We start from the raw sequence: 69683 nt of genomic DNA, 5'->3' as shown, positions 1-69683 counted from the left end.
TACCTGCCATGGTGGCTGGAGAGTGGGGCGGTCGGTTGGGGAACGCGGGCAACGGCCGTTCCGTCCCAACGGCTGACCAGCCCCTCGCCGCCATCTTGGTGAGGACTGCAGCTTTTGGACCCAAGCAGGCTTCCCATCGCAAGACTTTTCCATCCCCATCGGGCTTTCCCTCCCACGCATCATTTGCCATGCCCAGGACGGTTTCACACCAACACTTCCCCGTCCCAAGCATTTCCCGTCCCAGTACCAGCTTTGCATCCTAACGGTCATTTCCCATCCTTACAATTTCACATGATAACAGATTCCCATACGAGATATTTCCCATCGACACGAAGCGTTTCTTAATCCAAAGAGATCTCATCCCAAAGAATTCCCATTCCTCTGATTACTTTTCCAAGTACTTCCTTCCCCAGTGAATGTTACCCACCCCATTAAAGACTTCCCATCCCAATACTTCCCCATCCCCGGAGTGATTTCCCATCCCAACGCTTTTGCTTCCCAATGATTTCAAACCCAGGGAAGATTTCCCATCTCTTTGAGTTCCTAGCCCAATGGCTTTCCACCCCAAGGAAGTCTTCCCATCCCAGCAATGATTTCTCGTCCCACTCATCATTTCCCATCCCAATCATTTCCCATTTTCACCATCCAACAGACAGCTTAGCCAGCCCACAGCTAGAGAGAGATCACAACAGGGATTTGGACGATTCTGTTAGATGCAAGGTCACGGAGACTCGGTGTGCTACCGATTGCTCTTTATTACAGATCAACACAGATCGCCAGTACCAAGGGCGCTGGGATGAATCTGGTGAATATGCAGATACAAGGCTCTTACATTTCTTACCAGGAAATAAACAGATATGGGCATTTCTCTCTACCCACCTTAGTAAAAAGATAGGAAGGGTAGAGCACTAATTAAGAGCAGCATGCTCAGCCACCGGCACGGAGGCTGCCCGCTCCTCAGCACCTCTAAGCAGCAGCACCTTCACGTCTCCTCCTGCACCAGCAGCACATCAGCGCCTCTTGTTCCAGCAGCAGGACATCGGCGTCTCCCATTGCACCATGCAGACCTCCACGCCTCGAGTGCCACCAGCAGTACTCAATGCGAGCTGGACGCTCAGGGCACTTATGGCCACCCACCTTTGTGAGGTCAAAGGCTGACAGTGACTCTCTGCTGACCTCACACGGCTCTCGGGCGCCCCGATGGCAGAGGTTACGGCGCTAAGCTGACTGCCAGGAGAAAAGGCTGACATGAAATGGCTGCTCCACAATGCCAGGAGCAAGGTCTGCTGGAATGGGGGTTCGGAGGGGAGCTCGGCCTTGGGCCTGGGAACTGTGCCTGGGAGCCAGGGACGTCCTTGGTGTGCAGCTGGACACCTGGGCCTGAGAAAGCAAGGTTTCTTTAGAGAGAATTGGAAGCATCGTCACCTAGTGGCTGTGTCAGGGGGACGAGAGAAATGCACAGCATCTCTTGGCTCCCTGAAGTGCACGTGTCCTACGCCCTTGGATGTCTCCATGATAGAAAAAGGGACTGATTTTTACCCAAAACAGAGCTCCTTTCTCTCGGGAGCTTCTCATGCTGCGTGTCCTCCTCTCTTTCTTGTATTTGGCTATGACTTTAGGCTTGTTCTTGCTACTCCTTAAGCAGACTGAAGCTTCCCCGGAACATCACATTAACTGCTTTTCACTACCTCTAAGTGCCTTTCCTCCGCTTCTCATCTAATTAATTAGTGCTATCCTCTTCACGCCTGCTACAGAGGTATCTTTCCTACCTGGTACAAGCTAGAAGAGCTTAGCAGCATCCATACGTCTCTTTCCTTTAGTCCTCACAGTAGACTTGCTCGAGGTAATTTGTGTTGAGCAGTAATCAAGAGAAAGTGTCACCAAGCCAAGGCTGCATTTGCTTGTGTCTTATGGAATCCCTGCAGCTGTGTCCCCTCCCAGCTTCCTGTGTGCCCCAAGCATCCTCGCTTGCAGGGCAGTAGAAGATGCAGAAAAGTCCTGGCCTTAGTGGAAGCACTGCCCTGCAAGAGCTAAGACATCCCTCTTAGCAGCTCACTGTAGCCCCGAAATCCCAAAAAACGGCATGTGCCAGCTACTGGGAAGGAAATGAACTCTGTCATTGTGATATACCCGCTCAAGGCCCTGCACTTTGGCCCAGGTGTCTCTGAGATGGTTTTGGAAATGAATCCTGTTGTGTGACTCCGTTCTTTCTGGGTGCTACATCCCCATAAAGCTTGCTTTTCAAGGCCCAGGAGGGTCTGCCGGGCACTGGCCTGGGTTCCCAGCCTGACCCACCTGCTGGGAATCAGGGAGGCTCGGTCGGTGTCTTGTGTTGCGTTTACGAGGACAGGTTCTGGTAGCGGGGGGCTGCAGGGGTGTCCTCTGTGAGGAGAATGCAGCAGCTGCCCCATGTTAGATAAGGGCCGGTTCCAGGAGGCTCCAGAGGGACCCGCTGCTGCCCAGAACTGAGACAAAATGGATGATGTTTGCGCCTGTGTGAGAGCCCATCTAAGAAAGGGAAAGAAACCTGATGCACAGCAGCGTCTGGGTCAGGGAGGAGTGAGAAACCTCTCTGCAGCCCCCAAGGTGAGTGCAGCAGGAGGCAGGAGGTGCTCCAGGCTCACAGCAGCAGTTCCCCTGCGGCCTGGGGAGAGGCCCCTGGTGGAGCAGGCTGTCCCCCTGCAGCCCACGGGTCCCACACGGAGCAGATCTCCACGCTGCAGCCCGTGGAGGAGCCCCCGGTGGAGCAGGTGGATGTGGCCTGGAGGAGGCCGCGGCCTGTGGAGAGCCCCCGCAGGAGCAGGCCCGGGCTGGACTGGAACAGGCTCTGCTGAGCCTCTTTTGCCCGTGACGATCATTGTGGAGTGATCTCCCTGTCCTTCTCTCAGCCCTTGAGCCCTTTCCATCCTATTTTCTCCCCTTTCCCTTTGAGGAGGGGCAGGGAGAGAGCGGTTGAGGTGGAGCTCAGCTGCCCAGCTGAGGAAAACCACCACGTCTCTCCCTTGCCGCTGCTGCAGCACGGTGGGTGCAGGCAACACCTGCTGTTCTTCGACCCTCAGCAACCCCACAGCATCTTCCTGGAAGGGATCCCTTTCCTTCACGCCTGACAGGCGCCGCCTCCAGAGGCTTGTGCCCCGTTTCCGATCGCTTTCTCAGTGCCCCCTTCCCCAGAGAAGGATCCCAGCTGCTTGGCTTCCCTGCCCTCCGATTCCAGGCTCCCGGAGCTGTTATCCCAGCATCGCAGCAGCCAGGTGACAATGTGCTCGCCTGCATGACAGCTGAAATCTTGTCCCATGTCTCGCAGCTCGCCCAGGGATGGGGATCACCTGCTTACTGCTGCTTTTCTCTCTTTTCTATTTTATAACAGCCTCCTCTTCCCTGGGATGGCCCTACATTGGGGTCGCCTGCCTCGCCTTCCTATTGCTCCTTCCCCTTCTTCGGAGGACTTTCTTCCCTGCCTAAACGAGATGACTTCTGCATCCATTCCTTCATCTTGTGTGTGTATTGGCGACTGATACGGCAACGGGGTAGTCCCCGGAGCCAGCTGTAGGGCCTGTCACAGGGTTGGAGTGGCTGCTGGTAAAATCACAGGGCTTGGAGGGGCTGCAGGTAAAATCACAGGGGTTGCAGGGGCTGCAGGTAAAATCACAGGGGTTGGAGGGGCTGCAGGGTGCGTCGCAGGTTTGCATCAGATCAAGATGCATTTCCCTAGAACCACACATTTCCTCCTGAAGGTGCTGAATAGTATTGAATGGTCTTCAAAATGCATAGAGCAGACCCAGCAAACGTACAGCTGGTGCTCGGAAGTAGTTAACTTTTATTTTGTTGCTGTTAATTTTGTATCATGACAACAGATGCAAATATGTATCTTGAGTTGAGGGCAAAGGTGAGCTTGGATCTGAAGCACACAGGCGTTCACTAATGTCCCCCCCATCCTGAGTGAATCCAGAACGACTCGGAAGGAAAAATGAAGTACAAAGCAGTGCGTTGTGATAAAGAGAGTTTAATAGGGTAGAAAAGGAAGAGAACCTAAAAAAATGCCATCCTGTACAACACAGTCAATAAAGTAAATTTAATAAATAAAATTAATAAATATAATAAATAAAATAAATATTAAAATTAATAAAATAATAAATAAAAATGAAACCAATTTGTCCTATTCTAATGAATTCCTATCCCCATCGTGACTTCCCATCCCACTGGTCATTTCCTATCCCAACAACCTCCCGTGTCTGATCCCAAGGCTGAATTCCCAACTCCCATCACCCTCCCATCCACCCAGCCGTCCACCCATTTTCTCCCGTCCGTGCTGGCCATGCCCACATCCATGCACGGACTGAGCATGGGCAGCGGGAGCGGGCTGCATGAAATCCCCTCGGCATCCCAGTGCCAGAACAGCTGCAGGCAGAGGCCTTGCTGAGTGAACACCTACACTAGAGGAATTTAATAAGGAAGGCACTAAATAAGAGAAATGACCCGAAAGAAGAAAGAAGTTTGGGATCTCAGCCATTTGGTGTCCCAACAAGCAGTTCCCACGCCCAACCTTTCCCACCCCAGCTATTGCCAACATCCCAACAGCTTCCCATTGCAACGTTCATTCGTGACGCGCGCATTTCCCATTGCCCCAGTTGCCCATCCCTGACAGTGGCAAACACTGCCTAGCTCCAGCACTGGAGAAGGGAGAGGGCAAGCGAGAGGGGCAAGGGCTGAGGAGCGTGGCTGAAGCTGGAGCAGGCGCCTGCAGAGGTCTCTGTGCCTGCATGCTGAGCGGGCCCGGGTGCTGCGGGGGCCGTCGAGGAGCGCAGGGTCACGGGTAGCCGTAATACTTGGCTATGGCGTGGTCCTTCTGCCGCTGCACGAAGAATTGCACGGGGCCGATCTTCATCTGGTGGGCCGCCCGCTGCCGCTCCTCCTGGGCCAGCTTCTTCAGGCGCTCCCGCTCGGGACGCTGCTGCGGCGTGATGGGCACCGACGCCTCCTGCTCCTCCAGCGGCGTGGGCGCCGCGTCGCCGCCCGCCCAGGGCCCCACGCAGGGCACGTAGTCCACGCGGGGCTGCGCCGGACGCTGCAGCGTGCGCGGCTGCGTGGGCAGAGGCTCCCGCTGCGCTTGGCCCCCCGCGGCTGGCAGGCACGGCGCTCTGGGCGCCTGCTGCAGGGGAGCTCTCCACGCTCGCGCCGTGCTGCCTGGTGGTGCCGGCACCGCCTGGGCCTTGTCTCCAGCTGGGGGCCGGGGGGCAGCGGGCACAGCGCTGGAGCCTGGCACCGTCGGCGGGGCCCTGGGCATGCTGCTGGGGCCGCTGGAGGTGGGCTGCGGCTGCACACAGGGCGGCTGGCGCACTGGCCCCAGCGCCTTCGCCCTGGCCCCCAGCGGCTGCAAAGTCTCGCCGGGGGTCTTTGTCCCCGGGTGCTGGCGCTGCAGCGTCTTGTCCCCGATGGCTTGGGGACGGAGCCTGTCCTGGGCCCGCACGGCACGGGCACGGGCACGGGGCTTAATGGGGGGGGGCTCCAGCAGCAGCAGCGCTCTCCGGGGAGGCGGTGCCGCTGCTCCTTGCCCCCCAGCAGCCCCCGGGCTTCGGGCCCTCTTGCTGGGCGCCCTGGTGCTGTCGCTCGCCGGCTGCTGCCTGCCGCCGCCCGCTTGGCCGCTGCTGCCAGCCACCGCGCTGTGGCCACCCGTCTTCCCCTGGCACAGCGTCTTGGGGCCTTGGCCACCCTGGCCCAGCAGCGTCGTCTTCTCCTTGCCGGGGGTTTTCTCCGTCGCCGGCCTCCTGTGCTGGGAGCTCTGCGCTGTGCTGGGGGTGCTGGTGGGCGCGGGGCGCTTGGCCCCCCACTTGGTGCCGGTGGGCGCAGGGGCAGGCGGGGGGCTCTTGAGGGGACTCAGAGGGGGATTGGGCAGGGGCCTCCTAAGGGCACTAATAAATTCAGGGCCGGGGGGGCTCTTGAGGGGACCCAGAGGGGGATTGGGCAGGGGTCTCCTAAGGGCACTAATAAATTCAGGGTCGGGGGGGCTCTTGAGGGGACTCAGGCGAGGCTTGGGCAGGGGTCTCCTAAGGGAATTAAGGAATTCAGGGTCGGGGGGTCTCTTGAGGGGACGCGAGGGAGGGTTGGGCAGGGGTCTGCTAAGGGCAGTGAGGAATTCAGGGTGGGGGGGCCTTTTGGGGAGAGTGAAGGGAGGGTTGGGCAGGGGTCTCCTGAGGGCACTGAGCTGGGGACTGGCTGCAGGCTTGAGGGGGGAGCTCGCTGCCGGCACAGCAGGGGGCTGCACCGCCCGCCCACCCTGCACCTTCTCGGGGTGCACCCCAGGGGTTGAGGGTACCTCACCCAGCGCTCTGGTGGCTGCCAGTCCCTGTGTGCTCGGCTCCTCGATGTCCTCGCAGAGGTCGGGCAGCTCAGACAGGAAGCGGCTGAGCACAGGACTGCTGGGGACACCGGGGAAGGCGTCCTGGGGCTCCACGGCATCGAGCCAGCTGAGCAGCTCCTCCAAGCCGGAGATGTCCAGGTCGGCCGGGAGCTGGTCCTGCAGGTGCTGCAGCTGCTGGCTGTCCCCTGCCAGGTGGGGAAAGGCCTCGGCGAAGGCATCGGGGCCCAGCTCAAGCAGCTCCAGGGGCTCCTCAGGCACCTCTGCAACTGTCGCCGCTGAGGAAAAAGCAAGCAAATCCCCCAGGATGGGCGATGCCAGCTTTCCCATGGCTCCTGGGTGTGGGGCGCCCAGCGGCCGGCTGTGCCAGCCCCAAACTCACCGTTGGGCGTCACCGTCTGGGTGCTGGCGGTCGTTGGAGCCTGGGCAGGCTCGGGGGGAGTGGGGCCGGGCAGCGGGGGCCCCTGGTCCTCGCTGAGCCCCACGGCGTGGTCGCAGGGCTCCGGCAGCTGCCCCCGGCTGCTGGTCAGGGTGCGGGGCGCGGGGAGCGCCTGCCCCCGCAGCGGAGGCCCCGGGACGACGAGTGGTGGGGGGCCGGGGTGGGCAGGGGCCTGCAGCAGGCAGGTGCCTGCGGGGTGCAGGAGCTCCCCATGGAGCACGGCCCCGGGCCCCAGCCAGAGGGGATCCTGGGGCAGCACCGTCCCCGTCCCCACGGGCTGTCCCCACTGGTAGACGGGGGCCCAGGGAGGAGCGGTGTGGGGGAGCTGCCCCACAGCAGGGAGCTGCCCCACGGCGGGGAGCTGCCCAAGCTGCAGGTGGTGCCCCTCGGGTGGGAGGTGCCCCCCAGGTGCCAGCTGCACCCCGGCGGGGAGCTGCAGCACCTGCCCCTGGACCCCCGGCACCACGTGCCAGACGGTGGCCTGGGGCAGCGCGTAGGGGAGGGTGGGTACCTGGGGGGGCTGCAAGGGCAGCGCCATCGCTCCGGGGAGGGAGGGCAGCAGCCAGGCAGCCACCGTTGGCGGCACGGCTGGGACGACGAAGGGGGAGTTTTGCGTCTGCGGAAGCCGCGGAAGCCGTCTGGGGAAACCCTCTGTGGGAAAAAGGGCGCTGGGGTGAGATCCGGGCCGCTGGGCTCGCCAGCAGGGCCGCAGCCCCGGGAGGAGCGGGAGCCGGCTGCTGTACCTGCCATGGTGGCTGGAGAGTGGGGCGGTCGGTTGGGGAACGCGGGCAACGGCCGTTCCGTCCCAACGGCTGACCAGCCCCTCGCCGCCATCTTGGTGAGGACTGCAGCTTTTGGACCCAAGCAGGCTTCCCATCGCAAGACTTTTCCATCCCCATCGGGCTTTCCCTCCCACGCATCATTTGCCATGCCCAGGACGGTTTCACACCAACACTTCCCCGTCCCAAGCATTTCCCGTCCCAGTACCAGCTTTGCATCCTAACGGTCATTTCCCATCCTTACAATTTCACATGATAACAGATTCCCATACGAGATATTTCCCATCGACACGAAGCGTTTCTTAATCCAAAGAGATCTCATCCCAAAGAATTCCCATTCCTCTGATTACTTTTCCAAGTACTTCCTTCCCCAGTGAATGTTACCCACCCCATTAAAGACTTCCCATCCCAATACTTCCCCATCCCCAGAGTGATTTCCCATCCCAACGCTTTTGCTTCCCAATGATTTCAAACCCAGGGAAGATTTCCCATCTCTTTGAGTTCCTAGCCCAATGGCTTTCCACCCCAAGGAAGTCTTCCCATCCCAGCAATGATTTCTCGGCCCACTCATCATTTCCCATCCCAATCATTTCCCATTTTCACCATCCAACAGACAGCTTAGCCAGCCCACAGCTAGAGAGAGATCACAACAGGGATTTGGACGATTCTGTTAGATGCAAGGTCACGGAGACTCGGTGTGCTACCGATTGCTCTTTATTACAGATCAACACAGATCGCCAGTACCAAGGGCGCTGGGATGAATCTGGTGAATATGCAGATACAAGGCTCTTACATTTCTTACCAGGAAATAAACAGATATGGGCATTTCTCTCTACCCACCTTAGTAAAAAGATAGGAAGGGTAGAGCACTAATTAAGAGCAGCATGCTCAGCCACCGGCACGGAGGCTGCCCGCTCCTCAGCACCTCTAAGCAGCAGCACCTTCACGTCTCCTCCTGCACCAGCAGCACATCAGCGCCTCTTGTTCCAGCAGCAGGACATCGGCGTCTCCCATTGCACCATGCAGACCTCCACGCCTCGAGTGCCACCAGCAGTACTCAATGCGAGCTGGACGCTCAGGGCACTTATGGCCACCCACCTTTGTGAGGTCAAAGGCTGACAGTGACTCTCTGCTGACCTCACACGGCTCTCGGGCGCCCCGATGGCAGAGGTTACGGCGCTAAGCTGACTGCCAGGAGAAAAGGCTGACATGAAATGGCTGCTCCACAATGCCAGGAGCAAGGTCTGCTGGAATGGGGGTTCGGAGGGGAGCTCGGCCTTGGGCCTGGGAACTGTGCCTGGGAGCCAGGGACGTCCTTGGTGTGCAGCTGGACACCTGGGCCTGAGAAAGCAAGGTTTCTTTAGAGAGAATTGGAAGCATCGTCACCTAGTGGCTGTGTCAGGGGGACGAGAGAAATGCACAGCATCTCTTGGTTCCCTGAAGTGCACGTGTCCTACGCCCTTGGATGTCTCCATGATAGAAAAAGGGACTGATTTTTACCCAAAACAGAGCTCCTTTCTCTCGGGAGCTTCTCATGCTGCGTGTCCTCCTCTCTTTCTTGTATTTGGCTATGACTTTAGGCTTGTTCTTGCTACTCCTTAAGCAGACTGAAGCTTCCCCGGAACATCACATTAACTGCTTTTCACTACCTCTAAGTGCCTTTCCTCCGCTTCTCATCTAATTAATTAGTGCTATCCTCTTCACGCCTGCTACAGAGGTATCTTTCCTACCTGGTACAAGCTAGAAGAGCTTAGCAGCATCCATACGTCTCTTTCCTTTAGTCCTCACAGTAGACTTGCTCGAGGTAATTTGTGTTGAGCAGTAATCAAGAGAAAGTGTCACCAAGCCAAGGCTGCATTTGCTTGTGTCTTATGGAATCCCTGCAGCTGTGTCCCCTCCCAGCTTCCTGTGTGCCCCAAGCATCCTCGCTTGCAGGGCAGTAGAAGATGCAGAAAAGTCCTGGCCTTAGTGGAAGCACTGCCCTGCAAGAGCTAAGACATCCCTCTTAGCAGCTCACTGTAGCCCCGAAATCCCAAAAAACGGCATGTGCCAGCTACTGGGAAGGAAATGAACTCTGTCATTGTGATATACCCGCTCAAGGCCCTGCACTTTGGCCCAGGTGTCTATGAGACGGTTTTGGAAATGAATCCTGTTGTGTGACTCCGTTCTTTCTGGGTGCTACATCCCCATAAAGCTTGCTTTTCAAGGCCCAGGAGGGTCTGCCGGGCACTGGCCTGGGTTCCCAGCCTGACCCACCTGCTGGGAATCAGGGAGGCTCGGTCGGTGTCTTGTGTTGGGTTTACGAGGACAGGTTCTGGTAGCGGGGGGCTGCAGGGGTGTCCTCTGTGAGGAGAATGCAGCAGCTGCCCCATGTTAGATAAGGGCCGGTTCCAGGAGGCTCCAGAGGGACCCGCTGCTGCCCAGAACTGAGACAAAACGGATGATGTTTGCGCCTGTGTGAGAGCCCATCTAAGAAAGGGAAAGAAACCTGCTGCACAGCAGCGTCTGGGTCAGGGAGGAGTGAGAAACCTCTCTGCAGCCCCCAAGGTGAGTGCAGCAGGAGGCAGGAGGTGCTCCAGGCTCACAGCAGCAGTTCCCCTGCGGCCTGGGGAGAGGCCCCTGGTGGAGCAGGCTGTCCCCCTGCAGCCCACGGGTCCCACACGGAGCAGATCTCCACGCTGCAGCCCGTGGAGGAGCCCCCGGTGGAGCAGGTGGATGTGGCCTGGAGGAGGCCGCGGCCTGTGGAGAGCCCCCGCAGGAGCAGGCCCGGGCTGGACTGGAACAGGCTCTGCTGAGCCTCTTTTGCCCGTGACGATCATTGTGGAGTGATCTCCCTGTCCTTCTCTCAGCCCTTGAGCCCTTTCCATCCTATTTTCTCCCCTTTCCCTTTGAGGAGGGGCAGGGAGAGAGCGGTTGAGGTGGAGCTCAGCTGCCCAGCTGAGGAAAACCACCACGTCTCTCCCTTGCCGCTGCTGCAGCACGGTGGGTGCAGGCAACACCTGCTGTTCTTCGACCCTCAGCAACCCCACAGCATCTTCCTGGAAGGGATCCCTTTCCTTCACGCCTGACAGGCGCCGCCTCCAGAGGCTTGTGCCCCGTTTCCGATCGCTTTCTCAGTGCCCCCTTCCCCAGAGAAGGATCCCAGCTGCTTGGCTTCCCTGCCCTCCGATTCCAGGCTCCCGGAGCTGTTATCCCAGCATCGCAGCAGCCAGGTGACAATGTGCTCGCCTGCATGACAGCTGAAATCTTGTCCCATGTCTCGCAGCTCGCCCAGGGATGGGGATCACCTGCTTACTGCTGCTTTTCTCTCTTTTCTATTTTATAACAGCCTCCTCTTCCCTGGGATGGCCCTACATTGGGGTCGCCTGCCTCGCCTTCCTCTTGCTCCTTCCCCTTCTTCGGAGGACTTTCTTCCCTGCCTAAACGAGATGACTTCTGCATCCATTCCTTCATCTTGTGTGTGTATTGGCGACTGATACGGCAACGGGGTAGTCCCCGGAGCCAGCTGTAGGGCCTGTCACAGGGTTGGAGTGGCTGCTGGTAAAATCACAGGGCTTGGAGGGGCTGCAGGTAAAATCACAGGGGTTGCAGGGGCTGCAGGTAAAATCACAGGGGTTGGAGGGGCTGCAGGGTGCGTCGCAGGTTTGCATCAGATCAAGATGCATTTCCCTAGAACCACACATTTCCTCCTGAAGGTGCTGAATAGTATTGAATGGTCTTCAAAATGCATAGAGCAGACCCAGCAAACGTACAGCTGGTGCTCGGAAGTAGTTAACTTTTATTTTGTTGCTGTTAATTTTGTATCATGACAACAGATGCAAATATGTATCTTGAGTTGAGGGCAAAGGTGAGCTTGGATCTGAAGCACACAGGCGTTCACTAATGTCCCCCCCATCCTGAGTGAATCCAGAACGACTCGGAAGGAAAAATGAAGTACAAAGCAATGCGTTGTGATAAAGAGAGTTTAATAGGGTAGAAAAGGAAGAGAACCTAAAAAAATGCCATCCTGTACAACACAGTCAATAAAGTAAATTTAATAAATAAAATTAATAAATATAATAAATAAAATAAATATTAAAATTAATAAAATAATAAATAAAAATGAAACCAATTTGTCCTATTCTAATGAATTCCTATCCCCATCGTGACTTCCCATCCCACTGGTCATTTCCTATCCCAACAACCTCCCGTGTCTGATCCCAAGGCTGAATTCCCAACTCCCATCACCCTCCCATCCACCCAGCCGTCCACCCATTTTCTCCCGTCCGTGCTGGCCATGCCCACATCCATGCACGGACTGAGCATGGGCAGCGGGAGCGGGCTGCATGAAATCCCCTCGGCATCCCAGTGCCAGAACAGCTGCAGGCAGAGGCCTTGCTGAGTGAACACCTACACTAGAGGAATTTAATAAGGAAGGCACTAAATAAGAGAAATGACCCGAAAGAAGAAAGAAGTTTGGGATCTCAGCCATTTGGTGTCCCAACAAGCAGTTCCCACGCCCAACCTTTCCCACCCCAGCTATTGCCAACATCCCAACAGCTTCCCATTGCAACGTTCATTCGTGACGCGCGCATTTCCCATTGCCCCAGTTGCCCATCCCTGACAGTGGCAAACACTGCCTAGCTCCAGCACTGGAGAAGGGAGAGGGCAAGCGAGAGGGGCAAGGGCTGAGGAGCGTGGCTGAAGCTGGAGCAGGCGCCTGCAGAGGTCTCTGTGCCTGCATGCTGAGCGGGCCCGGGTGCTGCGGGGGCCGTCGAGGAGCGCAGGGTCACGGGTAGCCGTAATACTTGGCTATGGCGTGGTCCTTCTGCCGCTGCACGAAGAATTGCACGGGGCCGATCTTCATCTGGTGGGCCGCCCGCTGCCGCTCCTCCTGGGCCAGCTTCTTCAGGCGCTCCCGCTCGGGACGCTGCTGCGGCGTGATGGGCACCGACGCCTCCTGCTCCTCCAGCGGCGTGGGCGCCGCGTCGCCGCCCGCCCAGGGCCCCACGCAGGGCACGTAGTCCACGCGGGGCTGCGCCGGACGCTGCAGCGTGCGCGGCTGCGTGGGCAGAGGCTCCCGCTGCGCTTGGCCCCCCGCGGCTGGCAGGCACGGCGCTCTGGGCGCCTGCTGCAGGGGAGCTCTCCACGCTCGCGCCGTGCTGCCTGGTGGTGCCGGCACCGCCTGGGCCTTGTCTCCAGCTGGGGGCCGGGGGGCAGCGGGCACAGCGCTGGAGCCTGGCACCGTCGGCGGGGCCCTGGGCATGCTGCTGGGGCCGCTGGAGGTGGGCTGCGGCTGCACACAGGGCGGCTGGCGCACTGGCCCCAGCGCCTTCGCCCTGGCCCCCAGCGGCTGCAAAGTCTCGCCGGGGGTCTTTGTCCCCGGGTGCTGGCGCTGCAGCCTCTTGTCCCCGATGGCTTGGGGACGGAGCCTGTCCTGGGCCCGCACGGCACGGGCACGGGCACGGGGCTTAATGGGGGGGGGCTCCAGCAGCAGCAGCGCTCTCCGGGGAGGCGGTGCCGCTGCTCCTTGCCCCCCAGCAGCCCCCGGGCTTCGGGCCCTCTTGCTGGGCGCCCTGGTGCTGTCGCTCGCTGCTGCCTGCTGCCGCCCGCTTGGCCGCTGCTGCCAGCCACCGCGCTGTGGCCACCCGTCTTCCCCTGGCACAGCGTCTTGGGGCCTTGGCCACCCTGGCCCAGCAGCGTCGTCTTCTCCTTGCCGGGGGTTTTCTCCGTCGCCGGCCTCCTGTGCTGGGAGCTCTGCGCTGTGCTGGGGGTGCTGGTGGGCGCGGGGCGCTTGGCCCCCCACTTGGTGCCGGTGGGCGCAGGGGCAGGCGGGGGGCTCTTGAGGGGACTCAGAGGGGGATTGGGCAGGGGCCTCCTAAGGGCACTAATAAATTCAGGGCCGGGGGGGCTCTTGAGGGGACCCAGAGGGGGATTGGGCAGGGGTCTCCTAAGGGCACTAATAAATTCAGGGTCGGGGGGGCTCTTGAGGGGACCCAGAGGGGGATTGGGCAGGGGTCTCCTAAGGGCACTAATAAATTCAGGGTCGGGGGGGCTCTTGAGGGGACTCAGGCGAGGCTTGGGCAGGGGTCTCCTAAGGGAATTAAGGAATTCAGGGTCGGGGGGTCTCTTGAGGGGACGCGAGGGAGGGTTGGGCAGGGGTCTGCTAAGGGCAGTGAGGAATTCAGGGTGGGGGGGCCTTTTGGGGAGAGTGAAGGGAGGGTTGGGCAGGGGTCTCCTGAGGGCACTGAGCTGGGGACTGGCTGCAGGCTTGAGGGGGGAGCTCGCTGCCGGCACAGCAGGGGGCTGCACCGCCTGCCCACCCTGCACCTTCTCGGGGTGCACCCCAGGGGTTGAGGGTACCTCACCCAGCGCTCTGGTGGCTGCCAGTCCCTGTGTGCTCGGCTCCTCGATGTCCTCGCAGAGGTCGGGCAGCTCAGACAGGAAGCGGCTGAGCACAGGACTGCTGGGGACACCGGGGAAGGCGTCCTGGGGCTCCACGGCATCGAGCCAGCTGAGCAGCTCCTCCAAGCCGGAGATGTCCAGGTCGGCCGGGAGCTGGTCCTGCAGGTGCTGCAGCTGCTGGCTGTCCCCTGCCAGGTGGGGAAAGGCCTCGGCGAAGGCATCGGGGCCCAGCTCAAGCAGCTCCAGGGGCTCCTCAGGCACCTCTGCAACTGTCGCCGCTGAGGAAAAAGCAAGCAAATCCCCCAGGATGGGCGATGCCAGCTTTCCCATGGCTCCTGGGTGTGGGGCGCCCAGCGGCCGGCTGTGCCAGCCCCAAACTCACCGTCGGGCGTCACCGTCTGGGTGCTGGCGGTCGTTGGAGCCTGGGCAGGCTCGGGGGGAGTGGGGCCGGGCAGCGGGGGCCCCTGGTCCTCGCTGAGCCCCACGGCGTGGTCGCAGGGCTCCGGCAGCTGCCCCCGGCTGCTGGTCAGGGTGCGGGGCGCGGGGAGCGCCTGCCCCCGCAGCGGAGGCCCCGGGACGACGAGTGGTGGGGGGCCGGGGTGGGCAGGGGCCTGCAGCAGGCAGGTGCCTGCGGGGTGCAGGAGCTCCCCATGGAGCACGGCCCCGGGCCCCAGCCAGAGGGGATCCTGGGGCAGCACCGTCCCCGTCCCCACGGGCTGTCCCCACTGGTAGACGGGGGCCCAGGGAGGAGCGGTGTGGGGGAGCTGCCCCACAGCAGGGAGCTGCCCCACGGCGGGGAGCTGCCCAAGCTGCAGGTGGTGCCCCTCGGGTGGGAGGTGCCCCCCAGGTGCCAGCTGCACCCCGGCGGGGAGCTGCAGCACCTGCCCCTGGACCCCCGGCACCACGTGCCAGACGGTGGCCTGGGGCAGCGCGTAGGGGAGGGTGGGTACCTGGGGGGGCTGCAAGGGCAGCGCCATCGCTCCGGGGAGGGAGGGCAGCAGCCAGGCAGCCACCGTTGGCGGCACGGCTGGGACGACGAAGGGGGAGTTTTGCGTCTGCGGAAGCCGCGGAAGCCGTCTGGGGAAACCCTCTGTGGGAAAAAGGGCGCTGGGGTGAGATCCGGGGCGCTGGGCTCGCCAGCAGGGCCGCAGCCCCGGGAGGAGCGGGAGCCGGCTGCTGTACCTGCCATGGTGGCTGGAGAGTGGGGCGGTCGGTTGGGGAACGCGGGCAACGGCCGTTCCGTCCCAACGGCTGACCAGCCCCTCGCCGCCATCTTGGTGAGGACTGCAGCTTTTGGACCCAAGCAGGCTTCCCATCGCAAGACTTTTCCATCCCCATCGGGCTTTCCCTCCCACGCATCATTTGCCATGCCCAGGACGGTTTCACACCAACACTTCCCCGTCCCAAGCATTTCCCGTCCCAGTACCAGCTTTGCATCCTAACGGTCATTTCCCATCCTTACAATTTCACATGATAACAGATTCCCATACGAGATATTTCCCATCGACACGAAGCGTTTATTAATCCAAAGAGATCTCATCCCAAAGAATTCCCATTCCTCTGATTACTTTTCCAAGTACTTCCTTCCCCAGTGAATGTTACCCACCCCATTAAAGACTTCCCATCCCAATACTTCCCCATCCCCGGAGTGATTTCCCATCCCAACGCTTTTGCTTCCCAATGATTTCAAACCCAGGGAAGATTTCCCATCTCTTTGAGTTCCTAGCCCAATGGCTTTCCACCCCAAGGAAGTCTTCCCATCCCAGCAATGATTTCTCGGCCCACTCATCATTTCCCATCCCAATCATTTCCCATTTTCACCATCCAACAGACAGCTTAGCCAGCCCACAGCTAGAGAGAGATCACAACAGGGATTTGGACGATTCTGTTAGATGCAAGGTCACGGAGACTTGGTGTGCTACCGATTGCTCTTTATTACAGATCAACACAGATCGCCAGTACCAAGGGCGCTGGGATGAATCTGGTGAATATGCAGATACAAGGCTCTTACATTTCTTACCAGGAAATAAACAGATATGGGCATTTCTCTCTACCCACCTTAGTAAAAAGATAGGAAGGGTAGAGCACTAATTAAGAGTAGCATGCTCAGCCACCGGCACGGAGGCTGCCCGCTCCTCAGCACCTCTAAGCAGCAGCACCTTCACATCTCCTCCTGCACCAGCAGCACATCAGCGCCTCTTGTTCCAGCAGCAGGACATCGGCGTCTCCCATTGCACCATGCAGACCTCCACGCCTCGAGTGCCACCAGCAGTACTCAATGCGAGCTGGACGCTCAGGGCACTTATGGCCACCCACCTTTGTGAGGTCAAAGGCTGACAGTGACTCTCTGCTGACCTCACACGGCTCTCGGGCGCCCCGATGGCAGAGGTTACGGCGCTAAGCTGACTGCCAGGAGAAAAGGCTGACATGAAATGGCTGCTCCACAATGCCAGGAGCAAGGTCTGCTGGAATGGGGGTTCGGAGGGGAGCTCGGCCTTGGGCCTGGGAACTGTGCCTGGGAGCCAGGGACGTCCTTGGTGTGCAGCTGGACACCTGGGCCTGAGAAAGCAAGGTTTCTTTAGAGAGAATTGGAAGCATCGTCACCTAGTGGCTGTGTCAGGGGGACGAGAGAAATGCACAGCATCTCTTGGTTCCCTGAAGTGCACGTGTCCTACGCCCTTGGATGTCTCCATGATAGAAAAAGGGACTGATTTTTACCCAAAACAGAGCTCCTTTCTCTCGGGAGCTTCTCATGCTGCGTGTCCTCCTCTCTTTCTTGTATTTGGCTATGACTTTAGGCTTGTTCTTGCTACTCCTTAAGCAGACTGAAGCTTCCCCGGAACATCACATTAACTGCTTTTCACTACCTCTAAGTGCCTTTCCTCCGCTTCTCATCTAATTAATTAGTGCTATCCTCTTCACGCCTGCTACAGAGGTATCTTTCCTACCTGGTACAAGCTAGAAGAGCTTAGCAGCATCCATACGTCTCTTTCCTTTAGTCCTCACAGTAGACTTGCTCGAGGTAATTTGTGTTGAGCAGTAATCAAGAGAAAGTGTCACCAAGCCAAGGCTGCATTTGCTTGTGTCTTATGGAATCCCTGCAGCTGTGTCCCCTCCCAGCTTCCTGTGTGCCCCAAGCATCCTCGCTTGCAGGGCAGTAGAAGATGCAGAAAAGTCCTGGCCTTAGTGGAAGCACTGCCCTGCAAGAGCTAAGACATCCCTCTTAGCAGCTCACTGTAGCCCCGAAATCCCAAAAAACGGCACGTGCCAGCTACTGGGAAGGAAATGAACTCTGTCATTGTGATATACCCGCTCAAGGCCCTGCACTTTGGCCCAGGTGTCTCTGAGACGGTTTTGGAAATGAATCCTGTTGCGTGACTCCGTTCTTTCTGGGTGCTACATCCCCATAAAGCTTGCTTTTCAAGGCCCAGGAGGGTCTGCCGGGCACTGGCCTGGGTTCCCAGCCTGACCCACCTGCTGGGAATCAGGGAGGCTCTGTCGGTGTCTTGTGTTGGGTTTACGAGGACAGGTTCTGGTAGCGGGGGGCTGCAGGGGTGTCCTCTGTGAGGAGAATGCAGCAGCTGCCCCATGTTAGATAAGGGCCGGTTCCAGGAGGCTCCAGAGGGACCCGCTGCTGCCCAGAACTGAGACAAAACGGATGATGTTTGCGCCTGTGTGAGAGCCCATCTAAGAAAGGGAAAGAAACCTGCTGCACAGCAGCGTCTGGGTCAGGGAGGAGTGAGAAACCTCTCTGCAGCCCCCAAGGTGAGTGCAGCAGGAGGCAGGAGGTGCTCCAGGCTCACAGCAGCAGTTCCCCTGCGGCCTGGGGAGAGGCCCCTGGTGGAGCAGGCTGTCCCCCTGCAGCCCACGGGTCCCACACGGAGCAGATCTCCACGCTGCAGCCCATGGAGGAGCCCCCGGTGGAGCAGGTGGATGTGGCCTGGAGGAGGCCGCGGCCTGTGGAGAGCCCCCGCAGGAGCAGGCCCGGGCTGGACTGGAACAGGCTCTGCTGAGCCTCTTTTGCCCGTGACGATCATTGTGGAGTGATCTCCCTGTCCTTCTCTCAGCCCTTGAGCCCTTTCCATCCTATTTTCTCCCCTTTCCCTTTGAGGAGGGGCAGGGAGAGAGCGGTTGAGGTGGAGCTCAGCTGCCCAGCTGAGGAAAACCACCACGTCTCTCCCTTGCCGCTGCTGCAGCACGGTGGGTGCAGGCAACACCTGCTGTTCTTCGACCCTCAGCAACCCCACAGCATCTTCCTGGAAGGGATCCCTTTCCTTCACGCCTGACAGGCGCCGCCTCCAGAGGCTTGTGCCCCGTTTCCGATCGCTTTCTCAGTGCCCCCTTCCCCAGAGAAGGATCCCAGCTGCTTGGCTTCCCTGCCCTCCGATTCCAGGCTCCCGGAGCTGTTATCCCAGCATCGCAGCAGCCAGGTGACAATGTGCTCGCCTGCATGACAGCTGAAATCTTGTCCCATGTCTCGCAGCTCGCCCAGGGATGGGGATCACCTGCTTACTGCTGCTTTTCTCTCTTTTCTATTTTATAACAGCCTCCTCTTCCCTGGGATGGCCCTACATTGGGGTCGCCTGCCACGCCTTCCTCTTGCTCCTTCCCCTTCTTCGGAGGACTTTCTTCCCTGCCTAAACGAGATGACTTCTGCATCCATTCCTTCATCTTGTGTGTGTATTGGCGACTGATACGGCAACGGGGTAGTCCCCGGAGCCAGCTGTAGGGCCTGTCACAGGGTTGGAGTGGCTGCTGGTAAAATCACAGGGCTTGGAGGGGCTACAGGTAAAATCACAGGGGTTGCAGGGGCTGCAGGTAAAATCACAGGGGTTGGAGGGGCTGCAGGGTGCGTCGCAGGTTTGCATCAGATCAAGATGCATTTCCCTAGAACCACACATTTCCTCCTGAAGGTGCTGAATAGTATTGAATGGTCTTCAAAATGCATAGAGCAGACCCAGCAAACGTACAGCTGGTGCTCGGAAGTAGTTAACTTTTATTTTGTTGCTGTTAATTTTGTATCATGACAACAGATGCAAATATGTATCTTGAGTTGAGGGCAAAGGTGAGCTTGGATCTGAAGCACACAGGCGTTCACTAATGTCCCCCCCATCCTGAGTGAATCCAGAACGACTCGGAAGGAAAAATGAAGTACAAAGCAGTGCGTTGTGATAAAGAGAGTTTAATAGGGTAGAAAAGGAAGAGAACCTAAAAAAATGCCATCCTGTACAACACAGTCAATAAAGTAAATTTAATAAATAAAATTAATAAATATAATAAATAAAATAAATATTACAATTAATAAAATAATAAATAAAAATGAAACCAATTTGTCCTATTCTAATGAATTCCTATCCCCATCGTGACTTCCCATCCCACTGGTCATTTCCTATCCCAACAACCTCCCGTGTCTGATCCCAAGGCTGAATTCCCAACTCCCATCACCCTCCCATCCACCCAGCCGTCCACCCATTTTCTCCCGTCCGTGCTGGCCATGCCCACATCCATGCACGGACTGAGCATGGGCAGCGGGAGCGGGCTGCATGAAATTCCCTCGGCATCCCAGTGCCAGAACAGCTGCAGGCAGAGGCCTTGCTGAGTGAACACCTACACTAGAGGAATTTAATAAGGAAGGCACTAAAGAAGAGAAATGACCCGAAAGAAGAAAGAAGTTTGGGATCTCAGCCATTTGGTGTCCCAACAAGCAGTTCCCACGCCCAACCTTTCCCACCCCAGCTATTGCCAACATCCCAACAGCTTCCCATTGCAACGTTCATTCGTGACGCGCGCATTTCCCATTGCCCCAGTTGCCCATCCCTGACAGTGGCAAACACTGCCTAGCTCCAGCACTGGAGAAGGGAGAGGGCAAGCGAGAGGGGCAAGGGCTGAGGAGCGTGGCTGAAGCTGGAGCAGGCGCCTGCAGAGGTCTCTGTGCCTGCATGCTGAGCGGGCCCGGGTGCTGCGGGGGCCGTCGAGGAGCGCAGGGTCACGGGTAGCCGTAATACTTGGCTATGGCGTGGTCCTTCTGCCGCTGCACGAAGAATTGCACGGGGCCGATCTTCATCTGGTGGGCCGCCCGCTGCCGCTCCTCCTGGGCCAGCTTCTTCAGGCGCTCCCGCTCGGGACGCTGCTGCGGCGTGATGGGCACCGACGCCTCCTGCTCCTCCAGCGGCGTGGGCGCCGCGTCGCCGCCCGCCCAGGGCCCCACGCAGGGCACGTAGTCCACGCGGGGCTGCGCCGGACGCTGCAGCGTGCGCGGCTGCGTGGGCAGAGGCTCCCGCTGCGCTTGGCCCCCCGCGGCTGGCAGGCACGGCGCTCTGGGCGCCTGCTGCAGGGGAGCTCTCCACGCTCGCGCCGTGCTGCCTGGTGGTGCCGGCACCGCCTGGGCCTTGTCTCCAGCTGGGGGCCGGGGGGCAGCGGGCACAGCGCTGGAGCCTGGCACCGTCGGCGGGGCCCTGGGCATGCTGCTGGGGCCGCTGGAGGTGGGCTGCGGCTGCACACAGGGCGGCTGGCGCACTGGCCCCAGCGCCTTCGCCCTGGCCCCCAGCGGCTGCAAAGTCTCGCCGGGGGTCTTTGTCCCCGGGTGCTGGCGCTGCAGCCTCTTGTCCCCGATGGCTTGGGGACGGAGCCTGTCCTGGGCCCGCATGGCACGGGCACGGGCACGGGGCTTAATGGGGGGGGGCTCCAGCAGCAGCAGCGCTCTCCGGGGAGGCGGTGCCGCTGCTCCTTGCCCCCCAGCAGCCCCCGGGCTTCGGGCCCTCTTGCTGGGCGCCCTGGTGCTGTCGCTCGCCGGCTGCTGCCTGCTGCCGCCCGCTTGGCCGCTGCTGCCAGCCACCGCGCTGTGGCCACCCGTCTTCCCCTGGCACAGCGTCTTGGGGCCTTGGCCACCCTGGCCCAGCAGCGTCGTCTTCTCCTTGCCGGGGGTTTTCTCCGTCGCCGGCCTCCTGTGCTGGGAGCTCTGCGCTGTGCTGGGGGTGCTGGTGGGCGCGGGGCGCTTGGCCCCCCACTTGGTGCCGGTGGGCGCAGGGGCAGGCGGGGGGCTCTTGAGGGGACTCAGAGGGGGATTGGGCAGGGGCCTCCTAAGGGCACTAATAAATTCAGGGCCGGGGGGGCTCTTGAGGGGACCCAGAGGGGGATTGGGCAGGGGTCTCCTAAGGGCACTAATAAATTCAGGGTCGGGGGGGCTCTTGAGGGGACCCAGAGGGGGATTGGGCAGGGGTCTCCTAAGGGCACTAATAAATTCAGGGTCGGGGGGGCTCTTGAGGGGACTCAGGCGAGGCTTGGGCAGGGGTCTCCTAAGGGAATTAAGGAATTCAGGGTCGGGGGGTCTCTTGAGGGGACGCGAGGGAGGGTTGGGCAGGGGTCTGCTAAGGGCAGTGAGGAATTCAGGGTGGGGGGGCCTTTTGGGGAGAGTGAAGGGAGGGTTGGGCAGGGGTCTCCTGAGGGCACTGAGCTGGGGACTGGCTGCAGGCTTGAGGGGGGAGCTCGCTGCCGGCACAGCAGGGGGCTGCACCGCCTGCCCACCCTGCACCTTCTCGGGGTGCACCCCAGGGGTTGAGGGTACCTCACCCAGCGCTCTGGTGGCTGCCAGTCCCTGTGTGCTCGGCTCCTCGATGTCCTCGCAGAGGTCGGGCAGCTCAGACAGGAAGCGGCTGAGCACAGGACTGCTGGGGACACCGGGGAAGGCGTCCTGGGGCTCCACGGCATCGAGCCAGCTGAGCAGCTCCTCCAAGCCGGAGATGTCCAGGTCGGCCGGGAGCTGGTCCTGCAGGTGCTGCAGCTGCTGGCTGTCCCCTGCCAGGTGGGGAAAGGCCTCGGCGAAGGCATCGGGGCCCAGCTCAAGCAGCTCCAGGGGCTCCTCAGGCACCTCTGCAACTGTCGCCGCTGAGGAAAAAGCAAGCAAATCCCCCAGGATGGGCGATGCCAGCTTTCCCATGGCTCCTGGGTGTGGGGCGCCCAGCGGCCGGCTGTGCCAGCCCCAAACTCACCGTCGGGCGTCACCGTCTGGGTGCTGGCGGTCGTTGGAGCCTGGGCAGGCTCGGGGGGAGTGGGGCCGGGCAGCGGGGGCCCCTGGTCCTCGCTGAGCCCCACGGCGTGGTCGCAGGGCTCCGGCAGCTGCCCCCGGCTGCTGGTCAGGGTGCGGGGCGCGGGGAGCGCCTGCCCCCGCAGCGGAGGCCCCGGGACGACGAGTGGTGGGGGGCCGGGGTGGGCAGGGGCCTGCAGCAGGCAGGTGCCTGCGGGGTGCAGGAGCTCCCCATGGAGCACGGCCCCGGGCCCCAGCCAGAGGGGATCCTGGGGCAGCACCGTCCCCGTCCCCACGGGCTGTCCCCACTGGTAGACGGGGGCCCAGGGAGGAGCGGTGTGGGGGAGCTGCCCCACAGCAGGGAGCTGCCCCACGGCGGGGAGCTGCCCAAGCTGCAGGTGGTGCCCCTCGGGTGGGAGGTGCCCCCCAGGTGCCAGCTGCACCCCGGCGGGGAGCTGCAGCACCTGCCCCTGGACCCCCGGCACCACGTGCCAGACGGTGGCCTGGGGCAGCGCGTAGGGGAGGGTGGGTACCTGGGGGGGCTGCAAGGGCAGCGCCATCGCTCCGGGGAGGGAGGGCAGCAGCCAGGCAGCCACCGTTGGCGGCACGGCTGGGACGACGAAGGGGGAGTTTTGCGTCTGCGGAAGCCGCGGAAGCTGTCTGGGGAAACCCTCTGTGGGAAAAAGGGCGCTGGGGTGAGATCCGGGGCGCTGGGCTCGCCAGCAGGGCCGCAGCCCCGGGAGGAGCGGGAGCCGGCTGCTGTACCTGCCATGGTGGCTGGAGAGTGGGGCGGTCGGTTGGGGAACGCGGGCAACGGCCGTTCCGTCCCAACGGCTGACCAGCCCCTCGCCACCATCTTGGTGAGGACTGCAGCTTTTGGACCCAAGCAGGCTTCCCATCGCAAGACTTTTCCATCCCCATCGGGCTTTCCCTCCCACGCATCATTTGCCATGCCCAGGACGGTTTCACACCAACACTTCCCCGTCCCAAGCATTTCCCGTCCCAGTACCAGCTTTGCATCCTAACGGTCATTTCCCATCCTTACAATTTCACATGATAACAGATTCCCATACGAGATATTTCCCATCGACACGAAGCCTTTCTTAATCCAAAGAGATCTCATCCCAAAGAATTCCCATTCCTCTGATTACTTTTCCAAGTACTTCCTTCCCCAGTGAATGTTACCCACCCCATTAAAGACTTCCCATCCCAATACTTCCCCATCCCCGGAGTGATTTCCCATCCCAACGCTTTTGCTTCCCAATGATTTCAAACCCAGGGAAGATTTCCCATCTCTTTGAGTTCCTAGCCCAATGGCTTTCCACCCCAAGGAAGTCTTCCCATCCCAGCAATGATTTCTCGGCCCACTCATCATTTCCCATCCCAATCATTTCCCATTTTCACCATCCAACAGACAGCTTAGCCAGCCCACAGCTAGAGAGAGATCACAACAGGGATTTGGACGATTCTGTTAGATGCAAGGTCACGGAGACTTGGTGTGCTACCGATTGCTCTTTATTACAGATCAACACAGATCGCCAGTACCAAGGGCGCTGGGATGAATCTGGTGAATATGCAGATACAAGGCTCTTACATTTCTTACCAGGAAATAAACAGATATGGGCATTTCTCTCTACCCACCTTAGTAAAAAGATAGGAAGGGTAGAGCACTAATTAAGAGTAGCATGCTCAGCCACCGGCACGGAGGCTGCCCGCTCCTCAGCACCTCTAAGCAGCAGCACCTTCACGTCTCCTCCTGCACCAGCAGCACATCAGCGCCTCTTGTTCCAGCAGCAGGACATCGGCGTCTCCCATTGCACCATGCAGACCTCCACGCCTCGAGTGCCACCAGCAGTACTCAATGCGAGCTGGACGCTCAGGGCACTTATGGCCACCCACCTTTGTGAGGTCAAAGGCTGACAGTGACTCTCTGCTGACCTCACACGGCTCTCGGGCGCCCCGATGGCAGAGGTTACGGCGCTAAGCTGACTGCCAGGAGAAAAGGCTGACATGAAATGGCTGCTCCACAATGCCAGGAGCAAGGTCTGCTGGAATGGGGGTTCGGAGGGGAGCTCGGCCTTGGGCCTGGGAACTGTGCCTGGGAGCCAGGGACGTCCTTGGTGTGCAGCTGGACACCTGGGCCTGAGAAAGCAAGGTTTCTTTAGAGAGAATTGGAAGCATCGTCACCTAGTGGCTGTGTCAGGGGGACGAGAGAAATGCACAGCATCTCTTGGTTCCCTGAAGTGCACGTGTCCTACGCCCTTGGATGTCTCCATGATAGAAAAAGGGACTGATTTTTACCCAAAACAGAGCTCCTTTCTCTCGGGAGCTTCTCATGCTGCGTGTCCTCCTCTCTTTCTTGTATTTGGCTATGACTTTAGGCTTGTTCTTGCTACTCCTTAAGCAGACTGAAGCTTCCCCGGAACATCACATTAACTGCTTTTCACTACCTCTAAGTGCCTTTCCTCCGCTTCTCATCTAATTAATTAGTGCTATCCTCTTCACGCCTGCTACAGAGGTATCTTTCCTACCTGGTACAAGCTAGAAGAGCTTAGCAGCATCCATACGTCTCTTTCCTTTAGTCCTCACAGTAGACTTGCTCGAGGTAATTTGTGTTGAGCAGTAATCAAGAGAAAGTGTCACCAAGCCAAGGCTGCATTTGCTTGTGTCTTATGGAATCCCTGCAGCTGTGTCCCCTCCCAGCTTCCTGTGTGCCCCAAGCATCCTCGCTTGCAGGGCAGTAGAAGATGCAGAAAAGTCCTGGCCTTAGTGGAAGCACTGCCCTGCAAGAGCTAAGACATCCCTCTTAGCAGCTCACTGTAGCCCCGAAATCCCAAAAAACGGCACGTGCCAGCTACTGGGAAGGAAATGAACTCTGCCATTGTGATATACCCGCTCAAGGCCCTGCACTTTGGCCCAGGTGTCTCTGAGACGGTTTTGGAAATGAATCCTGTTGCGTGACTCCGTTCTTTCTGGGTGCTACATCCCCATAAAGCTTGCTTTTCAAGGCCCAGGAGGGTCTGCCGGGCACTGGCCTGGGTTCCCAGCCTGACCCACCTGCTGGGAATCAGGGAGGCTCGGTCGGTGTCTTGTGTTGCGTTTACGAGGACAGGTTCTGGTAGCGGGGGGCTGCAGGGGTGTCCTCTGTGAGGAGAATGCAGCAGCTGCCCCATGTTAGATAAGGGCCGGTTCCAGGAGGCTCCAGAGGGACCCGCTGCTGCCCAGAACTGAGACAAAACGGATGATGTTTGCGCCTGTGTGAGAGCCCATCTAAGAAAGGGAAAGAAACCTGCTGCACAGCAGCGTCTGGGTCAGGGAGGAGTGAGAAACCTCTCTGCAGCCCCCAAGGTGAGTGCAGCAGGAGGCAGGAGGTGCTCCAGGCTCACAGCAGCAGTTCCCCTGCGGCCTGGGGAGAGGCCCCTGGTGGAGCAGGCTGTCCCCCTGCAGCCCACGGGTCCCACACGGAGCAGATCTCCACGCTGCAGCCCATGGAGGAGCCCCCGGTGGAGCAGGTGGATGTGGCCTGGAGGAGGCCGCGGCCTGTGGAGAGCCCCCGCAGGAGCAGGCCCGGGCTGGACTGGAACAGGCTCTGCTGAGCCTCTTTTGCCCGTGACGATCATTGTGGAGTGATCTCCCTGTCCTTCTCTCAGCCCTTGAGCCCTTTCCATCCTATTTTCTCCCCTTTCCCTTTGAGGAGGGGCAGGGAGAGAGCGGTTGAGGTGGAGCTCAGCTGCCCAGCTGAGGAAAACCACCACGTCTCTCCCTTGCCGCTGCTGCAGCACGGTGGGTGCAGGCAACACCTGCTGTTCTTCGACCCTCAGCAACCCCACAGCATCTTCCTGGAAGGGATCCCTTTCCTTCACGCCTGACAGGCGCCGCCTCCAGAGGCTTGTGCCCCGTTTCCGATCGCTTTCTCAGTGCCCCCTTCCCCAGAGAAGGATCCCAGCTGCTTGGCTTCCCTGCCCTCCGATTCCAGGCTCCCGGAGCTGTTATCCCAGCATCGCAGCAGCCAGGTGACAATGTGCTCGCCTGCATGACAGCTGAAATCTTGTCCCATGTCTCGCAGCTCGCCCAGGGATGGGGATCACCTGCTTACTGCTGCTTTTCTCTCTTTTCTATTTTATAACAGCCTCCTCTTCCCTGGGATGGCCCTACATTGGGGTCGCCTGCCTCGCCTTCCTCTTGCTCCTTCCCCTTCTTCGGAGGACTTTCTTCCCTGCCTAAACGAGATGACTTCTGCATCCATTCCTTCATCTTGTGTGTGTATTGGCGACTGATACGGCAACGGGGTAGTCCCCGGAGCCAGCTGTAGGGCCTGTCACAGGGTTGGAGTGGCTGCTGGTAAAATCACAGGGCTTGGAGGGGCTGCAGGTAAAATCACAGGGGTTGCAGGGGCTGCAGGTAAAATCACAGGGGTTGGAGGGGCTGCAGGGTGCGTCGCAGGTTTGCATCAGATCAAGATGCATTTCCCTAGAACCACACATTTCCTCCTGAAGGTGCTGAATAGTATTGAATGGTCTTCAAAATGCATAGAGCAGACCCAGCAAACGTACAGCTGGTGCTCGGAAGTAGTTAACTTTTATTTTGTTGCTGTTAATTTTGTATCATGACAACAGATGCAAATATGTATCTTGAGTTGAGGGCAAAGGTGAGCTTGGATCTGAAGCACACAGGCGTTCACTAATGTCCCCCCCATCCTGAGTGAATCCAGAACGACTCGGAAGGAAAAATGAAGTACAAAGCAGTGCGTTGTGATAAAGAGAGTTTAATAGGGTAGAAAAGGAAGAGAACCTAAAAAAATGCCATCCTGTACAACACAGTCAATAAAGTAAATTTAATAAATAAAATTAATAAATATAATAAATAAAATAAATATTACAATTAATAAAAAAATAAATAAAAATGAAACCAATTTGTCCTATTCTAATGAATTCCTATCCCCATCGTGACTTCCCATCCCACTGGTCATTTCCTATCCCAACAACCTCCCGTGTCTGATCCCAAGGCTGAATTCCCAACTCCCATCACCCTCCCATCCACCCAGCCGTCCACCCATTTTCTCCCGTCCGTGCTGGCCATGCCCACATCCATGCACGGACTGAGCATGGGCAGCGGGAGCGGGCTGCATGAAATCCCCTCGGCATCCCAGTGCCAGAACAGCTGCAGGCAGAGGCCTTGCTGAGTGAACACCTACACTAGAGGAATTTAATAAGGAAGGCACTAAAGAAGAGAAATGACCCGAAAGAAGAAAGAAGTTTGGGATCTCAGCCATTTGGTGTCCCAACAAGCAGTTCCCACGCCCAACCTTTCCCACCCCAGCTATTGCCAACATCCCAACAGCTTCCCATTGCAACGTTCATTCGTGACGCGCGCATTTCCCATTGCCCCAGTTGCCCATCCCTGACAGTGGCAAACACTGCCTAGCTCCAGCACTGGAGAAGGGAGAGGGCAAGCGAGAGGGGCAAGGGCTGAGGAGCGTGGCTGAAGCTGGAGCAGGCGCCTGCAGAGGTCTCTGTGCCTGCATGCTGAGCGGGCCCGGGTGCTGCGGGGGCCGTCGAGGAGCGCAGGGTCACGGGTAGCCGTAATACTTGGCTATGGCGTGGTCCTTCTGCCGCTGCACGAAGAATTGCACGGGGCCGATCTTCATCTGGTGGGCCGCCCGCTGCCGCTCCTCCTGGGCCAGCTTCTTCAGGCGCTCCCGCTCGGGACGCTGCTGCGGCGTGATGGGCACCGACGCCTCCTGCTCCTCCAGCGGCGTGGGCGCCGCGTCGCCGCCCGCCCAGGGCCCCACGCAGGGCACGTAGTCCACGCGGGGCTGCGCCGGACGCTGCAGCGTGCGCGGCTGCGTGGGCAGAGGCTCCCGCTGCGCTTGGCCCCCCGCGGCTGGCAGGCACGGCGCTCTGGGCGCCTGCTGCAGGGGAGCTCTCCACGCTCGCGCCGTGCTGCCTGGTGGTGCCGGCACCGCCTGGGCCTTGTCTCCAGCTGGGGGCCGGGGGGCAGCGGGCACAGCGCTGGAGCCTGGCACCGTCGGCGGGGCCCTGGGCATGCTGCTGGGGCCGCTGGAGGTGGGCTGCGGCTGCACACAGGGCGGCTGGCGCACTGGCCCCAGCGCCTTCGCCCTGGCCCCCAGCGGCTGCAAAGTCTCGCCGGGGGTCTTTGTCCCCGGGTGCTGGCGCTGCAGCCTCTTGTCCCCGATGGCTTGGGGACGGAGCCTGTCCTGGGCCCGCACGGCACGGGCACGGGCACGGGGCTTAATGGGGGGGGGCTCCAGCAGCAGCAGCGCTCTCCGGGGAGGCGGTGCCGCTGCTCCTTGCCCCCCAGCAGCCCCCGGGCTTCGGGCCCTCTTGCTGGGCGCCCTGGTGCTGTCGCTCGCCGGCTGCTGCCTGCTGCCGCCCGCTTGGCCGCTGCTGCCAGCCACCGCGCTGTGGCCACCCGTCTTCCCCTGGCACAGCGTCTTGGGGCCTTGGCCACCCTGGCCCAGCAGCGTCGTCTTCTCCTTGCCGGGGGTTTTCTCCGTCGCCGGCCTCCTGTGCTGGGAGCTCTGCGCTGTGCTGGGGGTGCTGGTGGGCGCGGGGCGCTTGGCCCCCCACTTGGTGCCGGTGGGCGCAGGGGCAGGCGGGGGGCTCTTGAGGGGACTCAGAGGGGGATTGGGCAGGGGCCTCCTAAGGGCACTAATAAATTCAGGGCCGGGGGGGCTCTTGAGGGGACCCAGAGGGGGATTGGGCAGGGGTCTCCTAAGGGCACTAATAAATTCAGGGTCGGGGGGGCTCTTGAGGGGACTCAGGCGAGGCTTGGGCAGGGGTCTCCTAAGGGAATTAAGGAATTCAGGGTCGGGGGGTCTCTTGAGGGGACGCGAGGGAGGGTTGGGCAGGGGTCTGCTAAGGGCAGTGAGGAATTCAGGGTGGGGGGGCCTTTTGGGGAGAGTGAAGGGAGGGTTGGGCAGGGGTCTCCTGAGGGCACTGAGCTGGGGACTGGCTGCAGGCTTGAGGGGGGAGCTCGCTGCCGGCACAGCAGGGGGCTGCACCGCCCGCCCACCCTGCACCTTCTCGGGGTGCACCCCAGGGGTTGAGGGTACCTCACCCAGCGCTCTGGTGGCTGCCAGTCCCTGTGTGCTCGGCTCCTCGATGTCCTCGCAGAGGTCGGGCAGCTCAGACAGGAAGCGGCTGAGCACAGGACTGCTGGGGACACCGGGGAAGGCGTCCTGGGGCTCCACGGCATCGAGCCAGCTGAGCAGCTCCTCCAAGCCGGAGATGTCCAGGTCGGCCGGGAGCTGGTCCTGCAGGTGCTGCAGCTGCTGGCTGTCCCCTGCCAGGTGGGGAAAGGCCTCGGCGAAGGCATCGGGGCCCAGCTCAAGCAGCTCCAGGGGCTCCTCAGGCACCTCTGCAACTGTCGCCGCTGAGGAAAAAGCAAGCAAATCCCCCAGGATGGGCGATGCCAGCTTTCCCATGGCTCCTGGGTGTGGGGCGCCCAGCGGCCGGCTGTGCCAGCCCCAAACTCACCGTCGGGCGTCACCGTCTGGGTGCTGGCGGTCGTTGGAGCCTGGGCAGGCTCGGGGGGAGTGGGGCCGGGCAGCGGGGGCCCCTGGTCCTCGCTGAGCCCCACGGCGTGGTCGCAGGGCTCCGGCAGCTGCCCCCGGCTGCTGGTCAGGGTGCGGGGCGCGGGGAGCGCCTGCCCCCGCAGCGGAGGCCCCGGGACGACGAGTGGTGGGGGGCCGGGGTGGGCAGGGGCCTGCAGCAGGCAGGTGCCTGCGGGGTGCAGGAGCTCCCCATGGAGCACGGCCCCGGGCCCCAGCCAGAGGGGATCCTGGGGCAGCACCGTCCCCGTCCCCACGGGCTGTCCCCACTGGTAGACGGGGGCCCAGGGAGGAGCGGTGTGGGGGAGCTGCCCCACAGCAGGGAGCTGCCCCACGGCGGGGAGCTGCCCAAGCTGCAGGTGGTGCCCCTCGGGTGGGAGGTGCCCCCCAGGTGCCAGCTGCACCCCGGCGGGGAGCTGCAGCACCTGCCCCTGGACCCCCGGCACCACGTGCCAGACGGTGGCCTGGGGCAGCGCGTAGGGGAGGGTGGGTACCTGGGGGGGCTGCAAGGGCAGCGCCATCGCTCCGGGGAGGGAGGGCAGCAGCCAGGCAGCCACCGTTGGCGGCACGGCTGGGACGACGAAGGGGGAGTTTTGCGTCTGCGGAAGCCGCGGAAGCCGTCTGGGGAAACCCTCTGTGGGAAAAAGGGCGCTGGGGTGAGATCCGGGGCGCTGGGCTCACCAGCAGGGCCGCAGCCCCGGGAGGAGCGGGAGCCGGCTGCTGTACCTGCCATGGTGGCTGGAGAGTGGGGCGGTCGGTTGGGGAACGCGGGCAACGGCCGTTCCGTCCCAACGGCTGACCAGCCCCTCGCCGCCATCTTGGTGAGGACTGCAGCTTTTGGACCCAAGCAGGCTTCCCATCGCAAGACTTTTCCATCCCCATCGGGCTTTCCCTCCCACGCATCATTTGCCATGCCCAGGACGGTTTCACACCAACACTTCCCCGTCCCAAGCATTTCCCGTCCCAGTACCAGCTTTGCATCCTAACGGTCATTTCCCATCCTTACAATTTCACATGATAACAGATTCCCATATGAGATATTTCCCATCGACACGAAGCCTTTCTTAATCCAAAGAGATCTCATCCCAAAGAATTCCCATTCCTCTGATTACTTTTCCAAGTACTTCCTTCCCCAGTGAATGTTACCCACCCCATTAAAGACTTCCCATCCCAATACTTCCCCATCCCCGGAGTGATTTCCCATCCCAACGCTTTTGCTTCCCAATGATTTCAAACCCAGGGAAGATTTCCCATCTCTTTGAGTTCCTAGCCCAATGGCTTTCCACCCCAAGGAAGTCTTCCCATCCCAGCAATGATTTCTCGGCCCACTCATCATTTCCCATCCCAATCATTTCCCATTTTCACCATCCAACAGACAGCTTAGCCAGCCCACAGCTAGAGAGAGATCACAACAGGGATTTGGACGATTCTGTTAGATGCAAGGTCACGGAGACTTGGTGTGCTACCGATTGCTCTTTATTACAGATCAACACAGATCGCCAGTACCAAGGGCGCTGGGATGAATCTGGTGAATATGCAGATACAAGGCTCTTACATTTCTTACCAGGAAATAAACAGATATGGGCATTTCTCTCTACCCACCTTAGTAAAAAGATAGGAAGGGTAGAGCACTAATTAAGAGTAGCATGCTCAGCCACCGGCACGGAGGCTGCCCGCCCCTCAGCACCTCTAAGCAGCAGCACCTTCACGTCTCCTCCTGCACCAGCAGCACATCAGCGCCTCTTGTTCCAGCAGCAGGACATCGGCGTCTCCCATTGCACCATGCAGACCTCCACGCCTCGAGTGCCACCAGCAGTACTCAATGCGAGCTGGACGCTCAGGGCACTTATGGCCACCCACCTTTGTGAGGTCAAAGGCTGACAGTGACTCTCTGCTGACCTCACACGGCTCTCGGGCGCCCCGATGGCAGAGGTTACGGCGCTAAGCTGACTGCCAGGAGAAAAGGCTGACATGAAATGGCTGCTCCACAATGCCAGGAGCAAGGTCTGCTGGAATGGGGGTTCGGAGGGGAGCTCGGCCTTGGGCCTGGGAACTGTGCCTGGGAGCCAGGGACGTCCTTGGTGTGCAGCTGGACACCTGGGCCTGAGAAAGCAAGGTTTCTTTAGAGAGAATTGGAAGCATCGTCACCTAGTGGCTGTGTCAGGGGGACGAGAGAAATGCACAGCATCTCTTGGTTCCCTGAAGTGCACGTGTCCTACGCCCTTGGATGTCTCCATGATAGAAAAAGGGACTGATTTTTACCCAAAACAGAGCTCCTTTCTCTCGGGAGCTTCTCATGCTGCGTGTCCTCCTCTCTTTCTTGTATTTGGCTATGACTTTAGGCTTGTTCTTGCTACTCCTTAAGCAGACTGAAGCTTCCCCGGAACATCACATTAACTGCTTTTCACTACCTCTAAGTGCCTTTCCTCCGCTTCTCATCTAATTAATTAGTGCTATCCTCTTCACGCCTGCTACAGAGGTATCTTTCCTACCTGGTACAAGCTAGAAGAGCTTAGCAGCATCCATACGTCTCTTTCCTTTAGTCCTCACAGTAGACTTGCTCGAGGTAATTTGTGTTGAGCAGTAATCAAGAGAAAGTGTCACCAAGCCAAGGCTGCATTTGCTTGTGTCTTATGGAATCCCTGCAGCTGTGTCCCCTCCCAGCTTCCTGTGTGCCCCAAGCATCCTCGCTTGCAGGGCAGTAGAAGATGCAGAAAAGTCCTGGCCTTAGTGGAAGCACTGCCCTGCAAGAGCTAAGACATCCCTCTTAGCAGCTCACTTTAGCCCCGAAATCCCAAAAAACGGCATGTGCCAGCTACTGGGAAGGAAATGAACTCTGTCATTGTGATATACCCGCTCAAGGCCCTGCACTTTGGCCCAGGTGTCTATGAGACGGTTTTGGAAATGAATCCTGTTGTGTGACTCCGTTCTTTCTGGGTGCTACATCCCCATAAAGCTTGCTTTTCAAGGCCCAGGAGGGTCTGCCGGGCACTGGCCTGGGTTCCCAGCCTGACCCACCTGCTGGGAATCAGGGAGGCTCGGTCGGTGTCTTGTGTTGGGTTTACGAGGACAGGTTCTGGTAGCGGGGGGCTGCAGGGGTGTCCTCTGTGAGGAGAATGCAGCAGCTGCCCCATGTTAGATAAGGGCCGGTTCCAGGAGGCTCCAGAGGGACCCGCTGCTGCCCAGAACTGAGACAAAACGGATGATGTTTGCGCCTGTGTGAGAGCCCATCTAAGAAAGGGAAAGAAACCTGCTGCACAGCAGCGTCTGGGTCAGGGAGGAGTGAGAAACCTCTCTGCAGCCCCCAAGGTGAGTGCAGCAGGAGGCAGGAGGTGCTCCAGGCTCACAGCAGCAGTTCCCCTGCGGCCTGGGGAGAGGCCCCTGGTGGAGCAGGCTGTCCCCCTGCAGCCCACGGGTCCCACACGGAGCAGATCTCCACGCTGCAGCCCGTGGAGGAGCCCCCGGTGGAGCAGGTGGATGTGGCCTGGAGGAGGCCGCGGCCTGTGGAGAGCCCCCGCAGGAGCAGGCCCGGGCTGGACTGGAACAGGCTCTGCTGAGCCTCTTTTGCCCGTGACGATCATTGTGGAGTGATCTCCCTGTCCTTCTCTCAGCCCTTGAGCCCTTTCCATCCTATTTTCTCCCCTTTCCCTTTGAGGAGGGGCAGGGAGAGAGCGGTTGAGGTGGAGCTCAGCTGCCCAGCTGAGGAAAACCACCACGTCTCTCCCTTGCCGCTGCTGCAGCACGGTGGGTGCAGGCAACACCTGCTGTTCTTCGACCCTCAGCAACCCCACAGCATCTTCCTGGAAGGGATCCCTTTCCTTCACGCCTGACAGGCGCCGCCTCCAGAGGCTTGTGCCCCGTTTCCGATCGCTTTCTCAGTGCCCCCTTCCCCAGAGAAGGATCCCAGCTGCTTGGCTTCCCTGCCCTCCGATTCCAGGCTCCCGGAGCTGTTATCCCAGCATCGCAGCAGCCAGGTGACAATGTGCTCGCCTGCATGACAGCTGAAATCTTGTCCCATGTCTCGCAGCTCGCCCAGGGATGGGGATCACCTGCTTACTGCTGCTTTTCTCTCTTTTCTATTTTATAACAGCCTCCTCTTCCCTGGGATGGCCCTACATTGGGGTCGCCTGCCTCGCCTTCCTATTGCTCCTTCCCCTTCTTCGGAGGACTTTCTTCCCTGCCTAAACGAGATGACTTCTGCATCCATTCCTTCATCTTGTGTGTGTATTGGCGACTGATACGGCAACGGGGTAGTCCCCGGAGCCAGCTGTAGGGCCTGTCACAGGGTTGGAGTGGCTGCTGGTAAAATCACAGGGCTTGGAGGGGCTGCAGGGTGCGTCGCAGGTTTGCATCAGATCAAGATGCATTTCCCTAGAACCACACATTTCCTCCTGAAGGTGCTGAATAGTATTGAATGGTCTTCAAAATGCATAGAGCAGACCCAGCAAACGTACAGCTGGTGCTCGGAAGTAGTTAACTTTTATTTTGTTGCTGTTAATTTTGTATCATGACAACAGATGCAAATATGTATCTTGAGTTGAGGGCAAAGGTGAGCTTGGATCTGAAGCACACAGGCGTTCACTAATGTCCCCCCCATCCTGAGTGAATCCAGAACGACTCGGAAGGAAAAATGAAGTACAAAGCAGTGCGTTGTGATAAAGAGAGTTTAATAGGGTAGAAAAGGAAGAGAACCTAAAAAAATGCCATCCTGTACAACACAGTCAATAAAGTAAATTTAATAAATAAAATTAATAAATATAATAAATAAAATAAATATTACAATTAATAAAATAATAAATAAAAATGAAACCAATTTGTCCTATTCTAATGAATTCCTATCCCCATCGTGACTTCCCATCCCACTGGTCATTTCCTATCCCAACAACCTCCCGTGTCTGATCCCAAGGCTGAATTCCCAACTCCCATCACCCTCCCATCCACCCAGCCGTCCACCCATTTTCTCCCGTCCGTGCTGGCCATGCCCACATCCATGCACGGACTGAGCATGGGCAGCGGGAGCGGGCTGCATGAAATCCCCTCGGCATCCCAGTGCCAGAACAGCTGCAGGCAGAGGCCTTGCTGAGTGAACACCTACACTAGAGGAATTTAATAAGGAAGGCACTAAATAAGAGAAATGACCCGAAAGAAGAAAGAAGTTTGGGATCTCAGCCATTTGGTGTCCCAACAAGCAGTTCCCACGCCCAACCTTTCCCACCCCAGCTATTGCCAACATCCCAACAGCTTCCCATTGCAACGTTCATTCGTGACGCGCGCATTTCCCATTGCCCCAGTTGCCCATCCCTGACAGTGGCAAACACTGCCTAGCTCCAGCACTGGAGAAGGGAGAGGGCAAGCGAGAGGGGCAAGGGCTGAGGAGCGTGGCTGAAGCTGGAGCAGGTGCCTGCAGAGGTCTCTGTGCCTGCATGCTGAGCGGGCCCGGGTGCTGCGGGGGCCGTCGAGGAGCGCAGGGTCACGGGTAGCCGTAATACTTGGCTATGGCGTGGTCCTTCTGCCGCTGCACGAAGAATTGCACGGGGCCGATCTTCATCTGGTGGGCCGCCCGCTGCCGCTCCTCCTGGGCCAGCTTCTTCAGGCGCTCCCGCTCGGGACGCTGCTGCGGCGTGATGGGCACCGACGCCTCCTGCTCCTCCAGCGGCGTGGGCGCCGCGTCGCCGCCCGCCCAGGGCCCCACGCAGGGCACGTAGTCCACGCGGGGCTGCGCCGGACGCTGCAGCGTGCGCGGCTGCGTGGGCAGAGGCTCCCGCTGCGCTTGGCCCCCCGCGGCTGGCAGGCACGGCGCTCTGGGCGCCTGCTGCAGGGGAGCTCTCCACGCTCGCGCCGTGCTGCCTGGTGGTGCCGGCACCGCCTGGGCCTTGTCTCCAGCTGGGGGCCGGGGGGCAGCGGGCACAGCGCTGGAGCCTGGCACCGTCGGCGGGGCCCTGGGCATGCTGCTGGGGCCGCTGGAGGTGGGCTGCGGCTGCACACAGGGCGGCTGGCGCACTGGCCCCAGCGCCTTCGCCCTGGCCCCCAGCGGCTGCAAAGTCTCGCTGGGGGTCTTTGTCCCCGGGTGCTGGCGCTGCAGCGTCTTGTCCCCGATGGCTTGGGGACGGAGCCTGTCCTGGGCCCGCACGGCACGGGCACGGGCACGGGGCTTAATGGGGGGGGGCTCCAGCAGCAGCAGCGCTCTCCGGGGAGGCGGTGCCGCTGCTCCTTGCCCCCCAGCAGCCCCCGGGCTTCGGGCCCTCTTGCTGGGCGCCCTGGTGCTGTCGCTCGCCGGCTGCTGCCTGCCGCCGCCCGCTTGGCCGCTGCTGCCAGCCACCGCGCTGTGGCCACCCGTCTTCCCCTGGCACAGCGTCTTGGGGCCTTGGCCACCCTGGCCCAGCAGCGTCGTCTTCTCCTTGCCGGGGGTTTTCTCCGTCGCCGGCCTCCTGTGCTGGGAGCTCTGCGCTGTGCTGGGGGTGCTGGTGGGCGCGGGGCGCTTGGCCCCCCACTTGGTGCCGGTGGGCGCAGGGGCAGGCGGGGGGCTCTTGAGGGGACTCAGAGGGGGATTGGGCAGGGGCCTCCTAAGGGCACTAATAAATTCAGGGCCGGGGGGGCTCTTGAGGGGACCCAGAGGGGGATTGGGCAGGGGTCTCCTAAGGGCACTAATAAATTCAGGGTCGGGGGGGCTCTTGAGGGGACTCAGGCGAGGCTTGGGCAGGGGTCTCCTAAGGGAATTAAGGAATTCAGGGTCGGGGGGTCTCTTGAGGGGACGCGAGGGAGGGTTGGGCAGGGGTCTGCTAAGGGCAGTGAGGAATTCAGGGTGGGGGGGCCTTCTGGGGAGAGTGAAGGGAGGGTTGGGCAGGGGTCTCCTGAGGGCACTGAGCTGGGGACTGGCTGCAGGCTTGAGGGGGGAGCTCGCTGCTGGCACAGCAGGGGGCTGCACCGCCCGCCCACCCTGCACCTTCTCGGGGTGCACCCCAGGGGTTGAGGGTACCTCACCCAGCGCTCTGGTGGCTGCCAGTCCCTGTGTGCTCGGCTCCTCGATGTCCTCGCAGAGGTCGGGCAGCTCAGACAGGAAGCGGCTGAGCACAGGACTGCTGGGGACACCGGGGAAGGCGTCCTGGGGCTCCACAGCATCGAGCCAGCTGAGCAGCTCCTCCAAGCCGGAGATGTCCAGGTCGGCCGGGAGCTGGTCCTGCAGGTGCTGCAGCTGCTGGCTGTCCCCTGCCAGGTGGGGAAAGGCCTCGGCGAAGGCATCGGGGCCCAGCTCAAGCAGCTCCAGGGGCTCCTCAGGCACCTCTGCAACTGTCGCCGCTGAGGAAAAAGCAAGCAAATCCCCCAGGATGGGCGATGCCAGCTTTCCCATGGCTCCTGGGTGTGGGGCGCCCAGCGGCCGGCTGTGCCAGCCCCAAACTCACCGTCGGGCGTCACCGTCTGGGTGCTGGCGGTCGTTGGAGCCTGGGCAGGCTCGGGGGGAGTGGGGCCGGGCAGCGGGGGCCCCTGGTCCTCGCTGAGCCCCACGGCGTGGTCGCAGGGCTCCGGCAGCTGCCCCCGGCTGCTGGTCAGGGTGCGGGGCGCGGGGAGCGCCTGCCCCCGCAGCGGAGGCCCCGGGACGAGGAGGGGTGGGGGGCCCGGGTCGGCAGGGGCCTGCAGCAGGCGGGTGCCTGCGGGGTGCAGGAGCTCCCCATGGAGCACGGCCCCGGGCCCCAGCCAGAGGGGATCCTGGGGCAGCACCGTCCCCGTCCCCACGGGCTGTCCCCACTGGTAGACGGGGGCCCAGGGAGGAGCGGTGTGGGGGAGCTGCCCCACAGCAGCGAGCTGCCCCACGGCGGGGAGCTGCCCAAGCTGCAGGTGGTGCCCCTCGGATGGGAGGTGCCCCCCAGGTGCCAGCTGCACCCCGGCGGGGAGCTGCAGCACCTGCCCCTGGACCCCCGGCACCACGTGCCAGACGGTGGCCTGGGGCAGCGCGTAGGGGAGGGTGGGTACCTGGGGGGGCTGCAAGGGCAGCGCCATCGCTCCGGGGAGGGAGGGCAGCAGCCAGGCAGCCACCGTTGGCGGCACGGCTGGGACGACGAAGGGGGAGTTTTGCGTCTGCGGAAGCCGCGGAAGCCGTCTGGGGAAACCCTCTGTGGGAAAAAGGGCGCTGGGGTGAGATCCGGGGCGCTGGGCTCGCCAGCAGGGCCGCAGCCCCGGAAGGAGCGGGAGCCGGCTGCTGTACCTGCCATGGTGGCTGGAGAGTGGGGCGGTCGGTTGGGGAACGCGGGCAACGGCCGTTCCGTCCCAACGGCTGACCAGCCCCTCGCCGCCATCTTGGTGAGGACTGCAGCTTTTGGACCCAAGCAGGCTTCCCATCGCAAGACTTTTCCATCCCCATCGGGCTTTCCCTCCCACGCATCATTTGCCATGCCCAGGACGGTTTCACACCAACACTTCCCCGTCCCAAGCATTTCCCGTCCCAGTACCAGCTTTGCATCCTAACGGTCATTTCCCATCCTTACAATTTCACATGATAACAGATTCCCATATGAGATATTTCCCATCGACACGAAGCCTTTCTTAATCCAAAGAGATCTCATCCCAAAGAATTCCCATTCCTCTGATTACTTTTCCAAGTACTTCCTTCCCCAGTGAATGTTACCCACCCCATTAAAGACTTCCCATCCCAATACTTCCCCATCCCCGGAGTGATTTCCCATCCCAACGCTTTTGCTTCCCAATGATTTCAAACCCAGGGAAGATTTCCCATCTCTTTGAGTTCCTAGCCCAATGGCTTTCCACCCCAAGGAAGTCTTCCCATCCCAGCAATGATTTCTCGGCCCACTCATCATTTCCCATCCCAATCATTTCCCATTTTCACCATCCAACAGACAGCTTAGCCAGCCCACAGCTAGAGAGAGATCACAACAGGGATTTGGACGATTCTGTTAGATGCAAGGTCACGGAGACTTGGTGTGCTACCAATTGCTCTTTATTACAGATCAACACAGATCGCCAGTACCAAGGGCGCTGGGATGAATCTGGTGAATATGCAGATACAAGGCTCTTACATTTCTTACCAGGAAATAAACAGATATGGGCATTTCTCTCTACCCACCTTAGTAAAAAGATAGGAAGGGTAGAGCACTAATTAAGAGTAGCATGCTCAGCCACCGGCACGGAGGCTGCCCGCTCCTCAGCACCTCTAAGCAGCAGCACCTTCACGTCTCCTCCTGCACCAGCAGCACATCAGCGCCTCTTGTTCCAGCAGCAGGACATCGGCGTCTCCCATTGCACCATGCAGACCTCCACGCCTCGAGTGCCACCAGCAGTACTCAATGCGAGCTGGACGCTCAGGGCACTTATGGCCACCCACCTTTGTGAGGTCAAAGGCTGACAGTGACTCTCTGCTGACCTCACACGGCTCTCGGGCGCCCCGATGGCAGAGGTTACGGCGCTAAGCTGACTGCCAGGAGAAAAGGCTGACATGAAATGGCTGCTCCACAATGCCAGGAGCAAGGTCTGCTGGAATGGGGGTTCGGAGGGGAGCTCGGCCTTGGGCCTGGGAACTGTGCCTGGGAGCCAGGGACGTCCTTGGTGTGCAGCTGGACACCTGGGCCTGAGAAAGCAAGGTTTCTTTAGAGAGAATTGGAAGCATCGTCACCTAGTGGCTGTGTCAGGGGGACGAGAGAAATGCACAGCATCTCTTGGTTCCCTGAAGTGCACGTGTCCTACGCCCTTGGATGTCTCCATGATAGAAAAAGGGACTGATTTTTACCCAAAACAGAGCTCCTTTCTCTCGGGAGCTTCTCATGCTGCGTGTCCTCCTCTCTTTCTTGTATTTGGCTATGACTTTAGGCTTGTTCTTGCTACTCCTTAAGCAGACTGAAGCTTCCCCGGAACATCACATTAACTGCTTTTCACTACCTCTAAGTGCCTTTCCTCCGCTTCTCATCTAATTAATTAGTGCTATCCTCTTCACGCCTGCTACAGAGGTATCTTTCCTACCTGGTACAAGCTAGAAGAGCTTAGCAGCATCCATACGTCTCTTTCCTTTAGTCCTCACAGTAGACTTGCTCGAGGTAATTTGTGTTGAGCAGTAATCAAGAGAAAGTGTCACCAAGCCAAGGCTGCATTTGCTTGTGTCTTATGGAATCCCTGCAGCTGTGTCCCCTCCCAGCTTCCTGTGTGCCCCAAGCATCCTCGCTTGCAGGGCAGTAGAAGATGCAGAAAAGTCCTGGCCTTAGTGGAAGCACTGCCCTGCAAGAGCTAAGACATCCCTCTTAGCAGCTCACTGTAGCCCCGAAATCCCAAAAAACGGCATGTGCCAGCTACTGGGAAGGAAATGAACTCTGTCATTGTGATATACCCGCTCAAGGCCCTGCACTTTGGCCCAGGTGTCTATGAGACGGTTTTGGAAATGAATCCTGTTGTGTGACTCCGTTCTTTCTGGGTGCTACATCCCCATAAAGCTTGCTTTTCAAGGCCCAGGAGGGTCTGCCGGGCACTGGCCTGGGTTCCCAGCCTGACCCACCTGCTGGGAATCAGGGAGGCTCGGTCGGTGTCTTGTGTTGGGTTTACGAGGACAGGTTCTGGTAGCGGGGGGCTGCAGGGGTGTCCTCTGTGAGGAGAATGCAGCAGCTGCCCCATGTTAGATAAGGGCCGGTTCCAGGAGGCTCCAGAGGGACCCGCTGCTGCCCAGAACTGAGACAAAACGGATGATGTTTGCGCCTGTGTGAGAGCCCATCTAAGAAAGGGAAAGAAACCTGCTGCACAGCAGCGTCTGGGTCAGGGAGGAGTGAGAAACCTCTCTGCAGCCCCCAAGGTGAGTGCAGCAGGAGGCAGGAGGTGCTCCAGGCTCACAGCAGCAGTTCCCCTGCGGCCTGGGGAGAGGCCCCTGGTGGAGCAGGCTGTCCCCCTGCAGCCCACGGGTCCCACACGGAGCAGATCTCCACGCTGCAGCCCGTGGAGGAGCCCCCGGTGGAGCAGGTGGATGTGGCCTGGAGGAGGCCGCGGCCTGTGGAGAGCCCCCGCAGGAGCAGGCCCGGGCTGGACTGGAACAGGCTCTGCTGAGCCTCTTTTGCCCGTGACGATCATTGTGGAGTGATCTCCCTGTCCTTCTCTCAGCCCTTGAGCCCTTTCCATCCTATTTTCTCCCCTTTCCCTTTGAGGAGGGGCAGGGAGAGAGCGGTTGAGGTGGAGCTCAGCTGCCCAGCTGAGGAAAACCACCACGTCTCTCCCTTGCCGCTGCTGCAGCACGGTGGGTGCAGGCAACACCTGCTGTTCTTCGACCCTCAGCAACCCCACAGCATCTTCCTGGAAGGGATCCCTTTCCTTCACGCCTGACAGGCGCCGCCTCCAGAGGCTTGTGCCCCGTTTCCGATCGCTTTCTCAGTGCCCCCTTCCCCAGAGAAGGATCCCAGCTGCTTGGCTTCCCTGCCCTCCGATTCCAGGCTCCCGGAGCTGTTATCCCAGCATCGCAGCAGCCAGGTGACAATGTGCTCGCCTGCATGACAGCTGAAATCTTGTCCCATGTCTCGCAGCTCGCCCAGGGATGGGGATCACCTGCTTACTGCTGCTTTTCTCTCTTTTCTATTTTATAACAGCCTCCTCTTCCCTGGGATGGCCCTACATTGGGGTCGCCTGCCTCGCCTTCCTATTGCTCCTTCCCCTTCTTCGGAGGACTTTCTTCCCTGCCTAAACGAGATGACTTCTGCATCCATTCCTTCATCTTGTGTGTGTATTGGCGACTGATACGGCAACGGGGTAGTCCCCGGAGCCAGCTGTAGGGCCTGTCACAGGGTTGGAGTGGCTGCTGGTAAAATCACAGGGCTTGGAGGGGCTGCAGGTAAAATCACAGGGGTTGCAGGGGCTGCAGGTAAAATCACAGCGGTTGCAGGGGCTGCAGGGTGCGTCGCAGGTTTGCATCAGATCAAGATGCATTTCCCTAGAACCACACATTTCCTCCTGAAGGTGCTGAATAGTATTGAATGGTCTTCAAAATGCATAGAGCAGACCCAGCAAACGTACAGCTGGTGCTCGGAAGTAGTTAACTTTTATTTTGTTGCTGTTAATTTTGTATCATGACAACAGATGCAAATATGTATCTTGAGTTGAGGGCAAAGGTGAGCTTGGATCTGAAGCACACAGGCGTTCACTAATGTCCCCCCCATCCTGAGTGAATCCAGAACGACTCGGAAGGAAAAATGAAGTACAAAGCAGTGCGTTGTGATAAAGAGAGTTTAATAGGGTAGAAAAGGAAGAGAACCTAAAAAAATGCCATCCTGTACAACACAGTCAATAAAGTCAATTTAATAAATAAAATTAATAAATATAATAAATAAAATAAATATTAAAATTAATAAAAAAATAAATAAAAATGAAACCAATTTGTCCTATTCTAATGAATTCCTATCCCCATCGTGACTTCCCATCCCACTGGTCATTTCCTATCCCAACAACCTCCCGTGTCTGATCCCAAGGCTGAATTCCCAACTCCCATCACCCTCCCATCCACCCAGCCGTCCACCCATTTTCTCCCGTCCGTGCTGGCCATGCCCACATCCATGCACGGACTGAGCATGGGCAGCGGGAGCGGGCTGCATGAAATCCCCTCGGCATCCCAGTGCCAGAACAGCTGCAGGCAGAGGCCTTGCTGAGTGAACACCTACACTAGAGGAATTTAATAAGGAAGGCACTAAATAAGAGAAATGACCCGAAAGAAGAAAGAAGTTTGGGATCTCAGCCATTTGGTGTCCCAACAAGCAGTTCCCACGCCCAACCTTTCCCACCCCAGCTATTGCCAACATCCCAACAGCTTCCCATTGCAACGTTCATTCGTGACGCGCGCATTTCCCATTGCCCCAGTTGCCCATCCCTGACAGTGGCAAACACTGCCTAGCTCCAGCACTGGAGAAGGGAGAGGGCAAGCGAGAGGGGCAAGGGCTGAGGAGCGTGGCTGAAGCTGGAGCAGGTGCCTGCAGAGGTCTCTGTGCCTGCATGCTGAGCGGGCCCGGGTGCTGCGGGGGCCGTCGAGGAGCGCAGGGTCACGGGTAGCCGTAATACTTGGCTATGGCGTGGTCCTTCTGCCGCTGCACGAAGAATTGCACGGGGCCGATCTTCATCTGGTGGGCCGCCCGCTGCCGCTCCTCCTGGGCCAGCTTCTTCAGGCGCTCCCGCTCGGGACGCTGCTGCGGCGTGATGGGCACCGACGCCTCCTGCTCCTCCAGCGGCGTGGGCGCCGCGTCGCCGCCCGCCCAGGGCCCCACGCAGGGCACGTAGTCCACGCGGGGCTGCGCCGGACGCTGCAGCGTGCGCGGCTGCGTGGGCAGAGGCTCCCGCTGCGCTTGGCCCCCCGCGGCTGGCAGGCACGGCGCTCTGGGCGCCTGCTGCAGGGGAGCTCTCCACGCTCGCGCCGTGCTGCCTGGTGGTGCCGGCACCGCCTGGGCCTTGTCTCCAGCTGGGGGCCGGGGGGCAGCGGGCACAGCGCTGGAGCCTGGCACCGTCGGCGGGGCCCTGGGCATGCTGCTGGGGCCGCTGGAGGTGGGCTGCGGCTGCACACAGGGCGGCTGGCGCACTGGCCCCAGCGCCTTCGCCCTGGCCCCCAGCGGCTGCAAAGTCTCGCTGGGGGTCTTTGTCCCCGGGTGCTGGCGCTGCAGCGTCTTGTCCCCGATGGCTTGGGGACGGAGCCTGTCCTGGGCCCGCACGGCACGGGCACGGGCACGGGGCTTAATGGGGGGGGGCTCCAGCAGCAGCAGCGCTCTCCGGGGAGGCGGTGCCGCTGCTCCTTGCCCCCCAGCAGCCCCCGGGCTTCGGGCCCTCTTGCTGGGCGCCCTGGTGCTGTCGCTCGCCGGCTGCTGCCTGCCGCCGCCCGCTTGGCCGCTGCTGCCAGCCACCGCGCTGTGGCCACCCGTCTTCCCCTGGCACAGCGTCTTGGGGCCTTGGCCACCCTGGCCCAGCAGCGTCGTCTTCTCCTTGCCGGGGGTTTTCTCCGTCGCCGGCCTCCTGTGCTGGGAGCTCTGCGCTGTGCTGGGGGTGCTGGTGGGCGCGGGGCGCTTGGCCCCCCACTTGGTGCCGGTGGGCGCAGGGGCAGGCGGGGGGCTCTTGAGGGGACTCAGAGGGGGATTGGGCAGGGGCCTCCTAAGGGCACTAATAAATTCAGGGCCGGGGGGGCTCTTGAGGGGACCCAGAGGGGGATTGGGCAGGGGTCTCCTAAGGGCACTAATAAATTCAGGGTCGGGGGGGCTCTTGAGGGGACTCAGGCGAGGCTTGGGCAGGGGTCTCCTAAGGGAATTAAGGAATTCAGGGTCGGGGGGTCTCTTGAGGGGACGCGAGGGAGGGTTGGGCAGGGGTCTGCTAAGGGCAGTGAGGAATTCAGGGTGGGGGGGCCTTTTGGGGAGAGTGAAGGGAGGGTTGGGCAGGGGTCTCCTGAGGGCACTGAGCTGGGGACTGGCTGCAGGCTTGAGGGGGGAGCTCGCTGCCGGCACAGCAGGGGGCTGCACCGCCCGCCCACCCTGCACCTTCTCGGGGTGCACCCCAGGGGTTGAGGGTACCTCACCCAGCGCTCTGGTGGCTGCCAGTCCCTGTGTGCTCGGCTCCTCGATGTCCTCGCAGAGGTCGGGCAGCTCAGACAGGAAGCGGCTGAGCACAGGACTGCTGGGGACACCGGGGAAGGCGTCCTGGGGCTCCACGGCATCGAGCCAGCTGAGCAGCTCCTCCAAGCCGGAGATGTCCAGGTCGGCCGGGAGCTGGTCCTGCAGGTGCTGCAGCTGCTGGCTGTCCCCTGCCAGGTGGGGAAAGGCCTCGGCGAAGGCATCGGGGCCCAGCTCAAGCAGCTCCAGGGGCTCCTCAGGCACCTCTGCAACTGTCGCCGCTGAGGAAAAAGCAAGCAAATCCCCCAGGATGGGCGATGCCAGCTTTCCCATGGCTCCTGGGTGTGGGGCGCCCAGCGGCCGGCTGTGCCAGCCCCAAACTCACCGTCGGGCGTCACCGTCTGGGTGCTGGCGGTCGTTGGAGCCTGGGCAGGCTCGGGGGGAGTGGGGCCGGGCAGCGGGGGCCCCTGGTCCTCGCTGAGCCCCACGGCGTGGTCGCAGGGCTCCGGCAGCTGCCCCCGGCTGCTGGTCAGGGTGCGGGGCGCGGGGAGCGCCTGCCCCCGCAGCGGAGGCCCCGGGACGACGAGTGGTGGGGGGCCGGGGTGGGCAGGGGCCTGCAGCAGGCAGGTGCCTGCGGGGTGCAGGAGCTCCCCATGGAGCACGGCCCCGGGCCCCAGCCAGAGGGGATCCTGGGGCAGCACCGTCCCCGTCCCCACGGGCTGTCCCCACTGGTAGACGGGGGCCCAGGGAGGAGCGGTGTGGGGGAGCTGCCCCACAGCAGGGAGCTGCCCCACGGCGGGGAGCTGCCCAAGCTGCAGGTGGTGCCCCTCGGGTGGGAGGTGCCCCCCAGGTGCCAGCTGCACCCCGGCGGGGAGCTGCAGCACCTGCCCCTGGACCCCCGGCACCACGTGCCAGACGGTGGCCTGGGGCAGCGCGTAGGGGAGGGTGGGTACCTGGGGGGGCTGCAAGGGCAGCGCCATCGCTCCGGGGAGGGAGGGCAGCAGCCAGGCAGCCACCGTTGGCGGCACGGCTGGGACGACGAAGGGGGAGTTTTGCGTCTGCGGAAGCCGCGGAAGCCGTCTGGGGAAACCCTCTGTGGGAAAAAGGGCGCTGGGGTGAGATCCGGGGCGCTGGGCTCGCCAGCAGGGCCGCAGCCCCGGGAGGAGCGGGAGCCGGCTGCTGTACCTGCCATGGTGGCTGGAGAGTGGGGCGGTCGGTTGGGGAACGCGGGCAACGGCCGTTCCGTCCCAACGGCTGACCAGCCCCTCGCCGCCATCTTGGTGAGGACTGCAGCTTTTGGACCCAAGCAGGCTTCCCATCGCAAGACTTTTCCATCCCCATCGGGCTTTCCCTCCCACGCATCATTTGCCATGCCCAGGACGGTTTCACACCAACACTTCCCCGTCCCAAGCATTTCCCGTCCCAGTACCAGCTTTGCATCCTAACGGTCATTTCCCATCCTTACAATTTCACATGATAACAGATTCCCATACGAGATATTTCCCATCGACACGAAGCGTTTCTTAATCCAAAGAGATCTCATCCCAAAGAATTCCCATTCCTCTGATTACTTTTCCAAGTACTTCCTTCCCCAGTGAATGTTACCCACCCCATTAAAGACTTCCCATCCCAATACTTCCCCATCCCCGGAGTGATTTCCCATCCCAACGCTTTTGCTTCCCAATGATTTCAAACCCAGGGAAGATTTCCCATCTCTTTGAGTTCCTAGCCCAATGGCTTTCCACCCCAAGGAAGTCTTCCCATCCCAGCAATGATTTCTCGGCCCACTCATCATTTCCCATCCCAATCATTTCCCATTTTCACCATCCAACAGACAGCTTAGCCAGCCCACAGCTAGAGAGAGATCACAACAGGGATTTGGACGATTCTGTTAGATGCAAGGTCACGGAGACTTGGTGTGCTACCAATTGCTCTTTATTACAGATCAACACAGATCGCCAGTACCAAGGGCGCTGGGATGAATCTGGTGAATATGCAGATACAAGGCTCTTACATTTCTTACCAGGAAATAAACAGATATGGGCATTTCTCTCTACCCACCTTAGTAAAAAGATAGGAAGGGTAGAGCACTAATTAAGAGTAGCATGCTCAGCCACCGGCACGGAGGCTGCCCGCTCCTCAGCACCTCTAAGCAGCAGCACCTTCACGTCTCCTCCTGCACCAGCAGCACATCAGCGCCTCTTGTTCCAGCAGCAGGACATCGGCGTCTCCCATTGCACCATGCAGACCTCCACGCCTCGAGTGCCACCAGCAGTACTCAATGCGAGCTGGACGCTCAGGGCACTTATGGCCACCCACCTTTGTGAGGTCAAAGGCTGACAGTGACTCTCTGCTGACCTCACACGGCTCTCGAGCGCCCCGATGGCAGAGGTTACGGCGCTAAGCTGACTGCCAGGAGAAAAGGCTGACATGAAATGGCTGCTCCACAATGCCAGGAGCAAGGTCTGCTGGAATGGGGGTTCGGAGGGGAGCTCGGCCTTGGGCCTGGGAACTGTGCCTGGGAGCCAGGGACGTCCTTGGTGTGCAGCTGGACACCTGGGCCTGAGAAAGCAAGGTTTCTTTAGAGAGAATTGGAAGCATCGTCACCTAGTGGCTGTGTCAGGGGGACGAGAGAAATGTGCACGTGTCCTACGCCCTTGGATGTCTCCATGATAGAAAAAGGGACTGATTTTTACCCAAAACAGAGCTCCTTTCTCTCGGGAGCTTCTCATGCTGCGTGTCCTCCTCTCTTTCTTGTATTTGGCTATGACTTTAGGCTTGTTCTTGCTACTCCTTAAGCAGACTGAAGCTTCCCCGGAACATCACATTAACTGCTTTTCACTACCTCTAAGTGCCTTTCCTCCGCTTCTCATCTAATTAATTAGTGCTATCCTCTTCACGCCTGCTACAGAGGTATCTTTCCTACCTGGTACAAGCTAGAAGAGCTTAGCAGCATCCATACGTCTCTTTCCTTTAGTCCTCACAGTAGACTTGCTCGAGGTAATTTGTGTTGAGCAGTAATCAAGAGAAAGTGTCACCAAGCCAAGGCTGCATTTGCTTGTGTCTTATGGAATCCCTGCAGCTGTGTCCCCTCCCAGCTTCCTGTGTGCCCCAAGCATCCTCGCTTGCAGGGCAGTAGAAGATGCAGAAAAGTCCTGGCCTTAGTGGAAGCACTGCCCTGCAAGAGCTAAGACATCCCTCTTAGCAGCTCACTGTAGCCCCGAAATCCCAAAAAACGGCATGTGCCAGCTACTGGGAAGGAAATGAACTCTGTCATTGTGATATACCCGCTCAAGGCCCTGCACTTTGGCCCAGGTGTCTCTGAGACGGTTTTGGAAATGAATCCTGTTGTGTGACTCCGTTCTTTCTGGGTGCTACATCCCCATAAAGCTTGCTTTTCAAGGCCCAGGAGGGTCTGCCGGGCACTGGCCTGGGTTCCCAGCCTGACCCACCTGCTGGGAATCAGGGAGGCTCGGTCGGTGTCTTGTGTTGCGTTTACGAGGACAGGTTCTGGTAGCGGGGGGCTGCAGGGGTGTCCTCTGTGAGGAGAATGCAGCAGCTGCCCCATGTTAGATAAGGGCCGGTTCCAGGAGGCTCCAGAGGGACCCGCTGCTGCCCAGAACTGAGACAAAACGGATGATGTTTGCGCCTGTGTGAGAGCCCATCTAAGAAAGGGAAAGAAACCTGCTGCACAGCAGCGTCTGGGTCAGGGAGGAGTGAGAAACCTCTCTGCAGCCCCCAAGGTGAGTGCAGCAGGAGGCAGGAGGTGCTCCAGGCTCACAGCAGCAGTTCCCCTGCGGCCTGGGGAGAGGCCCCTGGTGGAGCAGGCTGTCCCCCTGCAGCCCACGGGTCCCACACGGAGCAGATCTCCACGCTGCAGCCCGTGGAGGAGCCCCCGGTGGAGCAGGTGGATGTGGCCTGGAGGAGGCCGCGGCCTGTGGAGAGCCCCCGCAGGAGCAAGCCCGGGCTGGACTGGAACAGGCTCTGCTGAGCCTCTTTTGCCCGTGACGATCATTGTGGAGTGATCTCCCTGTCCTTCTCTCAGCCCTTGAGCCCTTTCCATCCTATTTTCTCCCCTTTCCCTTTGAGGAGGGGCAGGGAGAGAGCGGTTGAGGTGGAGCTCAGCTGCCCAGCTGAGGAAAACCACCACGTCTCTCCCTTGCCGCTGCTGCAGCACGGTGGGTGCAGGCAACACCTGCTGTTCTTCGACCCTCAGCAACCCCACAGCATCTTCCTGGAAGGGATCCCTTTCCTTCACGCCTGACAGGCGCCGCCTCCAGAGGCTTGTGCCCCGTTTCCGATCGCTTTCTCAGTGCCCCCTTCCCCAGAGAAGGATCCCAGCTGCTTGGCTTCCCTGCCCTCCGATTCCAGGCTCCCGGAGCTGTTATCCCAGCATCGCAGCAGCCAGGTGACAATGTGCTCGCCTGCATGACAGCTGAAATCTTGTCCCATGTCTCGCAGCTCGCCCAGGGATGGGGATCACCTGCTTACTGCTGCTTTTCTCTCTTTTCTATTTTATAACAGCCTCCTCTTCCCTGGGATGGCCCTACATTGGGGTCGCCTGCCTCGCCTTCCTCTTGCTCCTTCCCCTTCTTCGGAGGACTTTCTTCCCTGCCTAAACGAGATGACTTCTGCATCCATTCCTTCATCTTGTGTGTGTATTGGCGACTGATACGGCAACGGGGTAGTCCCCGGAGCCAGCTGTAGGGCCTGTCACAGGGTTGGAGTGGCTGCTGGTAAAATCACAGGGCTTGGAGGGGCTGCAGGTAAAATCACAGGGGTTGCAGGGGCTGCAGGTAAAATCACAGGGGTTGGAGGGGCTGCAGGGTGCGTCGCAGGTTTGCATCAGATCAAGATGCATTTCCCTAGAACCACACATTTCCTCCTGAAGGTGCTGAATAGTATTGAATGGTCTTCAAAATGCATAGAGCAGACCCAGCAAACGTACAGCTGGTGCTCGGAAGTAGTTAACTTTTATTTTGTTGCTGTTAATTTTGTATCATGACAACAGATGCAAATATGTATCTTGAGTTGAGGGCAAAGGTGAGCTTGGATCTGAAGCACACAGGCGTTCACTAATGTCCCCCCCATCCTGAGTGAATCCAGAACGACTCGGAAGGAAAAATGAAGTACAAAGCAGTGCGTTGTGATAAAGAGAGTTTAATAGGGTAGAAAAGGAAGAGAACCTAAAAAAATGCCATCCTGTACAACACAGTCAATAAAGTAAATTTAATAAATAAAATTAATAAATATAATAAATAAAATAAATATTAAAATTAATAAAATAATAAATAAAAATGAAACCAATTTGTCCTATTCTAATGAATTCCTATCCCCATCGTGACTTCCCATCCCACTGGTCATTTCCTATCCCAACAACCTCCCGTGTCTGATCCCAAGGCTGAATTCCCAACTCCCATCACCCTCCCATCCACCCAGCCGTCCACCCATTTTCTCCCGTCCGTGCTGGCCATGCCCACATCCATGCACGGACTGAGCATGGGCAGCGGGAGCGGGCTGCATGAAACCCCCTCGGCATCCCAGTGCCAGAACAGCTGCAGGCAGAGGCCTTGCTGAGTGAACACCTACACTAGAGGAATTTAATAAGGAAGGCACTAAATAAGAGAAATGACCCGAAAGAAGAAAGAAGTTTGGGATCTCAGCCATTTGGTGTCCCAACAAGCAGTTCCCACGCCCAACCTTTCCCACCCCAGCTATTGCCAACATCCCAACAGCTTCCCATTGCAACGTTCATTCGTGACGCGCGCATTTCCCATTGCCCCAGTTGCCCATCCCTGACAGTGGCAAACACTGCCTAGCTCCAGCACTGGAGAAGGGAGAGGGCAAGCGAGAGGGGCAAGGGCTGAGGAGCGTGGCTGAAGCTGGAGCAGGCGCCTGCAGAGGTCTCTGTGCCTGCATGCTGAGCGGGCCCGGGTGCTGCGGGGGCCGTCGAGGAGCGCAGGGTCACGGGTAGCCGTAATACTTGGCTATGGCGTGGTCCTTCTGCCGCTGCACGAAGAATTGCACGGGGCCGATCTTCATCTGGTGGGCCGCCCGCTGCCGCTCCTCCTGGGCCAGCTTCTTCAGGCGCTCCCGCTCGGGACGCTGCTGCGGCGTGATGGGCACCGACGCCTCCTGCTCCTCCAGCGGCGTGGGCGCCGCGTCGCCGCCTGCCCAGGGCCCCACGCAGGGCACGTAGTCCACGCGGGGCTGCGCCGGACGCTGCAGCGTGCGCGGCTGCGTGGGCAGAGGCTCCCGCTGCGCTTGGCCCCCCGCGGCTGGCAGGCACGGCGCTCTGGGCGCCTGCTGCAGGGGAGCTCTCCACGCTCGCGCCGTGCTGCCTGGTGGTGCCGGCACCGCCTGGGCCTTGTCTCCAGCTGGGGGCCGGGGGGCAGCGGGCACAGCGCTGGAGCCTGGCACCGTCGGCGGGGCCCTGGGCATGCTGCTGGGGCCGCTGGAGGTGGGCTGCGGCTGCACACAGGGCGGCTGGCGCACTGGCCCCAGCGCCTTCGCCCTGGCCCCCAGCGGCTGCAAAGTCTCGCTGGGGGTCTTTGTCCCCGGGTGCTGGCGCTGCAGCGTCTTGTCCCCGATGGCTTGGGGACGGAGCCTGTCCTGGGCCCGCACGGCACGGGCACGGGCACGGGGCTTAATGGGGGGGGGCTCCAGCAGCAGCAGCGCTCTCCGGGGAGGCGGTGCCGCTGCTCCTTGCCCCCCAGCAGCCCCCGGGCTTCGGGCCCTCTTGCTGGGCGCCCTGGTGCTGTCGCTCGCCGGCTGCTGCCTGCCGCCGCCCGCTTGGCCGCTGCTGCCAGCCACCGCGCTGTGGCCACCCGTCTTCCCCTGGCACAGCGTCTTGGGGCCTTGGCCACCCTGGCCCAGCAGCGTCGTCTTCTCCTTGCCGGGGGTTTTCTCCGTCGCCGGCCTCCTGTGCTGGGAGCTCTGCGCTGTGCTGGGGGTGCTGGTGGGCGCGGGGCGCTTGGCCCCCCACTTGGTGCCGGTGGGCGCAGGGGCAGGCGGGGGGCTCTTGAGGGGACTCAGAGGGGGATTGGGCAGGGGCCTCCTAAGGGCACTAATAAATTCAGGGCCGGGGGGGCTCTTGAGGGGACCCAGAGGGGGATTGGGCAGGGGTCTCCTAAGGGCACTAATAAATTCAGGGTCGGGGGGGCTCTTGAGGGGACTCAGGCGAGGCTTGGGCAGGGGTCTCCTAAGGGAATTAAGGAATTCAGGGTCGGGGGGTCTCTTGAGGGGACGCGAGGGAGGGTTGGGCAGGGGTCTGCTAAGGGCAGTGAGGAATTCAGGGTGGGGGGGCCTTTTGGGGAGAGTGAAGGGAGGGTTGGGCAGGGGTCTCCTGAGGGCACTGAGCTGGGGACTGGCTGCAGGCTTGAGGGGGGAGCTCGCTGCCGGCACAGCAGGGGGCTGCACCGCCCGCCCACCCTGCACCTTCTCGGGGTGCACCCCAGGGGTTGAGGGTACCTCACCCAGCGCTCTGGTGGCTGCCAGTCCCTGTGTGCTCGGCTCCTCGATGTCCTCGCAGAGGTCGGGCAGCTCAGACAGGAAGCGGCTGAGCACAGGACTGCTGGGGACACCGGGGAAGGCGTCCTGGGGCTCCACGGCATCGAGCCAGCTGAGCAGCTCCTCCAAGCCGGAGATGTCCAGGTCGGCCGGGAGCTGGTCCTGCAGGTGCTGCAGCTGCTGGCTGTCCCCTGCCAGGTGGGGAAAGGCCTCGGCGAAGGCATCGGGGCCCAGCTCAAGCAGCTCCAGGGGCTCCTCAGGCACCTCTGCAACTGTCGCCGCTGAGGAAAAAGCAAGCAAATCCCCCAGGATGGGCGATGCCAGCTTTCCCATGGCTCCTGGGTGTGGGGCGCCCAGCGGCCGGCTGTGCCAGCCCCAAACTCACCGTTGGGCGTCACCGTCTGGGTGCTGGCGGTTGTTGGAGCCTGGGCAGGCTCGGGGGGAGTGGGGCCGGGCAGCGGGGGCCCCTGGTCCTCGCTGAGCCCCACGGCGTGGTCGCAGGGCTCCGGCAGCTGCCCCCGGCTGCTGGTCAGGGTGCGGGGCGCGGGGAGCGCCTGCCCCCGCAGCGGAGGCCCCGGGACGACGAGTGGTGGGGGGCCGGGGTGGGCAGGGGCCTGCAGCAGGCAGGTGCCTGCGGGGTGCAGGAGCTCCCCATGGAGCACGGCCCCGGGCCCCAGCCAGAGGGGATCCTGGGGCAGCACCGTCCCCGTCCCCACGGGCTGTCCCCACTGGTAGACGGGGGCCCAGGGAGGAGCGGTGTGGGGGAGCTGCCCCACAGCAGGGAGCTGCCCCACGGCGGGGAGCTGCCCAAGCTGCAGGTGGTGCCCCTCGGGTGGGAGGTGCCCCCCAGGTGCCAGCTGCACCCCGGCGGGGAGCTGCAGCACCTGCCCCTGGACCCCCGGCACCACGTGCCAGACGGTGGCCTGGGGCAGCGCGTAGGGGAGGGTGGGTACCTGGGGGGGCTGCAAGGGCAGCGCCATCGCTCCGGGGAGGGAGGGCAGCAGCCAGGCAGCCACCGTTGGCGGCACGGCTGGGACGACGAAGGGGGAGTTTTGCGTCTGCGGAAGCCGCGGAAGCCGTCTGGGGAAACCCTCTGTGGGAAAAAGGGCGCTGGGGTGAGATCCGGGCCGCTGGGCTCGCCAGCAGGGCCGCAGCCCCGGGAGGAGCGGGAGCCGGCTGCTGTACCTGCCATGGTGGCTGGAGAGTGGGGCGGTCGGTTGGGGAACGCGGGCAACGGCCGTTCCGTCCCAACGGCTGACCAGCCCCTCGCCACCATCTTGGTGAGGACTGCAGCTTTTGGACCCAAGCAGGCTTCCCATCGCAAGACTTTTCCATCCCCATCGGGCTTTCCCTCCCACGCATCATTTGCCATGCCCAGGACGGTTTCACACCAACACTTCCCCGTCCCAAGCATTTCCCGTCCCAGTACCAGCTTTGCATCCTAACGGTCATTTCCCATCCTTACAATTTCACATGATAACAGATTCCCATACGAGATATTTCCCATCGACACGAAGCGTTTATTAATCCAAAGAGATCTCATCCCAAAGAATTCCCATTCCTCTGATTACTTTTCCAAGTACTTCCTTCCCCAGTGAATGTTACCCACCCCATTAAAGACTTCCCATCCCAATACTTCCCCATCCCCAGAGTGATTTCCCATCCCAACGCTTTTGCTTCCCAATGATTTCAAACCCAGGGAAGATTTCCCATCTCTTTGAGTTCCTAGCCCAATGGCTTTCCACCCCAAGGAAGTCTTCCCATCCCAGCAATGATTTCTCGGCCCACTCATCATTTCCCATCCCAATCATTTCCCATTTTCACCATCCAACAGACAGCTTAGCCAGCCCACAGCTAGAGAGAGATCACAACAGGGATTTGGACGATTCTGTTAGATGCAAGGTCACGGAGACTTGGTGTGCTACCAATTGCTCTTTATTACAGATCAACACAGATCGCCAGTACCAAGGGCGCTGGGATGAATCTGGTGAATATGCAGATACAAGGCTCTTACATTTCTTACCAGGAAATAAACAGATATGGGCATTTCTCTCTACCCACCTTAGTAAAAAGATAGGAAGGGTAGAGCACTAATTAAGAGCAGCATGCTCAGCCACCGGCACGGAGGCTGCCCGCTCCTCAGCACCTCTAAGCAGCAGCACCTTCACGTCTCCTCCTGCACCAGCAGCACATCAGCGCCTCTTGTTCCAGCAGCAGGACATCGGCGTCTCCCATTGCACCATGCAGACCTCCACGCCTCGAGTGCCACCAGCAGTACTCAATGCGAGCTGGACGCTCAGGGCACTTATGGCCACCCACCTTTGTGAGGTCAAAGGCTGACAGTGACTCTCTGCTGACCTCACACGGCTCTCGGGCGCCCCGATGGCAGAGGTTACGGCGCTAAGCTGACTGCCAGGAGAAAAGGCTGACATGAAATGGCTGCTCCACAATGCCAGGAGCAAGGTCTGCTGGAATGGGGGTTCGGAGGGGAGCTCGGCCTTGGGCCTGGGAACTGTGCCTGGGAGCCAGGGACGTCCTTGGTGTGCAGCTGGACACCTGGGCCTGAGAAAGCAAGGTTTCTTTAGAGAGAATTGGAAGCATCGTCACCTAGTGGCTGTGTCAGGGGGACGAGAGAAATGCACAGCATCTCTTGGTTCCCTGAAGTGCACGTGTCCTACGCCCTTGGATGTCTCCATGATAGAAAAAGGGACTGATTTTTACCCAAAACAGAGCTCCTTTCTCTCGGGAGCTTCTCATGCTGCGTGTCCTCCTCTCTTTCTTGTATTTGGCTATGACTTTAGGCTTGTTCTTGCTACTCCTTAAGCAGACTGAAGCTTCCCCGGAACATCACATTAACTGCTTTTCACTACCTCTAAGTGCCTTTCCTCCGCTTCTCATCTAATTAATTAGTGCTATCCTCTTCACGCCTGCTACAGAGGTATCTTTCCTACCTGGTACAAGCTAGAAGAGCTTAGCAGCATCCATACGTCTCTTTCCTTTAGTCCTCACAGTAGACTTGCTCGAGGTAATTTGTGTTGAGCAGTAATCAAGAGAAAGTGTCACCAAGCCAAGGCTGCATTTGCTTGTGTCTTATGGAATCCCTGCAGCTGTGTCCCCTCCCAGCTTCCTGTGTGCCCCAAGCATCCTCGCTTGCAGGGCAGTAGAAGATGCAGAAAAGTCCTGGCCTTAGTGGAAGCACTGCCCTGCAAGAGCTAAGACATCCCTCTTAGCAGCTCACTGTAGCCCCGAAATCCCAAAAAACGGCATGTGCCAGCTACTGGGAAGGAAATGAACTCTGTCATTGTGATATACCCGCTCAAGGCCCTGCACTTTGGCCCAGGTGTCTCTGAGATGGTTTTGGAAATGAATCCTGTTGTGTGACTCCGTTCTTTCTGGGTGCTACATCCCCATAAAGCTTGCTTTTCAAGGCCCAGGAGGGTCTGCCGGGCACTGGCCTGGGTTCCCAGCCTGACCCACCTGCTGGGAATCAGGGAGGCTCGGTCGGTGTCTTGTGTTGGGTTTACGAGGACAGGTTCTGGTAGCGGGGGGCTGCAGGGGTGTCCTCTGTGAGGAGAATGCAGCAGCTGCCCCATGTTAGATAAGGGCCGGTTCCAGGAGGCTCCAGAGGGACCCGCTGCTGCCCAGAACTGAGACAAAATGGATGATGTTTGCGCCTGTGTGAGAGCCCATCTAAGAAAGGGAAAGAAACCTGCTGCACAGCAGCGTCTGGGTCAGGGAGGAGTGAGAAACCTCTCTGCAGCCCCCAAGGTGAGTGCAGCAGGAGGCAGGAGGTGCTCCAGGCTCACAGCAGCAGTTCCCCTGCGGCCTGGGGAGAGGCCCCTGGTGGAGCAGGCTGTCCCCCTGCAGCCCACGGGTCCCACACGGAGCAGATCTCCACGCTGCAGCCCGTGGAGGAGCCCCCGGTGGAGCAGGTGGATGTGGCCTGGAGGAGGCCGCGGCCTGTGGAGAGCCCCCGCAGGAGCAAGCCCGGGCTGGACTGGAACAGGCTCTGCTGAGCCTCTTTTGCCCGTGACGATCATTGTGGAGTGATCTCCCTGTCCTTCTCTCAGCCCTTGAGCCCTTTCCATCCTATTTTCTCCCCTTTCCCTTTGAGGAGGGGCAGGGAGAGAGCGGTTGAGGTGGAGCTCAGCTGCCCAGCTGAGGAAAACCACCACGTCTCTCCCTTGCCGCTGCTGCAGCACGGTGGGAGCAGCCAACACCTGCTGTTCTTCGACCCTCAGCAACCCCACAGCATCTTCCTGGAAGGGATCCCTTTCCTTCACGCCTGACAGGCGCCGCCTCCAGAGGCTTGTGCCCCGTTTCCGATCGCTTTCTCAGTGCCCCCTTCCCCAGAGAAGGATCCCAGCTGCTTGGCTTCCCTGCCCTCCGATTCCAGGCTCCCGGAGCTGTTATCCCAGCATCGCAGCAGCCAGGTGACAATGTGCTCGCCTGCATGACAGCTGAAATCTTGTCCCATGTCTCGCAGCTCGCCCAGGGATGGGGATCACCTGCTTACTGCTGCTTTTCTCTCTTTTCTATTTTATAACAGCCTCCTCTTCCCTGGGATGGCCCTACATTGGGGTCGCCTGCCTCGCCTTCCTATTGCTCCTTCCCCTTCTTCGGAGGACTTTCTTCCCTGCCTAAACGAGATGACTTCTGCATCCATTCCTTCATCTTGTGTGTGTATTGGCGACTGATACGGCAACGGGGTAGTCCCCGGAGCCAGCTGTAGGGCCTGTCACAGGGTTGGAGTGGCTGCTGGTAAAATCACAGGGCTTGGAGGGGCTGCAGGTAAAATCACAGGGGTTGCAGGGGCTGCAGGTAAAATCACAGGGGTTGGAGGGGCTGCAGGGTGCGTCGCAGGTTTGCATCAGATCAAGATGCATTTCCCTAGAACCACACATTTCCTCCTGAAGGTGCTGAATAGTATTGAATGGTCTTCAAAATGCATAGAGCAGACCCAGCAAACGTACAGCTGGTGCTCGGAAGTAGTTAACTTTTATTTTGTTGCTGTTAATTTTGTATCATGACAACAGATGCAAATATGTATCTTGAGTTGAGGGCAAAGGTGAGCTTGGATCTGAAGCACACAGGCGTTCACTAATGTCCCCCCCATCCTGAGTGAATCCAGAACGACTCGGAAGGAAAAATGAAGTACAAAGCAGTGCGTTGTGATAAAGAGAGTTTAATAGGGTAGAAAAGGAAGAGAACCTAAAAAAATGCCATCCTGTACAACACAGTCAATAAAGTAAATTTAATAAATAAAATTAATAAATATAATAAATAAAATAAATATTAAAATTAATAAAATAATAAATAAAAATGAAACCAATTTGTCCTATTCTAATGAATTCCTATCCCCATCGTGACTTCCCATCCCACTGGTCATTTCCTATCCCAACAACCTCCCGTGTCTGATCCCAAGGCTGAATTCCCAACTCCCATCACCCTCCCATCCACCCAGCCGTCCACCCATTTTCTCCCGTCCGTGCTGGCCATGCCCACATCCATGCACGGACTGAGCATGGGCAGCGGGAGCGGGCTGCATGAAATCCCCTCGGCATCCCAGTGCCAGAACAGCTGCAGGCAGAGGCCTTGCTGAGTGAACACCTACACTAGAGGAATTTAATAAGGAAGGCACTAAAGAAGAGAAATGACCCGAAAGAAGAAAGAAGTTTGGGATCTCAGCCATTTGGTGTCCCAACAAGCAGTTCCCACGCCCAACCTTTCCCACCCCAGCTATTGCCAACATCCCAACAGCTTCCCATTGCAACGTTCATTCGTGACGCGCGCATTTCCCATTGCCCCAGTTGCCCATCCCTGACAGTGGCAAACACTGCCTAGCTCCAGCACTGGAGAAGGGAGAGGGCAAGCGAGAGGGGCAAGGGCTGAGGAGCGTGGCTGAAGCTGGAGCAGGCGCCTGCAGAGGTCTCTGTGCCTGCATGCTGAGCGGGCCCGGGTGCTGCGGGGGCCGTCGAGGAGCGCAGGGTCACGGGTAGCCGTAATACTTGGCTATGGCGTGGTCCTTCTGCCGCTGCACGAAGAATTGCACGGGGCCGATCTTCATCTGGTGGGCCGCCCGCTGCCGCTCCTCCTGGGCCAGCTTCTTCAGGCGCTCCCGCTCGGGACGCTGCTGCGGCGTGATGGGCACCGACGCCTCCTGCTCCTCCAGCGGCGTGGGCGCCGCGTCGCCGCCCGCCCAGGGCCCCACGCAGGGCACGTAGTCCACGCGGGGCTGCGCCGGACGCTGCAGCGTGCGCGGCTGCGTGGGCAGAGGCTCCCGCTGCGCTTGGCCCCCCGCGGCTGGCAGGCACGGCGCTCTGGGCGCCTGCTGCAGGGGAGCTCTCCACGCTCGCGCCGTGCTGCCTGGTGGTGCCGGCACCGCCTGGGCCTTGTCTCCAGCTGGGGGCCGGGGGGCAGCGGGCACAGCGCTGGAGCCTGGCACCGTCGGCGGGGCCCTGGGCATGCTGCTGGGGCCGCTGGAGGTGGGCTGCGGCTGCACACAGGGCGGCTGGCGCACTGGCCCCAGCGCCTTCGCCCTGGCCCCCAGCGGCTGCAAAGTCTCGCCGGGGGTCTTTGTCCCCGGGTGCTGGCGCTGCAGCGTCTTGTCCCCGATGGCTTGGGGACGGAGCCTGTCCTGGGCCCGCACGGCACGGGCACGGGCACGGGGCTTAATGGGGGGGGGCTCCAGCAGCAGCAGCGCTCTCCGGGGAGGCGGTGCCGCTGCTCCTTGCCCCCCAGCAGCCCCCGGGCTTCGGGCCCTCTTGCTGGGCGCCCTGGTGCTGTCGCTCGCCGGCTGCTGCCTGCCGCCGCCCGCTTGGCCGCTGCTGCCAGCCACCGCGCTGTGGCCACCCGTCTTCCCCTGGCACAGCGTCTTGGGGCCTTGGCCACCCTGGCCCAGCAGCGTCGTCTTCTCCTTGCCGGGGGTTTTCTCCGTCGCCGGCCTCCTGTGCTGGGAGCTCTGCGCTGTGCTGGGGGTGCTGGTGGGCGCGGGGCGCTTGGCCCCCCACTTGGTGCCGGTGGGCGCAGGGGCAGGCGGGGGGCTCTTGAGGGGACTCAGAGGGGGATTGGGCAGGGGCCTCCTAAGGGCACTAATAAATTCAGGGCCGGGGGGGCTCTTGAGGGGACCCAGAGGGGGATTGGGCAGGGGTCTCCTAAGGGCACTAATAAATTCAGGGTCGGGGGGGCTCTTGAGGGGACTCAGGCGAGGCTTGGGCAGGGGTCTCCTAAGGGAATTAAGGAATTCAGGGTCGGGGGGTCTCTTGAGGGGACGCGAGGGAGGGTTGGGCAGGGGTCTGCTAAGGGCAGTGAGGAATTCAGGGTGGGGGGGCCTTTTGGGGAGAGTGAAGGGAGGGTTGGGCAGGGGTCTCCTGAGGGCACTGAGCTGGGGACTGGCTGCAGGCTTGAGGGGGGAGCTCGCTGCCGGCACAGCAGGGGGCTGCACCGCCCGCCCACCCTGCACCTTCTCGGGGTGCACCCCAGGGGTTGAGGGTACCTCACCCAGCGCTCTGGTGGCTGCCAGTCCCTGTGTGCTCGGCTCCTCGATGTCCTCGCAGAGGTCGGGCAGCTCAGACAGGAAGCGGCTGAGCACAGGACTGCTGGGGACACCGGGGAAGGCGTCCTGGGGCTCCACGGCATCGAGCCAGCTGAGCAGCTCCTCCAAGCCGGAGATGTCCAGGTCGGCCGGGAGCTGGTCCTGCAGGTGCTGCAGCTGCTGGCTGTCCCCTGCCAGGTGGGGAAAGGCCTCGGCGAAGGCATCGGGGCCCAGCTCAAGCAGCTCCAGGGGCTCCTCAGGCACCTCTGCAACTGTCGCCGCTGAGGAAAAAGCAAGCAAATCCCCCAGGATGGGCGATGCCAGCTTTCCCATGGCTCCTGGGTGTGGGGCGCCCAGCGGCCGGCTGTGCCAGCCCCAAACTCACCGTTGGGCGTCACCGTCTGGGTGCTGGCGGTCGTTGGAGCCTGGGCAGGCTCGGGGGGAGTGGGGCCGGGCAGCGGGGGCCCCTGGTCCTCGCTGAGCCCCACGGCGTGGTCGCAGGGCTCCGGCAGCTGCCCCCGGCTGCTGGTCAGGGTGCGGGGCGCGGGGAGCGCCTGCCCCCGCAGCGGAGGCCCCGGGACGACGAGTGGTGGGGGGCCGGGGTGGGCAGGGGCCTGCAGCAGGCAGGTGCCTGCGGGGTGCAGGAGCTCCCCATGGAGCACGGCCCCGGGCCCCAGCCAGAGGGGATCCTGGGGCAGCACCGTCCCCGTCCCCACGGGCTGTCCCCACTGGTAGACGGGGGCCCAGGGAGGAGCGGTGTGGGGGAGCTGCCCCACAGCAGGGAGCTGCCCCACGGCGGGGAGCTGCCCAAGCTGCAGGTGGTGCCCCTCGGGTGGGAGGTGCCCCCCAGGTGCCAGCTGCACCCCGGCGGGGAGCTGCAGCACCTGCCCCTGGACCCCCGGCACCACGTGCCAGACGGTGGCCTGGGGCAGCGCGTAGGGGAGGGTGGGTACCTGGGGGGGCTGCAAGGGCAGCGCCATCGCTCCGGGGAGGGAGGGCAGCAGCCAGGCAGCCACCGTTGGCGGCACGGCTGGGACGACGAAGGGGGAGTTTTGCGTCTGCGGAAGCCGCGGAAGCCGTCTGGGGAAACCCTCTGTGGGAAAAAGGGCGCTGGGGTGAGATCCGGGGCGCTGGGCTCGCCAGCAGGGCCGCAGCCCCGGGAGGAGCGGGAGCCGGCTGCTGTACCTGCCATGGTGGCTGGAGAGTGGGGCGGTCGGTTGGGGAACGCGGGCAACGGCCGTTCCGTCCCAACGGCTGACCAGCCCCTCGCCGCCATCTTGGTGAGGACTGCAGCTTTTGGACCCAAGCAGGCTTCCCATCGCAAGACTTTTCCATCCCCATCGGGCTTTCCCTCCCACGCATCATTTGCCATGCCCAGGACGGTTTCACACCAACACTTCCCCGTCCCAAGCATTTCCCGTCCCAGTACCAGCTTTGCATCCTAACGGTCATTTCCCATCCTTACAATTTCACATGATAACAGATTCCCATACGAGATATTTCCCATCGACACGAAGCGTTTCTTAATCCAAAGAGATCTCATCCCAAAGAATTCCCATTCCTCTGATTACTTTTCCAAGTACTTCCTTCCCCAGTGAATGTTACCCACCCCATTAAAGACTTCCCATCCCAATACTTCCCCATCCCCGGAGTGATTTCCCATCCCAACGCTTTTGCTTCCCAATGATTTCAAACCCAGGGAAGATTTCCCATCTCTTTGAGTTCCTAGCCCAATGGCTTTCCACCCCAAGGAAGTCTTCCCATCCCAGCAATGATTTCTCGGCCCACTCATCATTTCCCATCCCAATCATTTCCCATTTTCACCATCCAACAGACAGCTTAGCCAGCCCACAGCTAGAGAGAGATCACAACAGGGATTTGGACGATTCTGTTAGATGCAAGGTCACGGAGACTTGGTGTGCTACCGATTGCTCTTTATTACAGATCAACACAGATCGCCAGTACCAAGGGCGCTGGGATGAATCTGGTGAATATGCAGATACAAGGCTCTTACATTTCTTACCAGGAAATAAACAGATATGGGCATTTCTCTCTACCCACCTTAGTAAAAAGATAGGAAGGGTAGAGCACTAATTAAGAGCAGCATGCTCAGCCACCGGCACGGAGGCTGCCCGCTCCTCAGCACCTCTAAGCAGCAGCACCTTCACGTCTCCTCCTGCACCAGCAGCACATCAGCGCCTCTTGTTCCAGCAGCAGGACATCGGCGTCTCCCATTGCACCATGCAGACCTCCACGCCTCGAGTGCCACCAGCAGTACTCAATGCGAGCTGGACGCTCAGGGCACTTATGGCCACCCACCTTTGTGAGGTCAAAGGCTGACAGTGACTCTCTGCTGACCTCACACGGCTCTCGGGCGCCCCGATGGCAGAGGTTACGGCGCTAAGCTGACTGCCAGGAGAAAAGGCTGACATGAAATGGCTGCTCCACAATGCCAGGAGCAAGGTCTGCTGGAATGGGGGTTCGGAGGGGAGCTCGGCCTTGGGCCTGGGAACTGTGCCTGGGAGCCAGGGACGTCCTTGGTGTGCAGCTGGACACCTGGGCCTGAGAAAGCAAGGTTTCTTTAGAGAGAATTGGAAGCATCGTCACCTAGTGGCTGTGTCAGGGGGACGAGAGAAATGCACAGCATCTCTTGGCTCCCTGAAGTGCACGTGTCCTACGCCCTTGGATGTCTCCATGATAGAAAAAGGGACTGATTTTTACCCAAAACAGAGCTCCTTTCTCTCGGGAGCTTCTCATGCTGCGTGTCCTCCTCTCTTTCTTGTATTTGGCTATGACTTTAGGCTTGTTCTTGCTACTCCTTAAGCAGACTGAAGCTTCCCCGGAACATCACATTAACTGCTTTTCACTACCTCTAAGTGCCTTTCCTCCGCTTCTCATCTAATTAATTAGTGCTATCCTCTTCACGCCTGCTACAGAGGTATCTTTCCTACCTGGTACAAGCTAGAAGAGCTTAGCAGCATCCATACGTCTCTTTCCTTTAGTCCTCACAGTAGACTTGCTCGAGGTAATTTGTGTTGAGCAGTAATCAAGAGAAAGTGTCACCAAGCCAAGGCTGCATTTGCTTGTGTCTTATGGAATCCCTGCAGCTGTGTCCCCTCCCAGCTTCCTGTGTGCCCCAAGCATCCTCGCTTGCAGGGCAGTAGAAGATGCAGAAAAGTCCTGGCCTTAGTGGAAGCACTGCCCTGCAAGAGCTAAGACATCCCTCTTAGCAGCTCACTGTAGCCCCGAAATCCCAAAAAACGGCACGTGCCAGCTACTGGGAAGGAAATGAACTCTGTCATTGTGATATACCCGCTCAAGGCCCTGCACTTTGGCCCAGGTGTCTATGAGACGGTTTTGGAAATGAATCCTGTTGTGTGACTCCGTTCTTTCTGGGTGCTACGTCCCCATAAAGCTTGCTTTTCAAGGCCCAGGAGGGTCTGCCGGGCACTGGCCTGGGTTCCCAGCCTGACCCACCTGCTGGGAATCAGGGAGGCTCGGTCGGTGTCTTGTGTTGCGTTTACGAGGACAGGTTCTGGTAGCGGGGGGCTGCAGGGGTGTCCTCTGTGAGGAGAATGCAGCAGCTGCCCCATGTTAGATAAGGGCCGGTTCCAGGAGGCTCCAGAGGGACCCGCTGCTGCCCAGAACTGAGACAAAACGGATGATGTTTGCGCCTGTGTGAGAGCCCATCTAAGAAAGGGAAAGAAACCTGCTGCACAGCAGCGTCTGGGTCAGGGAGGAGTGAGAAACCTCTCTGCAGCCCCCAAGGTGAGTGCAGCAGGAGGCAGGAGGTGCTCCAGGCTCACAGCAGCAGTTCCCCTGCGGCCTGGGGAGAGGCCCCTGGTGGAGCAGGCTGTCCCCCTGCAGCCCACGGGTCCCACACGGAGCAGATCTCCACGCTGCAGCCCATGGAGGAGCCCCCGGTGGAGCAGGTGGATGTGGCCTGGAGGAGGCCGCGGCCTGTGGAGAGCCCCCGCAGGAGCAGGCCCGGGCTGGACTGGAACAGGCTCTGCTGAGCCTCTTTTGCCCGTGACGATCATTGTGGAGTGATCTCCCTGTCCTTCTCTCAGCCCTTGAGCCCTTTCCATCCTATTTTCTCCCCTTTCCCTTTGAGGAGGGGCAGGGAGAGAGCGGTTGAGGTGGAGCTCAGCTGCCCAGCTGAGGAAAACCACCACGTCTCTCCCTTGCCGCTGCTGCAGCACGGTGGGTGCAGGCAACACCTGCTGTTCTTCGACCCTCAGCAACCCCACAGCATCTTCCTGGAAGGGATCCCTTTCCTTCACGCCTGACAGGCGCCGCCTCCAGAGGCTTGTGCCCCGTTTCCGATCGCTTTCTCAGTGCCCCCTTCCCCAGAGAAGGATCCCAGCTGCTTGGCTTCCCTGCCCTCCGATTCCAGGCTCCCGGAGCTGTTATCCCAGCATCGCAGCAGCCAGGTGACAATGTGCTCGCCTGCATGACAGCTGAAATCTTGTCCCATGTCTCGCAGCTCGCCCAGGGATGGGGATCACCTGCTTACTGCTGCTTTTCTCTCTTTTCTATTTTATAACAGCCTCCTCTTCCCTGGGATGGCCCTACATTGGGGTCGCCTGCCTCGCCTTCCTCTTGCTCCTTCCCCTTCTTCGGAGGACTTTCTTCCCTGCCTAAACGAGATGACTTCTGCATCCATTCCTTCATCTTGTGTGTGTATTGGCGACTGATACGGCAACGGGGTAGTCCCCGGAGCCAGCTGTAGGGCCTGTCACAGGGTTGGAGTGGCTGCTGGTAAAATCACAGGGCTTGGAGGGGCTGCAGGTAAAATCACAGGGGTTGCAGGGGCTGCAGGTAAAATCACAGGGGTTGGAGGGGCTGCAGGGTGCGTCGCAGGTTTGCATCAGATCAAGATGCATTTCCCTAGAACCACACATTTCCTCCTGAAGGTGCTGAATAGTATTGAATGGTCTTCAAAATGCATAGAGCAGACCCAGCAAACGTACAGCTGGTGCTCGGAAGTAGTTAACTTTTATTTTGTTGCTGTTAATTTTGTATCATGACAACAGATGCAAATATGTATCTTGAGTTGAGGGCAAAGGTGAGCTTGGATCTGAAGCACACAGGCGTTCACTAATGTCCCCCCCATCCTGAGTGAATCCAGAACGACTCGGAAGGAAAAATGAAGTACAAAGCAGTGCGTTGTGATAAAGAGAGTTTAATAGGGTAGAAAAGGAAGAGAACCTAAAAAAATGCCATCCTGTACAACACAGTCAATAAAGTAAATTTAATAAATAAAATTAATAAATATAATAAATAAAATAAATATTACAATTAATAAAATAATAAATAAAAATGAAACCAATTTGTCCTATTCTAATGAATTCCTATCCCCATCGTGACTTCCCATCCCACTGGTCATTTCCTATCCCAACAACCTCCCGTGTCTGATCCCAAGGCTGAATTCCCAACTCCCATCACCCTCCCATCCACCCAGCCGTCCACCCATTTTCTCCCGTCCGTGCTGGCCATGCCCACATCCATGCACGGACTGAGCATGGGCAGCGGGAGCGGGCTGCATGAAATCCCCTCGGCATCCCAGTGCCAGAACAGCTGCAGGCAGAGGCCTTGCTGAGTGAACACCTACACTAGAGGAATTTAATAAGGAAGGCACTAAATAAGAGAAATGACCCGAAAGAAGAAAGAAGTTTGGGATCTCAGCCATTTGGTGTCCCAACAAGCAGTTCCCACGCCCAACCTTTCCCACCCCAGCTATTGCCAACATCCCAACAGCTTCCCATTGCAACGTTCATTCGTGACGCGCGCATTTCCCATTGCCCCAGTTGCCCATCCCTGACAGTGGCAAACACTGCCTAGCTCCAGCACTGGAGAAGGGAGAGGGCAAGCGAGAGGGGCAAGGGCTGAGGAGCGTGGCTGAAGCTGGAGCAGGCGCCTGCAGAGGTCTCTGTGCCTGCATGCTGAGCGGGCCCGGGTGCTGCGGGGGCCGTCGAGGAGCGCAGGGTCATGGGTAGCCGTAGTACTTGGCTATGGCGTGGTCCTTCTGCCGCTGCACGAAGAATTGCACGGGGCCGATCTTCATCTGGTGGGCCGCCCGCTGCCGCTCCTCCTGGGCCAGCTTCTTCAGGCGCTCCCGCTCGGGACGCTGCTGCGGCGTGATGGGCACCGACGCCTCCTGCTCCTCCAGCGGCGTGGGCGCCGCGTCGCCGCCCGCCCAGGGCCCCACGCAGGGCACGTAGTCCACGCGGGGCTGCGCCGGACGCTGCAGCGTGCGCGGCTGCGTGGGCAGAGGCTCCCGCTGCGCTTGGCCCCCCGCGGCTGGCAGGCACGGCGCTCTGGGCGCCTGCTGCAGGGGAGCTCTCCACGCTCGCGCCGTGCTGCCTGGTGGTGCCGGCACCGCCTGGGCCTTGTCTCCAGCTGGGGGCCGGGGGGCAGCGGGCACAGCGCTGGAGCCTGGCACCGTCGGCGGGGCCCTGGGCATGCTGCTGGGGCCGCTGGAGGTGGGCTGCGGCTGCACACAGGGCGGCTGGCGCACTGGCCCCAGCGCCTTCGCCCTGGCCCCCAGCGGCTGCAAAGTCTCGCCGGGGGTCTTTGTCCCCGGGTGCTGGCGCTGCAGCCTCTTGTCCCCGATGGCTTGGGGACGGAGCCTGTCCTGGGCCCGCACGGCACGGGCACGGGCACGGGGCTTAATGGGGGGGGGCTCCAGCAGCAGCAGCGCTCTCCGGGGAGGCGGTGCCGCTGCTCCTTGCCCCCCAGCAGCCCCCGGGCTTCGGGCCCTCTTGCTGGGCGCCCTGGTGCTGTCGCTCGCCGGCTGCTGCCTGCTGCCGCCCGCTTGGCCGCTGCTGCCAGCCACCGCGCTGTGGCCACCCGTCTTCCCCTGGCACAGCGTCTTGGGGCCTTGGCCACCCTGGCCCAGCAGCGTCGTCTTCTCCTTGCCGGGGGTTTTCTCCGTCGCCGGCCTCCTGTGCTGGGAGCTCTGCGCTGTGCTGGGGGTGCTGGTGGGCGCGGGGCGCTTGGCCCCCCACTTGGTGCCGGTGGGCGCAGGGGCAGGCGGGGGGCTCTTGAGGGGACTCAGAGGGGGATTGGGCAGGGGCCTCCTAAGGGCACTAATAAATTCAGGGCCGGGGAGGCTCTTGAGGGGACCCAGAGGGGGATTGGGCAGGGGTCTCCTAAGGGCACTAATAAATTCAGGGTCGGGGGGGCTCTTGAGGGGACCCAGAGGGGGATTGGGCAGGGGTCTCCTAAGGGCACTAATAAATTCAGGGTCGGGGGGGCTCTTGAGGGGACTCAGGCGAGGCTTGGGCAGGGGTCTCCTAAGGGAATTAAGGAATTCAGGGTCGGGGGGTCTCTTGAGGGGACGCGAGGGAGGGTTGGGCAGGGGTCTGCTAAGGGCAGTGAGGAATTCAGGGTGGGGGGGCCTTTTGGGGAGAGTGAAGGGAGGGTTGGGCAGGGGTCTCCTGAGGGCACTGAGCTGGGGACTGGCTGCAGGCTTGAGGGGGGAGCTCGCTGCCGGCACAGCAGGGGGCTGCACCGCCTGCCCACCCTGCACCTTCTCGGGGTGCACCCCAGGGGTTGAGGGTACCTCACCCAGCGCTCTGGTGGCTGCCAGTCCCTGTGTGCTCGGCTCCTCGATGTCCTCGCAGAGGTCGGGCAGCTCAGACAGGAAGCGGCTGAGCACAGGACTGCTGGGGACACCGGGGAAGGCGTCCTGGGGCTCCACGGCATCGAGCCAGCTGAGCAGCTCCTCCAAGCCGGAGATGTCCAGGTCGGCCGGGAGCTGGTCCTGCAGGTGCTGCAGCTGCTGGCTGTCCCCTGCCAGGTGGGGAAAGGCCTCGGCGAAGGCATCGGGGCCCAGCTCAAGCAGCTCCAGGGGCTCCTCAGGCACCTCTGCAACTGTCGCCGCTGAGGAAAAAGCAAGCAAATCCCCCAGGATGGGCGATGCCAGCTTTCCCATGGCTCCTGGGTGTGGGGCGCCCAGCGGCCGGCTGTGCCAGCCCCAAACTCACCGTCGGGCGTCACCGTCTGGGTGCTGGCGGTCGTTGGAGCCTGGGCAGGCTCGGGGGGAGTGGGGCCGGGCAGCGGGGGCCCCTGGTCCTCGCTGAGCCCCACGGCGTGGTCGCAGGGCTCCGGCAGCTGCCCCCGGCTGCTGGTCAGGGTGCGGGGCGCGGGGAGCGCCTGCCCCCGCAGCGGAGGCCCCGGGACGACGAGTGGTGGGGGGCCGGGGTGGGCAGGGGCCTGCAGCAGGCAGGTGCCTGCGGGGTGCAGGAGCTCCCCATGGAGCACGGCCCCGGGCCCCAGCCAGAGGGGATCCTGGGGCAGCACCGTCCCCGTCCCCACGGGCTGTCCCCACTGGTAGACGGGGGCCCAGGGAGGAGCGGTGTGGGGGAGCTGCCCCACAGCAGGGAGCTGCCCCACGGCGGGGAGCTGCCCAAGCTGCAGGTGGTGCCCCTCGGGTGGGAGGTGCCCCCCAGGTGCCAGCTGCACCCCGGCGGGGAGCTGCAGCACCTGCCCCTGGACCCCCGGCACCACGTGCCAGACGGTGGCCTGGGGCAGCGCGTAGGGGAGGGTGGGTACCTGGGGGGGCTGCAAGGGCAGCGCCATCGCTCCGGGGAGGGAGGGCAGCAGCCAGGCAGCCACCGTTGGCGGCACGGCTGGGACGACGAAGGGGGAGTTTTGCGTCTGCGGAAGCCGCGGAAGCCGTCTGGGGAAACCCTCTGTGGGAAAAAGGGCGCTGGGGTGAGATCCGGGCCGCTGGGCTCGCCAGCAGGGCCGCAGCCCCGGGAGGAGCGGGAGCCGGCTGCTGTACCTGCCATGGTGGCTGGAGAGTGGGGCGGTCGGTTGGGGAACGCGGGCAACGGCCGTTCCGTCCCAACGGCTGACCAGCCCCTCGCCGCCATCTTGGTGAGGACTGCAGCTTTTGGACCCAAGCAGGCTTCCCATCGCAAGACTTTTCCATCCCCATCGGGCTTTCCCTCCCACGCATCATTTGCCATGCCCAGGACGGTTTCACACCAACACTTCCCCGTCCCAAGCATTTCCCGTCCCAGTACCAGCTTTGCATCCTAACAGTCATTTCCCATCCTTACAATTTCACATGATAACAGATTCCCATACGAGATATTTCCCATCGACACGAAGCGTTTCTTAATCCAAAGAGATCTCATCCCAAAGAATTCCCATTCCTCTGATTACTTTTCCAAGTACTTCCTTCCCCAGTGAATGTTACCCACCCCATTAAAGACTTCCCATCCCAATACTTCCCCATCCCCGGAGTGATTTCCCATCCCAACGCTTTTGCTTCCCAATGATTTCAAACCCAGGGAAGATTTCCCATCTCTTTGAGTTCCTAGCCCAATGGCTTTCCACCCCAAGGAAGTCTTCCCATCCCAGCAATGATTTCTCGGCCCACTCATCATTTCCCATCCCAATCATTTCCCATTTTCACCATCCAACAGACAGCTTAGCCAGCCCACAGCTAGAGAGAGATCACAACAGGGATTTGGACGATTCTGTTAGATGCAAGGTCACGGAGACTTGGTGTGCTACCGATTGCTCTTTATTACAGATCAACACAGATCGCCAGTACCAAGGGCGCTGGGATGAATCTGGTGAATATGCAGATACAAGGCTCTTACATTTCTTACCAGGAAATAAACAGATATGGGCATTTCTCTCTACCCACCTTAGTAAAAAGATAGGAAGGGTAGAGCACTAATTAAGAGTAGCATGCTCAGCCACCGGCACGGAGGCTGCCCGCTCCTCAGCACCTCTAAGCAGCAGCACCTTCACGTCTCCTCCTGCACCAGCAGCACATCAGCGCCTCTTGTTCCAGCAGCAGGACATCGGCGTCTCCCATTGCACCATGCAGACCTCCACGCCTCGAGTGCCACCAGCAGTACTCAATGCGAGCTGGACGCTCAGGGCACTTATGGCCACCCACCTTTGTGAGGTCAAAGGCTGACAGTGACTCTCTGCTGACCTCACACGGCTCTCGGGCGCCCCGATGGCAGAGGTTACGGCGCTAAGCTGACTGCCAGGAGAAAAGGCTGACATGAAATGGCTGCTCCACAATGCCAGGAGCAAGGTCTGCTGGAATGGGGGTTCGGAGGGGAGCTCGGCCTTGGGCCTGGGAACTGTGCCTGGGAGCCAGGGACGTCCTTGGTGTGCAGCTGGACACCTGGGCCTGAGAAAGCAAGGTTTCTTTAGAGAGAATTGGAAGCATCGTCACCTAGTGGCTGTGTCAGGGGGACGAGAGAAATGCACAGCATCTCTTGGTTCCCTGAAGTGCACGTGTCCTACGCCCTTGGATGTCTCCATGATAGAAAAAGGGACTGATTTTTACCCAAAACAGAGCTCCTTTCTCTCGGGAGCTTCTCATGCTGCGTGTCCTCCTCTCTTTCTTGTATTTGGCTATGACTTTAGGCTTGTTCTTGCTACTCCTTAAGCAGACTGAAGCTTCCCCGGAACATCACATTAACTGCTTTTCACTACCTCTAAGTGCCTTTCCTCCGCTTCTCATCTAATTAATTAGTGCTATCCTCTTCACGCCTGCT

Source organism: Anser brachyrhynchus, assembly GCF_964034855.1.
Source record: "Anser brachyrhynchus genome assembly, chromosome: 21".
Taxonomy (NCBI): Eukaryota; Metazoa; Chordata; class Aves; order Anseriformes; family Anatidae; genus Anser; species Anser brachyrhynchus.
Note: the sequence above shows the minus strand (reverse complement) of the source record.